This window comes from Calypte anna, chromosome 1 (genome assembly GCF_003957555.1).
Source record: "Calypte anna isolate BGI_N300 chromosome 1, bCalAnn1_v1.p, whole genome shotgun sequence".
Taxonomy (NCBI): domain Eukaryota; kingdom Metazoa; phylum Chordata; class Aves; order Apodiformes; family Trochilidae; genus Calypte; species Calypte anna.
In genome coordinates, this window is record NC_044244.1 from 136753423 (window position 1) to 136825511 (window position 72089).

General features: G+C 38.6%; 1 protein-coding gene across 1 annotated transcript; it reads left to right on the forward strand.

The window, feature by feature from the left end:
- Window positions 1-17312: 17312 nt before the first annotated feature.
- Window positions 17313-49817, forward strand: MRPS9 (mitochondrial ribosomal protein S9). Its single transcript, XM_030467401.1, has 11 exons — window positions 17313-17420; window positions 23934-24113; window positions 31817-31879; window positions 31973-32003; window positions 34059-34138; window positions 40423-40505; window positions 43001-43076; window positions 45401-45569; window positions 47226-47334; window positions 48100-48269; window positions 49614-49817. The coding sequence occupies exons 1-11, from the start codon at window positions 17361-17363 to the stop codon at window positions 49703-49705; spliced, it is 1113 nt and encodes a 370-aa protein (XP_030323261.1). The 5' UTR covers window positions 17313-17360; the 3' UTR covers window positions 49706-49817.
- The last annotated feature ends 22272 nt before the right edge of the window (window positions 49818-72089 follow it).

Consider the following 72089-nt stretch of genomic DNA (forward strand, 5'->3'; position numbering starts at 1 on the left):
GGGTTACAGTAGTATATTTTTTCATTGTCTGCTACTTGCACCCTTATTTTCACAGCAGTAAAGGGAGATCAACAGTCCTGAAGCAAATTGGATGTAAGTTTTCCTGGACTCAAGATAAAATAATAAACTTGTTTTGAGTATTAAAAGACACATATGCATACATGGGGGTTGGGAATGAGGAAAAGAAAACTACTCAGCATGGGTGCTAAGAAGAGAAAAACAGCGTCTGCTTTGACTGTTAGTACTTGGTGCTCTCTTCTGCACCCATCCATATTTTTAAAGTGCTTTAGAATCAGTAGAAGAGCATCTGTCTGTTGTCCATTTTTGCATAGCAGTGCTTTGCTGCTTGGGGCAAGGGGTCATCCTAGCAGATGTCAGCCATCCTAGTGATGGGAAAAGTAGAATCTTTTTTTTTTAGGTGAGAGGAATGGTTTTGTTAATAGTGAATAAAAGGCTGTGAATAGAAATTAAAAATATTTAACTGACATTTCATGTTTGACATCTAAATTATTATATTAATAAGAGTTGATTGTATTTTGATTCTGTCTAAATATGAAACATACCATGTATATAAGGTATATAATCAGTTTAATCACATGCTGATCCCAGGACAATCTCATCCCAGCATTTTATGAAATTACAAATAACATATAGTGCACACAATTCTTCATAGTAATTTAAATGTCACTTTGCTAAATGAACTTGAAGACAGATTTGCACTTCTTGAATGCAAAATCATTCCAATATTAATTCCTGGTTTTTCCACTACGGAAAGAGTAGTCTTATTCTAGAATTTCTAGTCTTATGCTAGAATTTCAAATAGTTAAATCCAAAAGGTTTCCTAATTCACCACTCAGCTTTTGGATATCAGCAGTAGCAAATTCAATTGGAAAGCTTGCAAACTTCCTTTCTTTTTCTACCTTTAGCTTCACCTTATCTGCAGAAGCACAAGGCATTGCGAATGGTTTATAGCAGTGTCTACCAGTCTGCCACAGTTTGGGCAGCTCTTGTTTCCTTCAGGATTATTAATTTATTTTAAAGAGGGGTAAGATAGAGGTTAGCATTGTGTCAGCTCACAGCTCCTCCACTGAAAAGCAGAGAGCTGCATCTAAATCGTAGATGTTGTTATGAACATCAAAAGCTTCAGGGTGCTGTATGACAGTCCATCTGAGCCCCTAATCCAGGTCAGGGTTGCTCAGAAACATCATCTGAGCTAGAAGCAGAGGACTGAGTTCTGGGTTTACCCTTCCAGGTAGTCTCTGTTCCTATTTATTGCTGGTTGACTTCATAAAAGAAATCCATCTGACATTTTAAGATTTACTTTCTTGGATACATAGTTTTGAGCAGCTGCTGCTAACCTCCCCTACAGTTTTGAAGCCAGTTTGTTTTCAGTCAAGATAAACCTTAGAGCCAAAACTGTCAAACTTGGGTGACTACATCCCACATTGAGACATGAAAGCAATTGGCCAGATTTCTAAGGATGAAAAATATTCAGAGTTTGCATCAACCCTGTTAGTCCAAAACTCAGGCCACTCATTTAAGCTAACAAATATGCATTTAGATTCCCAGACATAAGTTTGTACTTGGAAAGGCTGGTTAGTATTTTTTTATTTTCTTCAGCAATGAACTGCCATGCCTAGTAACTTGTCCTACAAACTGTTACCTTATTTTCTTTTTCTTTTTTAACTTTGGAGGAGGGAAGGTATGTCCTTAATGTAATTACTGAATGTAATATATGTGTCAGAGAATAGGTAGAATGTGGTATATCATAGAATAAAGCTCAGACAAAGGCAGACCATCACTTTGAGCAGTGTGCTCAGGCTTCAGAAGCATATGCAGATACATTGCATCCAAGTGAGCTCATCCTGGATCTGACTATTATTGTCCCTATGCAGATCTGAGGAATACCAGGAGCATTGCTATACTCAAAGATTTGCATCTTATCATGCAGGAATGCAAATCCCAAATGCAGGAGCACTGCTGTAAAGCTAAATGTGGCTTACATGTTGCCTAATTTTGACTCAACCATAGGATTCTACCTTCAATGTGGCAAAGCCTGTAGTGCTGTGGCTGGCCCACTCATGGATGCAGTCTAATGATGATCTCCCTGTAGCTGAGACATATGTTTGCTCCATGGGAAAACTTCAAGGATATACAGTCCTTCAGTGCCTTCTGCTCAGCTAAGGAGGTCAGACTTTTCTTATAAACTATTAACTAGGGATATTTTGTTTTGTTTTGCAGATTACTCAAGTAAAGAAATCCATAGGAAGCCCATCCACAAGCCTTAGTATTACACAAAAGCATGGTGTGGACAAAAAAACCACCCTCGAGGGTTATCTCACAGTGTGGTTGCTTTCATGCAAACAGAGTTAACACAAACAGGGTAATTCAAGCATGGACAATTCATGTTAACTCTTCACTGAAGTCACATCTCTCAGTGGTGCATAGGAAGTCATTTTATTCTTGCTTTGTTTTCACTTAGGTTGCTAATTAAGAGAAGTAAATCTAAACAATGTTGAAGTAGACTCAAAGTGTCAGCCTTGGGGATTTTTTCTATTTTACACAGAAAACCCCATGACATTATTTTATATAAACTTTTAGAATGTTTCTAGTGAGGACAAGACCAAGTGCAGTAGCAAATACGAGCACAGACTACAAAAAATAGATTACAAAGCTTACAGAGCTCTTTTTTAATGATGTCTTATACTTTTATATCATATGACCATCTGCAGCTAAGTGGAGCTGGTCATCCAACAAAGGCACCAGTCAGGTCACTTAAATAAGGAGTTGCCCTTTGCTTCTATTTGGATAACTGCTGGATAAAACATTGTTCAATATTATTTAGGAATGACATCAAACATTTTGCTTCCGTATACAAAAAATTGCAGTCCAGACTGAGAGGAGGCTTTCAGCATCCTTGTTTTCTTCTTGATTCTGAAAAAAAAATAATCTCTTTGAATGAATTATTAAATGAAATTCAAACTTCAGACTTAACCGAGGATGAACTACCAGTGGAAAGAAGAATGACGTTTTCCTCCTTTTACTACCATACCTACAGTTTTTGAAGGTGAGCAACAGTTGCATGGTCTAACATTAAAAGGATTTTTAAAAGGCATTTTATCAGGAGGATTTCTGATTTAAAGAGGTGCTTCAGGAAGTAATCACCTGTTTTACTATCCTGTTGAGATAACTATCTCTCTGCCATAGGAAGCTAAAGTAATATTAAGATCTGTATAAGCAATGTTATGGCATACAATCTCTGAATAAACTGTGTGGAAAGTGGCTTCTGACATTGCATCATCTACATAGAGAAAATATGTCATTAATTGAACTACTTACAAAGACAACAAACAAGTATCACAGGTTGGCTGATTGAGAGAAAAAGGCATTATCACTCTGCCACCATCACATTCCTCTAACCTAATATAATAAAAATAACTCTGATGAGTCAGTTAAGAACATGATTTCAGAACAAAAACACTTGGGTCTTTTTCCATAGTGTCAACCTATGAACATTGGCTGAACTGCCTCAGCTTTTAAACTGCTTGCTTTGTGTCACACTGCATCATGTGAACAGAGCAGAGGAACTTGTGCTAGAAGTCTCTTCTTTAAAAAGAAGGAGTCTGGCAGAAGCTGACCTTCAGAGCAGTTTCCCAGAATTTGGAAGGCATTCTCTGTGCCAATTGGTTTATACAGGCTTTTTTTTGTTTGTTTGAGCCTGTCCGTACAGATTTCAAAAACTAGTTGTTCTACCAGGCCTGATGACAAGGCTCTGACAAAGCTTCATTTTAACTCTAAACATCACTTAAAATATCCAGAACCTAAAAACTCTATCAGTTTCCTCAGCCTAAAGGTCATGAGGAAACCATTCTTACCTGGTTTCCTTACACAAGGTGGCTCTGCACTGAGCAAAATACCATCAGTTCCTGAGGAGAAACAGCTCAATTAGTTTAATTCTAAATCTATATTATTCTACTTATATGTACCCATGATTGAGCCCAATAGCCAGTGTCCAGTAGCTGCATCCTGAGAATATAACTCTGATCTCATCTGAATAGAAGGAGCTCTGGAAGTGTGTGCTGCAAGCCAGCTTCCCATGGATCAGGGCAAATATCACCTCACCAAGTGTTAAACACCTTTGCACCTCAAGGGAGACAGTCATCCCCTTCTAAGTCCAGACCACTCAGCCAGCACCAAGAGGAGAATATCTCCCAGCAGAGGCAATGCCTGTGGAAAGGGGCCCCAGTGTCCTAAAATCAATAGAGGTTTTCTCCTAAATATGCCTGAAACCAGGGCATAGAAGCTCACACTCATCACACTCCTTGGCCTATGTCTGTTGCAGCAGAGGGCAGGAGAGTAGCAGGCAGAGGGCCAGGAAGGGCTGGAGTGGGATGGAGAAGAAAGTGAAGAAGAGTCCCTGAGGGAAGCACTGCTCTTTGACATGCAGACCACAGGTGGGTTTTGTTCTGCTAGTATTCATCCAGCAGCAAAGCAGCAGGCAACTTAAACCTTGGCTGCATCTTGGGGCTGAAGCAATGTCAGGATATGCCACAACTCCTTGCTACATTGCGTGCTCTCCAGTTCCTGAGCAGAGGAAGCCCAGCAGCTATACTGTAAAACTACACTGTTAGAATAGTTCCTGGCACAGCTTTGGTCTGTGCCAAGCAGGACTTTGCCAAACATAGTTCAAGCCCTGGCACAGGTGGTTTGAATGCGTCTGCCCTTTGCTGAAGAGTAAAACCTTTATTAATATAGTTGCAAGCCACTCTATGAAAACTGTCCTCAGTGCCAGAACAGTGCCAAGATGCTTCCTCTGCCATGGAACAGAGCCTAAGGACCTGACAACTCAAGAAATACTCAGCCTCTGCAGAAATTCAGGATCAGATATTCCCCAAAGGTCTGTAGATATCAAGAGGGTGGATGATGAGCCAGGCCACTTCACTTCTCCTCAGAACTCCAGGGCACTCTCTGCATGTCTCTGGAGAGAAACACCTCACCTGTGTGCGCTGCTGTTAGCCTGAGTTACATTTTTTTAATGAAAATGAGGTAGCTTTTGGTAGCTACCAGAAATAGAAATGGAAGAACTTTAGAGTATGGGATTGCTGCTGTTGTAGGCAATATGAAAATAAAAAGGTTTATACATCTTCCCACTTAGTTGTTAATTAGTTGTAATTTTCAGATAAGAAGGCATGTCCTGCTGCAGCCTTAGCTTCCAGTAAGCACAAATATTGTTGCTGATAAAGATATACTGTGACCCATAGAAAGTGCAAACCGTGTACCTTACCACTGTGCAATAAACCTCCTGTATATCTTTTATCTAATTTATCAATGCACAGAAAGATTTTTATTTTAACATCAAAGTCACTCCTTAACTATTAGAGCTCACTCCCTGGAGAGAAATATTTCCAATTATCATAATCACCATATAGCTCAACTTCTGTAAATTTCATATTATGCATTTAACTTTTGGCATCATAAAATGTGAAATGAAAAGTATACATGATATGGCCTCCTGAACAACTTAACAGTAGTGTTACCCACTTCCTAGCTTTGCATACTTTCTTGTACTTCTGACATGAGACTAAACAAGCTCTAGACATTCTTCTCTGTTAGCAAAGTAAGAGCAAGCATTTGCCTGCTTCAAAAACACTTGCTATAAACCATTCCTCCATTATGGTAACCATTCAAAAACTATATTCTCAATTTTTAGAAAAATTCCTAATGAAATTCCTGAAATCATCATAATGGTTAGTTTGGAAACAATTCTTTCAGGGCTGACATGTATAAGAACTTCTCAAACAAAAGCCTTCTGTCTATGGATACATTCACTTTCTCACTTTCTCCTCATTTATTTTTAAGAGGTTTGAGCTCTGTTACATGGGCACAGACATACCAGGACTGCTCCCTGCAATGGTAATGTATTAGATGCTTTCCAAGAAATAATTGGTTCTCTCTGCCTTCCTAGTGGTAGCCTATAGAAATATTGGATTGAATTTTTAAATTAAATATAATTATTCTGTATTTTGTAGTTTTGGTATTAGAGGCTTTGAAACCCTGGTTAAGCAAGCTAGGTATGTCTGCAAGAAACTATTTCCATGGTTGTATGAATAAGAACTTTTTTTCTCAGTCTTGTTTATTTAGATGTTTTGTATACACAGGGGAGTTTGCTCTCTGCTGTAGGCTTCTGTCCCACTGCCATCTGTTTATTTTCACTCCTAAATGTATATTTGTAATTGTCACTTAAGAGAAAGCCTATTTAATCAATGTCCTTCTCTGCTCTACTTCACTCAGATCTTTTATTCCTATATCTTCAGCTTCGTTCCTTCTAATATTGACTTAGAAATTCTTTAGATCTTAACTAAGAAAGAAGATAGACATCTTTATTGGTTTGTTTTAGAATTATTCATAATTCATAATTGCCACTGCAATAAAACAAATTTTAAAAAAAGCAGATTTTGATCTAAATCAAGAAAATCTACCATATATAGGACCAGAACAGCTTGTTACCAGAGAGCAAGACTATTTATGTGGCTGGGTTTCTAGATTTTTCCAAAGACAAGTGAAACACTGAGGTAGTTGTATTACAAGGAAGAATCTTCAGATATGAAATATGGAGGAAGGTTCAAGAATGTGGATTCACTTGGTTACACAAAATATTACCATATTCAAACAGTAATGTTTTTATAGATTAAAACTGTAAGTATAACTGGCAGTCTAAGTAAAAGGTATTTAGGGAAGATGAGCCATCTTCTTATAAAATTGTTTTTGATTCTCTGAAAACATTTGGCTTCCATCTGGCATAAATTACAAAACAAGCACAAAATAGGTATAAAAGAGAGAATATTAATTACTCTTTTTATTACTATCTTTGATGGATATGATCTGATTTGTGTTAGCTTAAACCAACACTATGTTTGTTGGTGTAAGCAGCATATTTTTAAATAGTCAGAAGATACTTCTCTGCCCACTCCCTTTTACAGCTTTTTTTTTTGGGGGGGGGGTGTGGGGGTGTCATCTTGTTCAGACAACTTTAGGAGGGTTCAAAGAGGTTACGAGTTGCATATACATAACCTTAAAGTGTAAACTGATTATTTATTGTCCAGTAGCCACAAAAGATAGCCCAGACATAGCATTTAAGCATTCCCATGCTTGTCACCCTGACAAGGCACCTGATGCCTCTCTGATGGCCAGGAGTGACCTCCAGGGCTCCTGAGGTTGGTCCCTCAGCATGGCAGAGCTGCCATTTTTCACCACAAGCTGCAGGCCCCTGGCCTGAAAAAATTCCATCTATTTTATCCCAGAAATTCTTCGGACCCAGTTTGGAAATCCCTTCTTGGTGTGAATAGCACTTGCTACTGTGCCATTAATGCTAAGCAAGAGCAAGAAGCCCTTTTAAATGAATAATCTTTCATCAGAATCTTGGATTTGGTTCAGTTCTGAAAGGAATTTTAGGGGAACAGAGGGCCCTCCATGTTTTGCATATATTAGATTATTTTCTGTCTTTGTTGATAACATCTATTTTACCCAGAGAACCTGTTCCTCAGGTTCTGTTCACAGTACAAAATTTTCAGGTTCAAAAAGTGCAGCACTATTTATGTTCCATTTTGTAATAATCTCCTCTGCATTTCTGTTACTTGGCTTCACTTGTCTTAAACTTAGCTTCTGAAGATTCCTAAAGGTTAGATTTTTCTGAGTACTATATTCACTACCTGTAACTACAGTGCAATCACTCAGTGATAGTGACAAGTTATTCTAAGTATTCTAAAACATATACATTACCATAATCTAGAATTAAACCTTTATGGAGAGATTTACTGAATACTGCAAAGACGTTTTGAAAATCTATGAGGGTCCTCTAATACTTGTAAAGAGGAGACTCAGTCATGTAGGTTGGATTTTACCTGGTTTATTCCACTACTGGAATGAAAATGAAAAATACATCTGATTTCCAGTGAGAACATGAGAAGACACAAAAAGTGGTTTCTCTTAAGAATTTCAACCAACTCCAACTTTGTACATAAAATATTTGCATTAATGTGAGTAAAAATTCTAAGACCAATATGTATTTTCAAACATTCTCAAAATAATTAGATGTTAGACTAGCATATGCTGTCAAGACTGTAAAAAACCTATTTCGAGAAACTTAAATAAAAAATCTAAAGTAACAATTAAACTACATATTATTGGTAGAATATTTGAAACAGAAAGAAGCAAACCAAATTTTGTTTTCCCAGGTCTTGTCCTCATTGTAAGGTCAATTGATTATCCAATAAGGTGTTTAAAAAATGATCACAGCACTATTCTGAGTGTAGAAAATACTTTACCAAGTAATTCTTCATTTAATGTCATGGTCTTCGGTGTATTTCCCACTGTATGAAATAGCAGTGGGACAAAGCTCCTCACCAAAGAGCTTTCTTGTTTAGGAGTAAAACTGTATTTCTTAAAATATTCCATCATCTTGAGTAAGAGTTATCAGGTCAAGATGAAGGAATAGCCATGACAAGATAGGAGGGAAAATGTCCATATCAAGACAATAATTTCCTATCAAGAAAAGTTGTCAGAAATGGATAGATCCAGGTACATAAAGAATATTTCTGCCAGCTTTGTCTCCCAATCCTTTACTTACTCAGGTGCCAAGTGAAGGTACTTCTAATAAAACACAATAACCAAATGCCTAACTATGGAAGAACTCTTTGGATATTATTCATAGGAGTAAAGTTACTAATTTGAGCATTTTCAGAGCCAGACCTTTTATGAGAAATGCACCCAAAACAACATTTTTGCCCTGAAGAGGGCAAATTGACAATTTGTCAGAAAAGCACTTTTAAAGAACAGAGTAATATTTTATTTAAATCCATCTACTGCTTAGTCCTGACAGATGCAGTGATATTTGCCAGGGATGGAACTCCTGCTCTTAACAGTTGCTGGGCCCAGAACTGCTAAATGTGTGGTCATCTTTTGTTCTGCTATTTTAGCAGAATGAAAATTCAAGGAATATGAGCATACAAAAGCTATCCAAGCAGAATCTGATCCAGAAGCCACAAGATCAGTGTCATATTTTCCACAGACTCATGAAAATCAGATCACTAAAGGCAAGGCTGTACAGGCAGGATCAGTAAAGGACTGAACTCTCCCTGAAGTATGGGAAAGAGTGAAATGCCAAATAATGCCATCGACTGTGGGCAAGTATTGTAGACTTGCCCTGAAGTTCTCAGTCAGTCTTAGATTTATGGGAATGTAGAGGAAAGAGGGCCAACAGGAGAGTCATGTGAGAAATACAAAATCTAGGGCAAAGAGAAAAATGTTGTGTTGAAAACATTTCCATGTTATTGGTCCACAAAAGAGATCACACAAAACACTCCCCTTCACTTCTACTTCTAGTGTTTGAAACCATAGCTTTAAGTTGTGAATAGTATCATATTTTCCCTGACAACTCCACTCTAGACAATTTTTTCTGAAATGAAATTATTTTATGTATTTTCCCAAAATCTCTATATTGCAACAGAAACTCTTAATGAAACTAATTTGATAAAAAAACTAATAAAAAACCCCACAAACAAACAAAAAAACCCAACATATCCAGAAGAATGGAAAACTAGCAATCTCATCCCTGATTAGTGGAAGACATTGAAGTCCTCTCCCAAGAGATATTTAGCAAGCTTTCTATTTTGCTTTGCTTTTATTTAAGTAAACTGAAATAATTTAATCTGATCTGTTTTAATCATATTGTATATCTAAGTACAGACTGACCTTTCCATATAACTTTATAAATGACTAGGAAGGCATGGCCAAAGAGACAAAATGTCTGGCATCTTTAAAATAAGCTGGAGCCTACTTACCTCCACAAGGTTCAGGACAATTTCCTGACAGCCAACCATGTTCATCTGGATTGTGGCAGCACATTATAAATGACACAACTTGTGTCATCAGTAAGTAAGTAAATCAGTCTGTTTGTGACTTCACTTACAGAAGCTGGAGATTTCTTCTCTCTTTCCCTTCCAAATCCACAAACTTCGTCTCCCCTGTTTTGCCTCCCATTTGGAAACAGAACCACCACAATCTGAGAAATACACTTGCTTGCTGCAGATGTTCAGATTTAGGATGACATGCAGCATTAGATTCTCACGTGTAAGGAGGTAATGATTCAGGCAGTTTCTGCTGATACTTACAATAATCCTAATTATGTGTACTGTTTCACGAGTTAGCTCCAAACTGCATCATTTGCCCTCTTAAGTGTTTTCTTTAATGGTTGAAGATGGCAGAGAAAAACCATGTCAAAACAGAGGCTGCCTTTCTACCTGCAGATCAGACAGCTGAGAAGAGAAAGCATTTAATAGGTCTTCCTACTATTCTCCTCACTATTATTTTCTATTGCTGGAAATTGGCCCAAAGAGGTCAATGGCTGACAGGTTCTCAAGGCTAGCATAAAACACCTGGAAGCAAAACTATTATCCAAGCACTAGCCTAGCTCTCACAGAGCAGAGTTCTCCTTCTGCATTCAGGTTAGCTCCTATACAGGTGTTTGAATGCTAAAGAAATTTCCTGTACTTACCCTTCCCTCCAAGCATACCCACACGGGATTATTGTGGACTAAACTCTACCTTTTGTGCTGCAGATTGATGGGAAGGATCTTTCCCAGGATGGAAATGGCTCTCCAGGTACTGGCACTCACAGGACCACACGTAGTGCTGTGGTTCCTGAAATAAACAAGAAGCCCAAAAGAATGGTCAGGTCTTTCCTCAGAACATCTGGGAAATACATCCGTATTATGTTAGATATTTGGTTTTGCTTTATAGCCTTGACATCCTAACATGAAGTATTTGAAACATTATAGCAGGAACAAAACCATTACTTAAGCATTAAATAGTTGTCTTAGCAAAAAGGAAAGCAAAAGCTCCAAAAATTTCTTAAATATCTTCAACACAGGCACACAAATGGCTTGTTTCTGTAAAGAGTTATGCAGCAGAAAATGGGAGATTATTTTCTTTATTTAAATAAAAAGGTCACAATGTAACAGCAGCATTTGGTGTTTTTCTTAGTCCAGATTAAATTTGTCATTCTCTTTCCTTGTTATTTCTCTGAAAGATGCATCATATGTGTTTCTTTAGAGTTTCTGTGGAAGCCCTGATGACTCAGAAGCTTCTGCTGCTACACTGCTGTTTTAAAACCTGACATGTTAAAGTCATATTGTCTTGTGCTTTGTTACTTCAGAGTCTGGTCCAAAGGACAATTTTTACTATTAACATAAATTTTTGGCTCTGAATTGGCCGGTATTTTGGTCATCATCTTCATTTTGAGGGGAGGAGAAATTTAGTTCTAAGTGAGCACTTTGTCCTCTGTAGAGCATCTCCTCCAAGAAGCAGAGAAAAGTGTTAGGTGCAGGATCTGCCATTTCCTGAGCTCCAAAGACACCAAGAGGACTACTTTTATTCTAAAACTTTTCAGTTCCCATCCATATTTCAACATGTGAATGCAGCCTCCTGCCAGAATACTTTGAGGTCAAGGTGACCATGTATGTCTTCAGCAACCTGGACTCCTTGGAAGTGGAGCCTCAGATGGGGCCCTGCATGAATTTTAATCCAGCAATAAAGACAGGAGGCTACAGGAAGGTCCATCCCAGAGTTAAAACTGAAATGGGGTTTGCCATCTGACAGAAATACAGATGGAGTGCACAACTTGCAAGAGCATCCATAAACTGTACATTGACAAATCCCTTGTGTTGGCCCAGGAGGGCATGCTCCATGCTCTGAGATGTATTTTCTGGTTATTTGGTGACATAGACAGGATTTACAGTGTCTACTCCCTGTCTATAAATGAAACTTGGGAAGCATATACCATTTGAAATATTACTGTTTTCCTCTATTTTTTCTGAATATGTGTCTCTGGTACTTAAAAAATCAATAACGAAAAGTTTATAAATCTGAACAGGCTAAGTAATGGGAATAGCAATAAATTTCCCCCTGATGGAGATAAAACTACTATTGCTCTATGCCCATGGGTGGGGGAGATTATTTGTATTTCTGGTTCTACTTTGGGCTGTTCCAAGCAGCTCCACTGTGCAGGGGAGGTGGCTCTAATCAATACTGATGTGACTCAGATGAAGTAAATTCATCTCTAGGCCAGTTCTTAGGCTTCTATCATTCATTCAGCAGTACAGGCACAGCTTCTGGATCTCATGTCAGCTCTGACTCAAAGCTGCTGTTAGGATCAGCAATGACATTAGTCTAATTATAGAGAGACAAAAAAAAAAACCTGATGCAAACCGTAGTCTAAAGAATGGCTCCAAATTATTCTATTATTGAAATACTGAATCAGCAATAGCAACAGCGGTAAACATATGGAGGCAAAGTGTATGGTAGACAAATGACAAAGACACATTACATAGCCTGAAAACACTTGCCAACTAAAAATAGGCCCAGACACTGCATTTGGATCTCTTTGGGCTGACTCTGGCATCCATGTGGAATAAAACTATCTTCAGATGCCTCCAAATCACATCCATACAAGTTCTCTTTCTTTTTCAGAACTGTTAGCAAATTCAGTGGGGGCTACTCAAGCACATAAATAAATTATGTCAGAGCTGGAACCTAATACTGCAGAAAAGAATGCTCCCCAAAATGCCTTGCGGTGCTCCCACAATCTGTGGGAAAAAAATCCCGACCAAAAACTCTTGGACTTTTAAGAAAAGATGAAACAGATGCAGGGCTGTGGTCCAAAGTGCAGCGAAGATTTGGGTAACACCTTCCTTCAGGGAGAAGGAAAGCTGTAGGAAGGAACAAGAAAGGGGGCACTGCTGTCCAAGCAAAGATCTCCAGCTGTTTTTTGTTCACCGTTACTGATTCTGTGCTCAGTCCAAAACATTTTCACTATAAAATGAAATATGATCTCTGTATATGGTGTTGTCATGTAAACTTATTTTATTTTTATATTTGATTAATATTGTTGGAATAATGATTATTGAAATCTCTCTCAAAACTGACTTGATTGACAGCCCCCTAAGTGCAGTGCCTTTTATAGCATAACATAATTGACAACCCTTAGGTAGCAAGTGAATGAAGGCTATGAAATGGAGTGTGCTCACCTCACATTTGAAGAGAGGAGGTACTATGAAATTGTTGTTCTTATTACTAGCTCTTTAAGATAAAATTTATGTGTTTGTATTGAAGAAAGCATAACTTCTGGATATATGCACCTCACGACTTTCAATAGTGATGAAAAAGATCAATGCAAAACAATTTCTATGTCAAAAAACCACAGGTATATCATAAAATAGCTAGGAATTACTTAATTGGAACCAATTTAAAATATTGCTGAATTCTCTGCTTTTTTTTAACATGCATTTTGCTTCTTTCAAACATATACCCATCAGCAAACAGAAGCCACCCATCTCCAGTGCTCTACCCATCCAAAATGTAAAGTTTTTGTAGAACACTGAATGTGGGTGTTCCCAAAATTCCCTAGGTTTAAAGAGAATCCAGGAAGTGCCCTGGTTAGGCTTTGAGGAATGTTCTTGGCATCTCTGTCCAGCATCCTCAGACTGCCACCCAAAATGCTCAGTCCCTAAATGAGCATTGGTGATTGCTGTCCCTCTTGGCATAGTTGCTGCAGAACTTGAGGCAAAATACCGAGAGCTCAAGGAAGAAACACACAGGGAAAGGGGAACAGAAAATAGGTTATAACTTTAGTTCAGAATTGAAAAACAAACTTATTCTTTTATTTTTGCCTGGAGAAAACCCTATAAACTTCAGGTATCTCTTCAGAAGTGGATTTAGATTATGACATCCTGAGGAATTTTAACATGTCTACAATTATTTGCTTTGTCTTATGATTCATGGACTCTCGCCCTCTCTGCTGCAGGTTAGCTTGTTCTGCTGCATGGCAGCAGATCCTGTTACATGCTCCATGAAGTCCTGCCTTCTTCTCCAGCCTAAGTTTTTTTGTATGTCGAAAGCCTGAGATACTGCTTTCAGGTCACTTCAGGTCAGGTAAATATTCTGTATTTTTGCTCTGCATTTATACTCTTCTGTGAGCCTCTATTAATGACTACTGCTACAGGGAAACCATCAGGCTCAATGGAGCTTTGGTCTTTGCTAGTACTGTCACCCTTGCCATCTTTTTGTCTGCACCTATGAGTCAGTGACCCACACATTCCCATCATGGCCACTGGGGTACCCATTCCTCAAAGGAGCTCATGCTATCTACAAATCCCATTTCCAACTACAAAAGGACACCCCAAATCTCACTGCAGGACTGTCTGTAAACAATCAGCACATTTGGACTGAAGCTCAGCCTTAGGCTTGTGCTTCAGAATTTGTGTATATTTGCGTATATTACAGATTCACCCCTCAGGCTGTCCCCTGACCCATGCACATGGCACCTTCAGCTTGGTTTCTGTATTTTGGTTTCAGTGATTTTTCATCTGAGAGACTTCAAACCCACACAGACATACCATTTTTTTAATGTCAGGCTGCACCTGGAAGACAGCTTTTAGCATCCTAAATGATATGCTTACCCTCATTACTTAAGACTCAAAACAAAAGCAGGCAGTGTGCTGCAGGTGACAGTCCCCAGTTCTGTGACTGCAATAAGCTTGGTTAGAAAATGTTATAAGTATATGGGTAACCAAGTTCATGATCTAAACAGTTCCCCAGAGTTGAATATTACCCAACTGAGCTCAAAAAGGGCATTCAGGCCACACAAGAGATTAAAGCTCTGCAGAGCAAAGGGCTTAGCAACGAATCTGGGTAGTTTGCATGGATTAGGTGAGCATCTACAGTCTGTCAACTAAATGCAGAGATAGAGGGAGAAGCTCTTTGGAGTTAATCTTGAGATAAGTAGATTAAATATGGTTTTCTTGCATTTCCCTCCACCTCTATCTTAATAAACTTTTGACAGAGGGATAGGGATACAGGAGGCTGAGCATGTAAATAACTTCCACTCATTTTTATCTTACCTTGGTTTGTGCTAAAAACTGATTTTCAGCTGGCATGCCCAGACTCCTGCCATTCTAGCAGAAGCTGCAATGCTTCCACTGGAAGGAATCTTTCCAGGACACATTAGCCATGCCCACTACAGAAGCACATTTTCTGCCACTCAAGTAATAACTACATGCACTGGCATTTAGCTGTATGGTGAGTCCAGAAACTGGGGTCACAGGCATCTCTGTCTCAGTGTCTTCCAAGGACAGGCAAGCTTAGGTAAACTACTTGGCAGCAGCAGGATAGTTGGGAAATACACCTAAATCTAAGGATCTCCTAGAAATTTGTGCAAAATTCTTCCACCTTGAAGGGGTAGCTGTTAATTTCTAAGGGCTCATGGCCCTAAGGATCTGAGAGAGACCTTGTCATTAAATGATGGACTCCACACACACCAAGGTCTCTATCCAGCAGTCTGTGAGAACAATTTTGTACCTTAAATTTAAACCATGGACTGCATTTGGATTGCACTGGGACTTGGATTTACACCAACTAGTTTCCAAGTACATATGGCAGACATCGTATAGATGGCTCTGCGCCTCAAATTTAATTGACAATCAATTATACATGGGGAATGAAAACTGATCACTCCAGCAGCACTTTGTCTCTGTAAAGCTGACAGGGGTGTGGGGTAACAATTTCTCAGAGCAATGAGGACCAAGGACCTCCTCCAGTGCTGAACAAAGCCAAGTTATGGGGTGACAGATGGCAGATGAGCTTCTCCACGTACCATCTCTGGCTTTCTCCACCCCTTCAGCTCTGCTGGCTGTTCCAGGAGGTGAGGCAGTGGGATGGTGACCTTAACCCAACCCCTTTTTTTCCTCTTTTGGAGAAACAGCTGCTAACCAAATACCATCCCTACACACCCTGTGAATGACAGCACAGCTGCAGTTCCCAGGTGTGCACAGAAGAAAGACACTCCACCACTTTCCTTCAGTGCTGTGTCCATAGCATTCCCTTGTATGTCTCCACATCAATCACTTCCCTATATCCACATCAATAAAACTATGGATGGCTTTTTCACAGCCGGTAACTCTAAGAATAAATGCACTTTTCCAGGTGGCTTCTCACTGACCTCTCCACATGGGTGACTTTACACACCCATGGACAGTTTTCTTACATCCTCTTTTATATACCAGGAAGGAAATTATACTTACGTTTGCTTTGGGGAAGCAAGAGCCACATGTGAAAAAGGAAACACACCTGGAAAAGCAGAGATTCACTTCCAGATTTTCCTCTTAAATAGAAACTGGTTCTTAACACCTCAATAATTCTGCAGCAGAACTTTTAAAATTTTTTTTTACTTAATTTCCAATTTTAATGTGGTAGAAAACAGTACTGCCAAAATCCAATCACCTCTAAGTGTAAGTACTATGTAACTGGGGGAAACAGTGAAAACTCTTAATCACACAAGGTTCAGCGCCCAGATTAATGTCACGCTGGGAGGTGACAATATTGATACCCCTCAGCAAGACAACCTCTGCATCTCAAAAAAACGGCTATTTTTTCCCATGGAAAAAAAGCCCCAAAGCTAGGGTGAAATATGCTTTTTACTACAACTCTCCAGAGCAGCAGGGTTTTGCCAGACATGTTGCAATTGCCAATGCTACCTGCTTAACTAAGGGTCTTCATTTAAAAGCCACGTAGATGAGGCACTTTGGGACACGGTGGGCATGGTGATGCAGAGAGAATCGTGGAATGTTTTGAGTTGGAAGGATATTATCTACTCCAACATCCCTGCCCTGGGCAGGGACACCTCCCACTACGCCAGGTTGCTCCCAGCCCCATCCAGCTTGGGCTGGAACACTTCCAGGGAGGGGGCAACCAGAACTCCCCTGAGCAACCTGTGCCAGTGTCTCACCACCCTCACAGGAAGCAATTTTTTCCTAACACTGATAAATATATTTTATTTATTGTACTGGGGAGGTACTTCGATGGTTTCACGCTGTGACCTTAAGAGGTCTTTTTCCAACCGTGACCACCCTGTGATTCTCTGCTTCATTTTTTTACCCATTTTCTTCAGAGGCCACCTCAGAGGTCCAGAATTCACCCGGTCCCCAGTTGCACCCATGATGCAACCTACAAACCATCGTCCTAAAGATCACCCTCAATTCTAACTACGCTGATACGTTCGACGTTTCAAATACTGTTTCACAACCCGCCCGGCACAGGGCCACAACCCCCTCCCACCACCGAACCGAACCACGCAGGGCCCAGTAGAGAAGGGATTAGCGCCGGGAGTGCGCAGGCGCTGCTCCTCCCCGGCCCTCTCCGCCCCTCCGGCCCCTGCCGCCAATCGGTGCCGCCGGGGCCTGCGGGGAAGGGGGGGGATTTGCCCCTCCGCGCTCTGCCCTCCCCCGGCGGCCGGGGCGGGGTGCCCCAGGCATGGCGGCGGCCGTGAGGTGCGTGTGGCGGCCGGGCGGCCTATGGACCGCCGCGCCCCAGGTGAGAGCCGCACCGGGGGCTTCCCCCGCTGCTCCAACCCTTTCCCTCCTTCCCTCCGGGTCCTGCTTGCGGGGTGGCGGGGGAGTCCTAGCGGTGGCAAGTAGCGAGCACCGAGGCGGTGGTGGTGGGGGTTGTGTCGGGAGGAGGCGGGGCGGGTTCGTGTCCCCGGGGAGGCTGGGGAGAGGGCGGAGGAGAGTAGGGGCGTCCCTGGCGAGATGACACCGGGCTCCTTTTGGCTGGGACGGGGTGCGGAGCTGCGCCTGGGCGGCCCGGCCGGAGAAGCCGCGGCCTACGGGGGAGGGAGGCCACGATGGGGCGGGGAATGGGGGGGTCGGCGTCGCTTTCCTGTCAGCCCTTCAAGTGAGCTGGGTTTGGTTTTCTTAAAGAAAAAGCGCAGTTAAGCCTTGATTTGTTGTCTATATCACGGTAATTCAGGGCAAACAGGAAAGCCAAATACTTTAAGAAAGGTGGTGATTTTGTAGGTTGAGAGTTTTAAATTGTGTTTGGTCAGCAGGTGAGTATCTCCCCATTCCTGCAGTGGAGAGAGAAACATGCTCCACAAGCATGGTAACTTCTGATTAAACAGAATTACCTGCTTGTTTTGAGGGGTACAAGTGTTCAGCAGATTGCCATTTTGTTACAGAGCTGCTCTCAGCGTTGAGGGCAGGCACTGTGTTTGTGCAGTGGTATTTGAAGCACCTATACATGTATATATGTAGAGAGAGAGCTAAACCAATTAGCAGTGTGAACTGATTATACTGATTACTTCTTGACTGACTTTACCCATTAGGGATAAAGACTTGTTGCCCTTGTGGGTAGTTCTATAGATAGCAGTCAGAAATATATGTGCTTAAGTTGCCCAAGGAATAAGAAAAAAAAATGGAAGGCTGGAAATGTTCTAGGACTTGGTTTCCCTCTTACTTTGAACAGTTTGTGTTGCTTTCGTTATTCTATATCGAAGGTTTAATTATGACAGTAGCTTAGTTTTCCTGGCCGGGCACCTGCTTGAGTTTGAGCTGAAAACTGTGTTGTAAATGAGAGAATAATCTAAAACAAGGAGTCACTGGAGAAAGTGGGACTACAAAGTGTCTTGGCAGATCCGTTGTCTACTCCCCTGGTCCCCAAAGATGGGATCAGTACCTAAGACTGTAGCTCTATACAAATCATCTGTCTGTGAACCAAAGGCTATGAAGGGAACTGATGGGTGTCAGGACCCAAGAAACTTAAGAGACTTCTTTCTATTAGGTGTAGATAATTTGTGGAACTCTTTTGGTAAAGATGTTCCAGGCACTGAGCATTTATGTCAATTGAAAAGCACCTTAAGAAACTCAGAAGAAAATTCCAGCAAGGACTGTTAGAAACAAGATATCAGCATTTCTTTGAACTGCCAATAACAGGAAACTGGGGAAGTGTCCTGGGAAAATCACCACAACTTGTCTGTCCTCTCCTGATTTCAGCTGCTGTTCATGACAGGGTAATAAGTTGATGTACCCTTGTTCTGACTTGCTGTAACAATTTCGGACATCAAGCACTTATCTGACCTTACTGTTAGGGAACTTTATAATGAGGCCTATCCTAAAAATCTCTTGCTAAAGTTTAGTTCATTGTTTCCTGTCTATCTTAGTAGGGAAACATAATTTCTTGTATATTTTTGTCTTTGAAAGTGTTTAGCATTGGGAGGGGAAATTAGAGAGCAACTTTGTAATTCCATGTTTCCTTGGCTCGGAATGAGCAAAAAGTTTGTTTCCTATTACTCTAATAAGCAAAACTGAGATGTTTAGCACAATTTATAAAGAAAAAAAATAACTTAGGTACAGTTGGTCACTTTTGATGTGACTGAATAGCTGTTCCCAACAGAAGAGTTCAGAGCATCATGCTTGCTATTTCATTTGATTTGAGTCGGGGCCCTTTATCTATATCACTGTATATGGTATATACAGTATGTACCATATGGTAGATGGTATATCTAAAACACTGTATATGTACTGATACCAGACAGAGATAGTAGCATTTTGGTGACAGTCTTTCAGAACTGCATGCTTTTTTATGCTGTTCTTAAGTAAGCTTGAGGTGAAGAGCCTGTTAGTATTTGATAACTTGTGTCTCAATCAGGTCTAAATTCTGTTCACTGCTATGCATCTCTGACACTTGCCATGTATCTATACCTTAGAGTTATCCTTTATTTTTGTAGTATACAGTATAAGCAAAACATAATAGGTCAATTTGGTCAAATATGCAGAGAAGGTAGATTTTCTGGATGGGGAAGATGCAGTTACCTGTCAAGAGACTTCATTTTAAGAATAAGGTTATTAGTTTCTTCTGATGCAATAATTTGTGAAATCAGGTATAAAAAGTGATATGAAATCACTTATGCATATTTGCTGACATCTTGTGATACTTTGTGATGTGTTTTACAAAATGCTTCTTAAAACATAACCCTGGATACTGTTTCACCAAATTAATTAGTAGGCTATCTGAAATCTGAGATGATATAAATATTGTTTATGTAAATAAACTAAACCACTTTTTTTGGTCAAACATCAGACTGGAAATCCAGAGATGATCTGTTGAACAAAATAATAGTTCTTTAGAAACCTGCAATGGGTCTGAGCATTTACATTCTGTATAATTGCTACATTATATGGGTTTTTCCTTGTGCAGCAAGGGACCAGAGGACCACTGTTACCAACATCTTGTGTGTCTGATGGGTTCAGTAGCCACCAGCTGGGCCAGTAATTGGAGTAGTGGACACAGGACACTTAGTCCTTCATCATGATGTGTCTGGTTTTATAGCTTCACTTTCACATCTCCTACTGAAGTTCCATCCCAAAGATAATTTTTTGGTACAAATTTGTTTGTATGCCTCATGATTTTGGAAAAGGAGGTGATTGAGAGCCTGGAGCATGAAGCAGCTACTGAGTGTGTGCCACATCATTTGATCTTCTATCTCTGTAACTATGTCATGTTGTAAAATGGAGAATGTTTTCTCTTGAACTCAAGTCGCCTGTCTCTGATTCCCCTCTCCTTCCCTTCCAAATGTACTGGATACTTGACTCCTCTGCTAGTGGTACATGTAGATTTTATTTCCATATAACTCCAGTGAAGTGAAATAAACAGGATGAGTAGCACACAGGTCCTAGATATCTCTCTTCTTGGAAAAAATTGTCCAGAGAAGTTAAAGTTGTCTGAAAATGCTTTTTTTTAAACTTTTTTTCTAAGGCAAATTTGACAAAAGCTGATTTTCTATAAATCTATGGCGTCCCTGGAAAATTAGGATCTTCCAAACTGTTCTAGTGCAAGGTTGCTCAGGAGGGGAGGGTTAATATCAAGGAGTTGTGTCCTGAAGTGAAGTCTTTCCCCTCTCCCTTGTCCTGCTGGAAGAATCTTACTTGAGTAGTACTGTTAATAACCATTATTATTTAAAGAATTCTGAGGTTGCAGTTCCAGTAATGCTTTATGAGATGTGTAGGAAGTGAGTGCAAACCTCTGTGGCTTCCTTGAGAAAGGAGAGGAGTTTGTTTTTTCATTTGACTGAAATGTCAGAAGCATTTAGTTGTACTTTCCAGTTCTTGCCTGTACCACCCATGAAACAGTACCCTTATCCCAGAAGAGGTACCCAGTACAATAGATACTCATTTGCATAAGAGACTGTTTTCTAATTATGAACAGTTTGTGTGTCCAGGGACTTTTGATTAGTGACGAATTGAAACTGGAGAAGAATATGAATAGCTTGAGGGAAGGAGGACAAAAATGGGAAAATTACAGTAGAGATTGACAGGAATGAGATGAAGGCAATCTTTTTTAAAGTATTCTGTTTAAACATAGCAGAGAGAAAGCAGTTTTGGGTCAAGTAATAAGGAATCGTATGTTCATTAACAAGAATTACAAATAATTAGTTACTGGTAAGACAAGACAGAAAATGAATTGAATTATTTCCCAAGGAGTGACTAGAAACAGGAGAAAAGAACAGGGAATGTGCAGAGGTACCTCTGCTTTTCTTGGTGCTTCCTAAGGAAATCACCAGAGCCTTGCCTGTGGAAAATGGTGTACATTTAAAAATTTGATTATTTTTCTTTTAAGTCTGTTTGTGTCAATGTAACCTCACAGAAAATATGTATACTTAAAAAAAAATAAAAATCACAAAACAAAGCAAAACCAAACACACACCCAAAAAAAAAAAAGATGTGGGGAGGCAAACCAGGACTAGCATAGCATATGGTTCATATAAGCTGTAGAGAAAACAAAGCATCAACAGGCTCTTCTGCACCAAGTTCTGTCTTGGAGCTGTTTTAAAATATGTTTTAGCATAGGTGTTGGTAGTTTTTTGAGGTACACACATACATTTTGGGGGCCTATCTTTATGTATGTCAGGTTGTAAAAACATGGAGGACCTGTTCTTTCCATCTCATGTGACCTTGTTGTTCAGAGATGACTTTACCTTCTGTGTCAAAACTTACTGAATTAATAAGATCTATCCTGCAGCACAGGAATGTCCTATCCATGGGCAGGGTGTTGTAGTCTTCATTCCAAATTGAAATCTTAAGTGAGGTGGTCAGTTCTTGTATATTGAAGCCTGAGAAAGTCATGGACTGTAAGTTGATCATGAATAACTTAATATACATGCAGCAAAATGGGTGTGTTGAGCCAGCCTGTCTTGGGCTGCCAGGTATCCAGAATACCAGTGGGACTCTGTGAAAGTGCAAGAAAAGCTGTGTTTCATTTCCTGTTCCTGAAGGACTTCACCAAGTAATACAGAATACCCAAAGCTTCTAGTCACAAGAGCAGTTTGTGTAAGCTGTCATGTTACTAACAAAAGGTGGAAGTTTGTTCAGCTTATGGTTTTGTCTTGCAAATATATGCACATGACCTTATTTTGATGAAATGTCTTTGTATTATTGTGATTGTAACTAGGTTTGAAGATTGCTTCTTCATTTGAATTAATTATAGGAAGACAGCAAGTATTTTGTGCTATTCGTGTTAGTTCATCTCAGAATGGTATAATCCCTCCAAATGGTCAGCATGTCTAAATAGTGATCTGGAGAAGACAGTTCCTGTGGCCTGGAGAACATTTAATAATTTCAGGTGCTAGCTTCATGCTGTTCCACATAATAAGACCTCTAACTAGTTCACTTTGTCATATGTGTTTGGGTTTTAATATTTGGCTAAATACTGAGCAACAGAGGCAATTTAATAATTTGCTCAAAGTAATACAGGTAAAGAGGGGACCCCCGCTCTACTTCTCTTCTTCCAGTTATGTGATTCAGCCACCTTTTAATGTCAGCTTTGGCTCTTCTCAGAGCCTTTCTGAATCACGGGTGCTTCCCAGCTCAGCTGTGAACTGCATACTCGTCAGGGGGAAATGGAAGGTACTGTTCTGCCACACTGAGGGAGCTGAGCTGGCTTGAGAAAGAATCTGAATGCCAGAGCTGGCACTGGGCTAGTGAGGGGAGTAAAGGAAAACGTGCCAGCAAGAGTGGACTGTGAGATGGGTTTGGGAAACAGCGCTGTCTGCTCACAAAGTCAGCTGTGACACGTTGGAGGGGCTGGAGGGAAGTGTGTCAGGGTACTGCCTGCTGAACAGAACCAGGCATTCTTCTGATTCAGAAGTGATGCTTTTTCTTTCTGCTTTTCTGTCCTGCATATCCCCTTTTACCCTCCCCACTCTCCAAGAAGACCACACAGTTAATCAGTTCTTATTCAGTTGTGGAATAATTAAGCTGCAGAGAACTTGGTTAATAGAAACAAGTGGAGATACAAAATAGTGCATGATATTGGTGCTAGGCTAGAATTGCAACACCACAGCTCTGTCTGTGAGCTCTCTCCTTTTGGTCTGGCAGAGAGTTTGATTGAAGTTAGTAATTTTAATTACTGATTGTCTCAATGAAAGAAAATCAGACCTATTTATTCTGCAAAGATCAAAAGGTAAGTGTCTCCTGAATTATGACTTCTGAGCTGGAACACTTAGTAGTAGTATTTGCTGATGAGAACTACCCTACTAGTTTTCTGACCATTTGACCTGGAATGATAAATTAGCTTAAAGCCATCCTGGCACTGTCAACAAGGAAGAACCATTCCTTAGGGTTTCCAGAGCCCTAAGCAGTGTTTGTGCAGCCACATGCTTCTGAAAGCCACTAGAGAGCTGCTCTCTTCCTTTTTTTATGGGTTGCCTTTAGGTGAAGGAAAAATGTGCTTCTTTGCTGGTAATGTTTTTTTAAGACTGCAGCTGTGGATGAGTGTTACATTTTGCTTTTGCTGGATGTTCCTAACATATGATACCACATTTCTTTCTGTCAGAAAAAATCTTCTGAATTAATTGTAATGTGTCAAAGTGTTCAACTTTTAAAATGTGCCTATCCATTTATGGGCATTAAAAATTGCAAGGAAATGGTTTAATGAGTAATACTGCATGGGTTGTTAAACTATTCATTTTATTCAGAGGTCAATGAGTCAAAAATATGAATGCTTCTTTTGTTTTTTTATTTGTTTGTCTGTTTTTGTTCTTGTTTTTTTTAGATGTTAAGGCTAATCTATACCACTACAGCAGTGCAGGGGAAAAATGTAGGAGCCTCAGGACCTGAAAAGTACACAGAGGCATTTATTAAAAAACAGATTGAAGAATTCAACCTGGGAAAGAGACATTTAGCCAACATGATGGGAGAAGATCCAGAAACTTTTACCCAAGAGGATATTGATGTAAGTACAGTTGCTCTGTTGGAGAAGTAATTTACTGTAGAGTTTCAGATATTGAAAGCACTTTACTTCAGCATGAGCCCCTCAGTTCTCTGTGAATTTTAATCAAACTGTCAGAATAAGAAAGAAGGCTACTATACATTGCAAACAGTACAACTGTGACTGTGAATAGAGTTTCTACTCCTGCTACTGTGTGAGGTCAGACATCACAGTATAGAGCTGTATACCGTATCTTGCTAAAGCACAGTAGGTTCTTTTAAAAAGTTCTAATGGATAATCCCCTTGATCTGAGGCTGTAAGAGGCACTGTAAAGGTTTATGTAGCACTTCAAAACATTTACTCACAGTTTGACCTGTTGTGTATATTTAGGTCAGGTTTTCTTGTATGGTACTGTGATTTCTGGTGATGCAAATTAAATTTTATAGGCTGTTTTACAACTAACACTCTGGTTTAGCTTAGAGATTTTAATGTTGATGTGAATTTAAGCTCATATCAGTAGCTCCAAACATACTGTTTTATTGTCATTCCCTCTGACAACTGACAGGTGAGTGGCCTCCTCTTCCTCTGTGTCATTTGGGCTTGCGTATAGATATGCTCCCTTTCACTCAGGAAAATGCTTTCTTGCTTGGATTTTTTTTTAATGTCCCACCTGGTCTCCACTTCTGTCATTTCTGTCTTATTTTATCACACATCAGAGGCAGGGAGGAGAAATGGCATTTAGTGACATTCACTCTTAGGTGAAGCTGCATGAAGTCTCATGGCTGAAGCTTTCTCTGCAGCATCAACACTTACTATAGCCATGGCAGCAGAGTGTATCAGCAGAGCCCTCGGGGAAGACATAGTAATGTGATATATGCAGGGAGAGAGATGTGTGAGATTTAGTTTTTCCAGGGCCAGGAGATCATTTCTTTGCTCTCTTAGTGGCAAAATTCTGTCAGCATAGCTGTGTCCTTATAAGAGGTCTTGACAGTGTGGTTATGGCAAGAAAGAACCTACATCTGTAGGTAGTGATATGCAGACTGATTTCAAACACATTTGACAGGATTCAAAACTAAGTTCTGAAAACTCCTCTGAAAATAGCAAAGTAGAGAAGAGACACACAGTTAATGGCCTGCTGAGAAAAAGGTTGAAATGAGACTTGAGTTTTAGCAGGTATCAAAAAATTGGTAAGGGAAGCTTGGTTTCAAGTCACAAATCTTAGGAAATGAAGCTTCAGGAGTACAGAGCTGTGCCCTGATGCTGTGACTGCTTTCATTCAAGTCACAGATACCACTTAGCTCTTCTACAGACAGGTGCCAGTGGAGAGACTCTTCTAGCCTTAGTGAGGTGGATAAGGTCCTATCAACAAAGTTTCCATTGAGGCATCTGGGTCAGCATTAGTAGCAGCCTGTTTCTTTACATTGGCTTTCTTGCTTCTGTACAGACTATAGAATTTCCTTTTCTTCTGTTTTTCAGATTTTCCTTACTTTTCATGACCTTTTATCTTGTTAAGTTACTTTCTTGTAAAGTACATGTGCACAGACCTGCCATTGGAATACCTCCCATGTTAGTACAGTATGATGATAATAGTTTCCATTTGTTTGCCTGAAGGGTTAATGGTAGGAGAATACATTAATTTGCAGTCTGTCTTCCTTCCTTGATAGGGTCTAGGGGGAAGGCTCACAGACAGCAAAACTGCAAGAAGTGCAAAATGACCATATCCATGTACTGGTTTCTTCCTTATGAAACCTGTTATTGTTTGCACAAAATTAACTGAGCTTCAGTGTTTGTAAAAGCAGATTTTTTCTGGAAATTAGCTTTTACAAATGCAGTGCAGGTTGACCAGTGTGGGACTGCTCGACAGACTCAGTTTCTGAAAAGATGGCAAAGGGGAGCCAGAAGAGTGGTGTTTTGTTTGGTGATACCAGGTATCTGTGTCACATGCTCTTTGTATTCCATCAGGTGTTGGAAAATACTTAAGAGTATGTAAGAGTGTCTGCTATGCATAATTAAATTTCTGCTACAAAAATACAAAAGCTGCTTAAGCACTGGTAGAATTACCAAGCTTTACATTTCAAATTGTAATAATTCTTTCTGCTGTGTGCTTATATACCTCCATGTATTCTACTGTTAATCAGTCTGTGCAGTGTATTTCTAAAGCAGACCTCATAGGATTCTGTCCTTTCCTGGAGTTTTAGGTATAGTTTAATAATAGCTAAACCTGGTGAAGTTTTTAACAGGAAAATAAGTTGACTTACTTGCTAATCCTTCTGGATGTTTTGGAAACAGAATTGCCTCTTACTGATGCTTTTATTTAGGAATAAAATGTTAATCTGCATTAAAACTGTATTTCTGGAGGAGAAAAAAAATCCAGCAAATTGATATATAACTCTGCAGAAGTCTACCAATTGCTTTTTAATTGGTATTATAGACCTTTCTCTGAAGCTAGGATGTTCTATTCTCCTATGTGTGAATATGTGCTATGAAGTTTCTCTAATTGATTTGCTTTGCCCATTCCATTTGATGTATCATTTTTCACAATATTTCATAATTTGTGCTCATTTCTAATGAACAGAGTCGTTAGGACAGGCATGTCTAAGTACAACTGACAGCTAACATTAGGTGCCAGATGCAGTTTATAAAGCTATGTAGAACTGCAGAGAACAGTTTAAATAAATTAGCACCTGTACATTAGTCTCACTTGCTGGTAATTTATAAGCGAATCAGTAGAGATGACATTTAGGTAAGTCATTGATCAAGTTAACAGCTGCATACCCACTGCCCAGCTGGGATACCTAATTAATAGAGATTGCAGTCCTGACCTAGTGCTTTTCCCTTGTTGAGTCTCTAATCCTTTTATTTTCTGATTTAGCTTTAACTTGTTGTAGTAAACAGCCCACTTCATTTTCCATTATCAGTTCTGTGATATTTTACTTTAAAGCCTAGAAATCTAAGTAAGATTAATACAAGAAAAGCATCTTAATTTTCATGACCTATTTATATGCCAGTATTTTTATTTTTCATTTTTATGCAGACACTAAATGCTCTCCCAGATATGAGCTCTTCATAAAGCAATACTCTTTTCCCATAAGAGTTAGTAAAACTCAAAATCTGTAGTTCTGTTTCTTTTCTCTTATTGCCTGCCTTATAGCCTAATAGATTGTTGTCAAGCATATGGAATAATTTGAATCTAAAATATACGTGTGTCTTCACTAGCATATATATTGTTGCAAAAGTACCAGTAAAGTTATTAATAATAAAAGGTTAAATGTGGAAAAACTTCATTCCTCATAGGGTATAGTTTCTTTCAATGAATTAAGACTTCTTTAATGAAAAATAAGTTGCATTCAGTTGCTTATAAAAGTGGCTCAGCACATCTGATTTCTAAATAACATTTAAATGTTAACAACCTGAAGTGTTAGAAATGGGTGAATATTGCCTTATGTGAAGTGACAAATATTATTCAGAACAAAATACATTTTTTAATCTGCTGTTGTCTACAAGAGTGTGTTGTCCAGCATTGTCCTTACAAGAAATACTGGATTTTGTATTGTTTTTTAAATAAAGCTAGAATGCTTTTTTGATTTTTTTTTTTCCAGTGGAGCCACTCTCTGCATGAGTATTTTCTTATTTCTGCACCAAAACCCATCTGAACTGGTGATTGCTGTATATATTTTTCTCTCTCTCTTTTAAATACTGTTCATTGTTTTTTGGAAAGTTGAAATGAAGATAGAAATAATGACTACTTCTTTCAATAGGCTTTTTAGGTTGGGTTGGTTTTTATTTTGTCTGGATAAGACCTTTTTTTTTTTTTTTTTTTAAAGTTAGTGTAAAATAATGGAATAATAAGGTGGGTTTTTTCATGTAATGCTAATATGTTTTTTGCTTGTTTTTTAAATGTTGGGGTAAAAATGATATCACTATGGACTTCAAATTTCTTTCTGTCCAAGCTAGTTTTCAGCTTTAGATAATGAGTGACAAATGACTGGGGTTGTTTCAATAAATTGCTTATTAGAAGAGGATTTTGTTAACAAGGTAAACTTTGGTGTGTCACAGGGTTTTTGTTTGTTTGTTGTTTGGTTTTGTTGTTTTGGTTTGTTTGTGATTTTGGTGGTTTTGGGTTTTTTTTTTTGTTAACCTTTTCTGTCTTGTTAAATAAGAAAAACTTGCAGAGTTAACATTTCAGATCCCATTTTTGTTTCATTGATTCCTGGTTCTACCCAAATATATTCTGGCTTTTGGATGCTGAAAACTTCTAAAGTATACTTCTAGTGTGGTTAGAAGGAAAACCAGCTGTTCCTGAAAACATCTCAGTGTGAGAAATGCTGAAGTACAGTGGTTAAATAGTGTGATTCAAGAGGCAAGGTATAAGTGGCTCTCGTGTGATCAGCTTGAAGAGCAGAAGAAGCTGAAACAGCTGTAGCTCATGTGTTGCATTAAAACGTCAGGGCTTAAGTGTCACTCTTTACCTCAGTGTTTTGATGATTAAAATTTTATGTTTATTTAAAAAAGATTGAACCGGGTTGTTGAGCTTTCTGTCAAAAAAGGTGCTGCTGCAAAGGAACCACAGGGTAGAGGGTTTTTTTAATTTTTTTTTTTCTCCTCACTTTCCTTAAAATACCTTTCCTCACTGAATTTTACTTAGTTAATTATATTTTTGTATGGTTTGAGCAGTGAAATTAGGGGAGTATTTTGTATTTGAGCTGTAAGTTCAACAGAAGTTGAACTTAAGATCAGCTTGCCCTGCCAGACCTCTACTACCCATGGCAGGTTACTTAAGGACTCAACTTTCTCACTCTCCTTCCCCTAATCTCAGTCTGTTTGAAGTAACTGAATTCTTAATTTCTCAAGATTATTAAAAAAAAAAAAAAAAAGGATCTCCTACTGACCTAATTGAACTTGTTTTATTCAGAGTTAGTCTCTAATGTTTGTGAATGTGAGTGAACAAAACTTAATGGCCTTGTAGATAGATAGGAAGGGATGGAGGAACAGAAGTCAACACATGAAACATGGAGAACAAAGAGGGGGAGGGAGGGTGTGGCAGGTACACTGAATTTGTACAACACCTCACATGCAGTACTGGACAGGTTATTTTATGATTTGGTTTGAAAGACTGCCAGGTATGATTTTTAATTTTTTTTAATATAGGGGTGGAAGCTTGTGGTTTTTTCATTATAACTGGCTTGAATTCAAATCTACACCAACAAGTGAAAGACGCTGTGGTCTTATGGGCAGTATGCTGAATAATCCCCCATCCCTCAACAAGTAGTAACCGTATTCCTTTTAGTTTGTGAGAGGAATATTAAGTTTACCAATACAGGTTAAGAAATGTCTGATGTAAACCATATTATTATTATTATTATTATTAACATGTATTTATTATGATCTGCTATTTTTGAAGGTTATGTTAATTCTACACATGGGTGTTGAAAATCACAGTTTTTGCCAAAATTCCCCTGCTCTACAAAACTGAAGCATTTGCATGGACAAAATCTGTTTCTATAAATGAAGTTTCCAAGAGGCAGGCTGGCTTGCCATGCAAGTGCTAGAAGTACAGTAAGAGGGCACAGCTATTCAAAATTAAGAAGAAACGTCTAAATATAGTTGAACTATTGCATCCCAGAATAGTTCCTAATGAGATCTAAAGGCAAACACCCCATCCCTGATTGCATTTCCATAAAAAGGAAGACTCCATTTGGAAACAACAAAAAAGTGAACTTACAAAGTGAACTATTCTTTGGCTAGTTGTTGAGTGGAAAGCTGAAAAGTAAAATATAGGATTTCTTTATGCAGGGTTTGTTTATGCTTTACCATGACAGACATGGCTATACGCAGTATAAAATAAACTTTCCGGAAGTAGAAGGTCTCAGATGGCAGCCACTCTCTTAATTATAAATGTTAAATTGTTATATTTTACATCTATTAAGGTGTCATAGTTACAGTAAATGTTTTCACTGAGATTCTGGAAATGCTTGTATAAAGACCCGTATCTTAAGTACACACAGTCAGTCTCAGTATCCTGTAATAAGTTCTTTCAATATATTATATAAGGTGTTTGTTTAACATCATTTGGCTCACAGCAGATTTCTCTATAGTCATCATAATTAATCCTCATTTGTTCATAAATAGGTGTTCACCTACTGTGTGTATGCATAAAATGCCCATTGACTAACAAATGGGAATACAGTAGTCACTAAGAGAAACAGAATTACCATTTCATAAAATCAAGTTAAGCCTTTTGTTTGCTTCAGAATTCTCAAAATTTCTGTTCAGAATGCCAGTAGGGGATTAATGAAAGTAATAGGTTAGATCTTTTTACACTCCATGCATATTAAATCAGTTGAAACACTGACAAACCATTCCATGTCCATGGAAAAAAATTGTCAGCACATAATAGGCCCAAGGTAGCCTAACCAGCAAAGAGCCATTATTTTTAGAGAAGATTTTAAGCTCTAATTGTTTTGTATTTCTACTTTTCCATATTGTCTACTGGAAATATAAGTGAGACCGCTGCCAGAAAGGTGTATTTGTTTACTCTGTGTTACTCTACAAGCACAATATTTCTATCTTAAGGTCTGCTACCCACTGTCTGAAGTCGGCTTCACTTGCCAGACCCCTGCACCCCTGCATCTGGGTTTTTTTTTTTTTTTTTTTTTTTTTTTTTTTTTTTTTTTTTTTTTTTTGGTTGGTTGGTTTTTGTGGGTTTTTTTGTTTGTTTTGGTTTTGTTGGGGTTTTTTGTTTGTTTTTAAACAAATGGAAACAAATAGCTGTCATAAATGCATATTTTTACTACATTTTAATTACATTTAAGAGGAAGGATAAGACTATGTTGAACAGAAATGCATGTCATTGGTTTTAATCTTATAAGGTGCTTTACCTCTTTAACTTCTGCTGGAGTGATTTGGAATATTGGTATACATATATATATAGATATTTTGTTGATGACAATTGCCACTGACTTTATACATCAGATGAATGGTAGCAAATACTGGTCAAGTGGAAGCAAATGATGTAGCTTGTACTTAGTCAAAAAAAGGGTAAACAAAGAGTGTGTAGTGAATGGTATGTTTTTCTAAATTGTTTTAGCAAACTCTTGGTATCTATGCTTTAGAGGTTTTCATATCTGAGCAATTCATTACATTTCTGCAAAGATTGTAGTGATTCACAGTTAATTCCAAATGCAGTGAGCAATGAAATGCTTATTTAGCCTATGTAAAATATCTTCTAATGTTACAAGAAACACTGCTTTTAGACTTGAGGGAACTACATCTGTAGAAACTGGGATTCTAAATGTGTAAAACTTCACTTTGTCTGGCTGCTTTAAAGAAAATTTCCATGCTTGGTCTGTCAGTAAACACTGCTAACAAACACTGAAACTTTCAGAAGGTTAGATTTAAGGCACAGCACTGGTGGTCCTTACACTTCATTAGTTCTGGTAAGTTATGATAAATGCATACCATAAAAATTAAACTTTGCAAAATAAAATTCACTTATTTTGACATACTAGAGCACAGCCTTCAGAATGAGGCTTTACTTTTACTGCGGGTTTGTGAGGAAATAATCTGCTTTTCTTTTCAGCACATCACATATGTGGTAGTCTTTATGGTTCGGTTACTTTCTGTACAAAAGTTACACTATTTTTGTCAACAAAAAATACCTAAGAAATGTTTTGATTATGCTTTTGTGGAAAAAAAAAAAATATGATCTCTTTTTTTTTTTTTTCCAGAGATCTATTGCCTATCTCTTTCCTTCTGGCTTATTTGACAAAAAAGCCAGGCCAATAATGAAGGTAGGGTTTTTTTAATTGCATTTCTGAGTTAACTGAAATATGATACTGTAAATAACTTTTTCCTTTTGCTGATATTTGTTTATTTATTTACAGCATCCTTCCGAAATTTTTCCAGAGCAGAGGAGTAAGTGTTCATAGATTTTTTTATTATGAGTTTTTGCATGTGTAGAATTCCTTATTTATTCCTTATTTATACAGAATTTTTTTCCCCGTGCTCCTAATAACTGCTAGGACATGAGTAGTAAAAGCTGGAGCTGATATTCTGGGTTTTAGGTTAAAAAATACTGTTGGATTCTGGAATAGCAACAGTCTTTTCAGACACCTTAACAGCCATAAAATATTAATTAAAACTATTTTAAAACAAAAGTTTTCCTGGTAACATCATTGCTCTGAAAGCTAAGAAATTACTGCTTTGAAATTGCCAGTTGAGAGAGTAGGGAGCATGGAAACTCTTGTGATTGTGGATCCATTTTGACCTCTGCACTCCCTGTCTGTGCTGGCTTTGTCTTGCTCCTGAGAAGTCCCAGTTTTCATTCATAGGTCAGTATATTGGTCAGTGAGAACTTTAGTGAAACTGCCATGTTCATTTTACATAGAATATGTAAAAGAGAAGTCAAAACCCATTGTCCACTTTTGGCTCAAATTTAGTATGAACAAGCAGCATGGGCATGAATTTGTACACTGACTGAGCTGAGATGAACACTTCTGGTTATCATCAAAATGTAGTAATTTTCTTTCCCTTACTTCTTCTGTTCTTGGAATTGATATGTGTGTCTTTTAGAAAGTTGCCTAAATTGTCTGAATTTTTATAATTTCAGCTTGGAAGTGGAATCGTGTATTTTCTAGCTTCACAGTATTTTGAAGTAAAAAGTAGAAAGTGAAAGTGTGAGTTAATCATTATGCAGCTTTAAGACAGCATTAACCCAATAGTCTGTATGCTTTCAGAACTAAATTTTTTGAAATGCTACCTGTGTTCTGGGGTGTATAAAAACCAATTAGTATAAATGTGTATCTTTGTCTTAACATCAAAAATAACATTTTCAGTGAGTATCTCTTTTAAGACAGCTTAGTCTTGTCTATACACTATACCTGTGATAACTTTGAATTACTAAAATGTAAATTTTTACTTCAGAATGTTCCCTGAACAGCAATTTCAACAACAAAATGCTTTCTCAGTTGCACATGTAGAAATCCACACACTCCACTAGTAGTATGTGTAGGTAAAAGCACTGTTCCTTCAGTTGTAGTAAGTTTTGCATCTGTCGGTTCAGCTTCTGCCATATTATGTCTTAATGGTCCATTTCAATACTTCTAGTGCTTATGAGATTCTTGAAGTCCCATCTTTGTCAGTAGCTCATATATATATATATATATATTGTCATTTGAACTTCACTAGGTAAAGTGCCTGGGAATTTCTGATTAAGGTGAATTTGTAAAAAGTTCTCAGTTTTTTGATACTTTGTTTGGAAAAGATCTTTTTTGTGTTATATTTAAGTTGATTTAAAAAAAAATTAAATTATTTGTCCATAAATAACAATATTTTAATGAGAAAATATACTGGATGTGCTGAATGATATGCAATATGTATTTTCTTGCTGATTAATGTAAGTTAGAGCATAGGTCATTTTATGTAAATATCCCAAATGTACTTACATGAACAAATAAAATCACACAGATTCTGAAAACAATTGTATTACCAGCAGAAGACAATTGTGCAAATACTTGGTTTAGTTTTAGATATATTATACTAACAAAAAACTTGGTTTGGGTTTGAGGCACTGTTTTCTGGAGCTGTTAATCCTTCATCTTGCACAATCATGATGTAGATTTCTGTTGTCTATTTGTACTACTTCCTATTCTAAAAAGGATACTTCTATCTGTAATTACAACTATACAGTCTTTGAAGGTTTATTTAAGATACATTAGGGACTAGCTCATGTTCAGTGATATTTAGAACTGTATGGAACACTTGGTTATATTTGCAGATGGAATTTGTTTTTTAACAAGGTAGTCTAAATCACTAGATTTCCAGACAGGTTGAATACCTGTAAAATATCTTTGTTCTCTTATATTTAAAAAGTAATCACTATTATTAAAGTGGTTTATAACTGCAATTAAATACAAGGATTTTTTTTAGTGACTGTATATTGCTTTCTTGTCTAATCTTGCTTTTCATTAGAAATCCAGTGGGGAGAAGATGGCCGACCATTTCACTTTCTTTTTTATACTGGCAAGCAGTCATATTATTCATTAATGCATGTAAGTATGTTATAATCTATAATAAATACTATTAGGTCTCAGTCAAATACATGTTATTGTAGAGATGCATATCAGAAACTCCTGAGTCTTCTCATGCTTTCACAGTAGGCCATAATACCACCAGTGAAGTTAAATGCAGTGTATATTTTTATGTCACAATATCTGTTATTAGGGACATTTCTATGTCACATTTAAAGGATCAGAATACATAATAGTTTCTGTTTTAATCTTTTATTTTACAGTTTTGTCTAAGGACTGGGTTTGAATAGTCTGAACACTTTCTTGTAGGCTTTTTCTGGTTAGTAACATAATGTTAGTGGTGGAGAATGTATGCATAGCAAAAATGGCTAGTTCTAGGAAAATTCATTGTAGAATAAAAACCAGGCTTTTTTTTTTTTTTTTTTAACCTTGAAGGGCAAAGCTATAGGAAATGTTATTTGTGCTGACATTTAGTGTGAAGAAAATTTGCATTTAAACTGCTTAATTGATTTTTCTAAGACTGTTCCATTCGTGCAAACTTAAGGCTCTTTCTGATTAGTATGGTTCCAGGAGTAAAATACCTGCATCTGTTTACCTTGATGAAAAAAGCTGTGTCTACTAGAACGTCACTAGACCCTGCGTCTTAACATGGATTATGAACAGGCATTTTGTATATATAACCCTCAAGAGGGAAAGCATTATCTGCCTCTTTAGAAGAGTTTATAGAAGGTTGGATGTGTTTCTTACTTATACTTGCAGAAGACAGAAGCATAAATGATGTATGCAGAAATACCTTATCGGACAATAATGTCAGACTTGGTTTCCTCTTTAGATAGTCTTCAAAAGTTAGTTTTATTAGTTGTTAATCTGTGGTAAAAAAATATTTAAGTAATTTAAATAATATTTATTTATTTAAATATTTAAATAAATATTTAATACTTAAGTTAGCAAATTCAGTTCACAGGTTTACTGAGTGGTATAGTTTATTTATTAGAATTATCTGATACTTATTTGCGTTCTGCATACCCAAAGGACAAAATCCCCACTTGTCAGGTACATTTATTTCTTTGGGAGAATAAAAAACTCCCCTTCCCCTTCTCCCCTTTTTTCTTTTTCCCCCCCTTTTTTTTTTTTTTGTTGCTGTTGACCTTGGGCAAATGAGCTTCTTGCCCTGGCAGAAATGAAATGAATGATAAATGTAGAGTGTGTCTTTGCTGAGTAATGGAGCCGCAGCAGAGGCTTTTCCACTGAGGTTTTCTCCTGCGCAGCCTGAGGCAGCCCGAGGACCCCTGCTGTTCATTTAAATAGGTATGTCAAATCTGCCTCGAAACGCCGCTGGTTTGATCTGTGGTAATATTTGTGAAGGTTCCATATGGACTTGAGCCCCCTGCAGTGCTAAGAAATAATGTACAACGCTTCATGGTGCAGACGCAAATTTTCTCTGAAAAGGGATGCGGTGCCGCGTTTTAGCTGTCGGAGAGGATGATGGAGCTGACGCGCTAGGCCTGTCAACTTGTTACACGGATGGGTTGCACGCAGCGAGGCTGTGGAAAATCTGTGCCTTTTAACTTTTCTACTTAATCACGGTTGTAGCATTGCCTTTAGACTGTATGCTACATTAATTCTCTTCCTGCCTTCTGCCTTTCATCCCAAGTTTCACGGAAAAAAAGTAAAGCATGCAGGTCTTGCAGAGGAGCCTTATCAAACAGCTGTCATCTGACAAGCCATTTGCATTTGTTTTGGCTGAAACGGAGCAACCCAAGGGCAAGATGTTTTGTTGCATTCCATCATAATGAAGAAATTACAAATTTTACAAGGAGCACAAGTTTATTTTTAGCTCTCCCCAGCAGTTAGAAAGAGTACGCAAGCTTGCCTTGAAAATGTAAAAGAATAGTCTGTGTCTTCTTTCTAACAGTGTGGCGACCACCTTCAAACAAATCCCTTTGGCAAATGCATTTTTCATTAGTATAGGATACTAATATTTTCATGAAATAGGCTTCTGTAAACCTAAAATCCCTGAGTGAGAGGTTTGATGGGGTTTTTTTTAGTCAGACAAATGAATGCTGCAAAATGCATGAAATTCTTAACAGTGTTCTAACCTCCTTTAAGCCTAATGTGTATTTAAGAAAACGTATTTTAAGTCTCAAAGCTAATTGCTTTGTCTAGGGAAAAAAAGGGCTGTATGGTAATACAGTCTAGTGTAAGGAATCAATCCCATTTGAGGATGTCCTTTAAATTGCTGCATTAAGTCAAATAAATCAAATAAACACAATATTTTGCTTAAACTTGTACACCACTAATTATTGCATAAACTCATGTGGAACTTTAATTTCATTAATTGCCAGTAATATAACTGGTCACAGCACTATTTGTTAATGCTAATAAGTAATATCCACTTAGTAAATAATAATCCACTTAGGGAAAATAGATTGTGTATATTTACATGAATTACAACTGCAAGTATATATGATGTTATTGCTTAAGTGATATTCCATAAAGGATTTTTGATTTATATTCCATTGTTGTCTTTGTTCTGCCTGTTGAATAAAGTTTAGCTGTAGGGGAAAGGACATTTTTTTTTCCTCTGATACACAAGATATTTATTACATGAAACACCATTTCACAAGTGTGGGATGGTGTATATAATCATCATTTAACTTTAAAGTTTTTTAGAGTAATGTCATAGTTTTGCAATCTTCCAAACAGGTTAAAGTTGTATTTTCATTCTGTCTAGCAAAATAGTAGTTTTGTGTAACTGTGCTTCTTGTACTTCTTTAGAGTTAGAGATTGTATATCAGAGGTAAATGCTCTAAAAACTCAGAATTTTAACTCGGTAACAAACCATAAAAGACACCACAGTATTTGGTGAAAAACAAATTGGCAGCAAAGAAAAATGCAAATTGTGATGTAAAATGATGTAGGCTCTGCAACATCTTTTAACCAAGATTAAAATTGAGATTTTTTTTTCCTTAAAAATTGCTTTTTCTAGAGTACCATTTGCTAATTTCTTCCCTAAAATTACTATGCAGGGTAAAATACAAGTTTTGCTTTTTATTTTAAAAGAGAGCATCCTTGTAGAGATGTGAAATATGATCTTTCTATTAGAAACTGAAGTGTTTCAGTACATAGCCAATCTTGTAAAATCAGCTATTTTGATTGTGTAATAGCTGAGTTTACAATACACACAGATGTGTACATTCATGAATTGGACTATTGAATCCTGAAGTGATTAGTAAAATCTTCACCTGCCAGCTCTGAAAAAGCAAGTGTGTCTTCAGAAGCTTTCCTTAGCCTTTGGGGAGTGAAGATTTGTCAGAGAAATTACTGGGCATTACATGTGATTCCTGATTTTACAAAGGCTCATCCACATGCTATACTTTACACGAGTGGTTCTTTTTGTGTGTTGACTTCATCTCCACATAGAGATTAAATATATGCTTTTTAAAAAAATATATTTAAGACCAAAATTTTTCTTCATAAGAAATACAAGTCCACTTTTCATTGCAGGTAATTATATTTAGCATTTCTCTTAACATTTCAAAGTATTTTAAAATCCTACATTTAATGTCATCTCCTGTGTGAGGATTCTTGGTCTGAATGGATATGATTACTGCAATTTAACCAGAACTGTTTAAAGGCATCATATTAATTCCTACAAGTGCACATTCTTAGAATTTACACAGGGTGCAGTGTTGGTGTTCTTTGGTGTTACCTAGGGAGGGAAACCTTACTGTTCCAGCTCTTTCAAGGCTTACTTTGGAGTTGTAGTAATGAATTTTTGAAGCTAAAAACTGGTGGGTTGCAACCCATACTTCATTTTATTTTCCTGTGAATGTCAGTAGTTTCTGCATATAATAACAAAATCCTTAAGTCTACCTTTAACTTGTGTCATGATACCTGAAAAGACTTCAGTTGCTGTTCGGGAGTCCTCCTGACTATAGCCAACCTTTCCTAAGGCCACAGCTGTGTTTCCACACTGCCTCCCCCCCCTCAGTTGTTTAAGGAACTATGATGTGGGGTTTATTTCTTTCCTGGTTCATGTATTTTTTTGATGACCATTCCAGTTGGGAATTCCAGAATGTAGTGAAGATGATGGGTGTTTGTGAGGAGGCTTTTGCCCATGGACACTCTCTGCCTTACAAAGGCAAAAGGTACAACGAGAGACTAACAGTAAAGTACAAAACCTCCTTAGATAACTATTAGACCTAGTAACCCAGTGCCTCTTCTGATTATTTAACACCAAAATATTTGCTTTGTGCCTCGTTTGACTTCTTCCAAATGCAGAAACTCATGGAGCTCACATGAATCTCTAAGCCTGTTCCAACTGAGCTCTCCCCAGATAGCTGAGGAATAACCACAGCCCTCCTTCCCCTTCTTAGCCCTCCCTGGACAGTCCAAGCAGAAGCTTCCATACAGCTTTTTTCATGTCTAAACACAGATACTGCTTGGTGTCAGGCACACCTCATGCCCTTAACCCAACCATATCTATACTTCTAATGTACAGCCAATAAATTTTGCAACCTTTGAATAGAGTCCTTCAGATGGTTAGAGTGATGTGACAGGACTCTTCCTCGTAGTAGTGCAACCATGTATTTATTTTAGAGATCTACAGATACATCTGTGAGTTCTGGAACTATCTGGGGATATGATTTGTTCTCTTTTGTATGATTTTTCCTGTGTTTGAAGATAAGTGTACTTTTTCGTTTTTTAAGTTGAAAAATTTTCCTAGTTCCTATCTGATATACTTATCTCTTAGCAAAAATAAAAGATTTCTGAAAGCCATAGCACTATGTGAGTTCACATAGAACTATGTGAGTTCTTGTTCTGTCTCCAAGATAAGTGGCCAGTTTATACTTCAGGATTTTGTACTGTCAAAGAAAAATAGTTTTGTTCCAGTGTTGTGCTTTTTAAAAATAAATAAATAAAAAAAAATCACCAACGACCTCCATTGAAGACTTTGGTTAATTGTACCTGTTTAAATCCTTTGAGTGTGGCTCAGATAACAATCTGTTCTTCAATCATACACTTTACCTACAAATATTTGTAGAAAATGTGGAGATCTATGAATACATCAGCTTAAACAGTAGGTGTTTGTAACTAAGTGAAGTTTTTTGTTTGTGGTTTGGTTTTTTTTCTTTTAAAAGCAAAAAATGCTGTTGAAGAAATGTCATTGTCTTTTGTTGTAAATCTCCTGGTATTCTTTATTTTTGCCAGTGCAAACCTATATCACATTTCTTCTTTTGCTGTGTTTTGTAAGTAATACAAAGGAAAAAACCCAAACGTGTCCCCATTAGTTCTTAAATGTAGCTTCTCCCTAGTATTTGCTAAAACTTGTTATATTAATAAGAAAATCAGAAGTGATTATTGTATTTCTATTTTCATTTCTTAAAGTAAATTATTTTGGGTATAAATAATTTGTTATAGTACAATAATTCTGTTGCGTTTCAGTGTTATTTACATTTATGTCTCCAAATACTCCTATTTAACTTGGGATTTGCATCACACTTGGAATTCAGGGCATTAGATGTTACATTTTAGAACAAAATAGTATGAAATTCCATGAAGTTAAAAAAAAAAAAAAAAAGAAAAGAAAAAAAAACTTTATTAAAAGCATGTTTCTTCTTTAATATTTTCAGTGTGACATTTTGGAATGTTTTCCATTTTGTGTTTCTGAAGTAGTAAATCACTTTTGCAACACTTTGAGAATAACATAGCTAAGAATCCTGAGAAAACTGTTTTTAAAATACTGAAAATCCAGAGTCAGTTTATCTATAAAATTTGAAAGAAGAGAAATTCAGATTATGGTAAAAGTACAACTTTATGTGTGTCTCTATGGACATCCCTGGGTAAGAGGCAGTTCTGACTGACACAGATGACTAGTAAAGCTAATGCTCTTAAGGTATAAAAATCTAACTAAATGAATTTATTTACAACCTTAAACCTTGTTTATGTTTTGGGGAAGTCACACTAAAATGTGGATGCACATTATTTTGCAGTGTGCATCCATTATACAAACATGTGCATCTTTTTACAAGCATATGTAAGAAGGCAACAAACACTATTAAAGAAAGAGTAGAATACACAATTAATTACTTTGACCTGTGTCTGAAAATGTGATACATACTATCTAAATGTTGGTTTAGATTTAACTTGATATATTTTTCTTAATTGTTTGAGCTCTTCATGTTTTCTGACTTCGGAATTTTACGTGTTTGGGGAGAAAAGTCACATAAACATGTTTTTGAATTAAAAAAAACTATTAACTGAAAAAATGCATTTAAATACTTCTTCCGTATACATTTTAGGAAACATATGAAAAATTGCTAAATATTCAGAAATATCAAGACCAGCTGACAGCTCAAGACCTTCCTCCTCCGAAGGAAAAAAAGTAAGCTTGTGACTACTTTTGTTAAAATTTTTCAGTATGTTGTTTTGGCAAGTCTTTTAGTTGCCTGCCTCACCTGTCTTTTATTCCACAAAAAATATTTTCAGATTTTTTTCCCCTGTTCTTGTCTAATATTTGTGTGGCTACTTCAGGTTGAAAAGCTTTACTTGTAGTATGTATGTGTGTATGGAGTGCTTACTTCTCACTGCTAAAGTAGGGAAACTCCAGCTATTTCTCTTGTTCTTTGTCTCTCCCTGCTCTTTTTGATATTCTCTCCTTCCATAAAAATTCTAAAGTGTGATTTGAAAATTAAGTAGAGCGTATCCAGAATTCTGTGTTTCTAGATATAAATTTTGTAATTATTTTTTTGTTAAAGGTATTTGAAATGGGAGGTAAACTCTTTGTAAGAAAACAAGGCATTTAAAAATAGCAAATAAGTTGCTTATCTGTCTGAAAAATCCCGAGGCCTAAAGCTGAGCTCTTCAATAGTATTTCATTAATTATGGGTCTTGACCATTTTTACCTACCAATACTTAACTTGAAAAGTATCAAAATAATTTCACTCTTTTCATTCTGATGGCTATAAACAGCGAAATCCTCAAAAACTACAATAATTTTAGGAGAAATCATTATGTTGGATTTGTTTAAACATCACCATTGTTAGTAATGTAATTTATTTTCTCTTCTTTTTAGCTTCTCTGATATGCACAGCAAGCTCTTCAGCTAGGTTAGCCATTGGGCAGGAAAGGTGCTTGTCAGCCAGCATAAGCCACAGGGGATGCTAGAGTTGTTACAGTGCATCAGTCAGGAGTGTCTTCAAAATGAGTATATACTTAGGCTATATTCTTGATATTCTATTTTGACATCTTTTGCAAGGATTTTAAGACAGAGACTATTAAATGAAGCACGTCTTTAAAAGAAATAGATACAGCCAGGAAGTTTTGATTTGGACATTTGCTACTTTTCTGTATAGTTACTTTTTCAGCCTCCAAGTTGTTTTTATCTTTCCTCTTGCTGTGTGTTTTCTAGCCAGATTTATGTGTTGTTCCACTTGCACATCATGTTGGTTTGTCATTTCTTAATTACAGCCATTTGTTATTTATGTTAGGAAGATAAAGGATTAATTTGCTGAGATTATTTCAATTTCTAAAATAGCAGTTCCTGTTTCTTCATGTTATAAATAGTGTCTTATGACCCATAGAATGTTTTATCATAGATTCATGTTAGCCTCTAACAAGGGGACAAATGAATTTTTTTTTTTTTTTTGTGTAGGCTGCTGAAAAATAACCTGACTCCTTACAGAGCTCAGCAGTGGATTTACTGGTGTGAAAAATGACCTAAAGCTAGTCAGAGTTGAAAGGTTTTTTCCCTGTTAGGTTTATAAAAGCTCAGAGAATATAAAGGATTTTTGAGACTTATTTTCCACAATGGGTATGATACTTCCTCTGAGATTAGCTTGGATAATTTATCTCTGAAGTGTAGGCAGAGGATGAGTTGGAAAAGCTGCTTGTTTTTTTTTTCCCCCAGAAAATAACCTTTTGTGGATGTATTCTGTAATATTAACTGGAGGTTTGGGACCTGACCTTGAATTATTGTAAATTCATAGCTTTTAATGTATAAAAAATTTAATTGACTTCACTGGAAGTAGCAGTATGTAAATGTAAGTATATAGTCAAGACTCAAACTTGGAAACTTTAAAATTAATGTTAAAACCAGTATTGTTACTGAATAAATTGTCTTGACCTGACTCAGAAAAGTATTAAAATACATACCTAGGAAGTAAGACTACTTAAAATTACCTTCAGAAGGAATCACAACTACCTTAATTCTGCTGAAAACATTCATTAAGATTGTTTCTTAAAAACCTAGAGGTAAGAAACTAGTTACAGCTTTGCCATAGATCTACCTGATAGTGTTGGTGTGTGCATTTATGGTGGCATTCTGTTTTGCTGGTCACTTATACCTATTTCTGTTTTTGCAATTTTTAGATAAAATGTATGGCATTGCTGCATGAGCACTTTTGCCACACTTACTGCTACTGGGGTTTTTTTGGTACTGATTAGAAAAGTAAAGACCAGAGACAAAAATCCTGCTTCTTCAGAACTGGATTTGAATGTTCTGCCTCTTTTTTTTTTTTTTTTTTTTTTTTTCTGCTTGTGAAACAAACCTTAAATCCTAAATTGTGGGGAAGATCCCTTACTGCTACAGTATTACTCTAGCTTAATCTCAGACTTGAATAATATGAATAATAAGTAACTGATACTCATAATTTTCTTGTAGTTAATTCAGTACATGAAATAACCATCCCTTTCAAAAGACAGATGTATTAAAATCAATGTAGGCCTTCTCATATTTACTACATGAAGGCGATCTGTATCCATTTATAATGGAAAATGTATTTTTGAACAAAGACTGACTGAATGTATGTGTGGTCTTTTGTGGTGTAACTGTAATTGCATGGTTAATTAAAGGAAGAATATATGTGATATTTTAAACAGAAACCTGGTTGGTACCAGATGGTTGACTAAGACTGAATTGGAAGAAATGTTGTTAGAAAAACTGTCAGATGGTGATGTAAGTAATTAATCTTTCTAATTTTAAGGTGATTGTGTTTTAAAAATATGGACTTCTGGTGCACTTTTGGAACTGAGAAGGTATTATGAGAAGCAGGTGCTCTTCAAAAGAATTTTCTTTCTTCTTTTACAGTCTATATATGGTCCCAGGACTATCACATTAATGTTGTTTAGAAAAGTGCCCCGCCTCACATGTTTTATTAAGGGTTTTCCATTTTTTCTAACATAGGATAGTTTTTGCTTTTTTTTTTTTTCCTGGTAACATTGTGAGGCTTAGAGCACCTGTTCCTTGTCATCTAGTTATGTAGTCAGGAGTGGAATGCAGTAACACTTTATGATGGAAAAATTCCAGTTACAGGTGAATAAGGGACGGGTTAGAGCCTCTGCTTATTGTAGAGAAGGAGTAAACAGTGAGGATGGGAAACACAATGGAGTTTTGTGATGGTAAACCTGCACAGAGTTTCTGCTTTATCTTAAGAAGGACATAAAAATGATAGAAAAATCATAAAGAAGGCTGATCAGAAATAAGGAGGCCTTTTTCTTAGTGACTGGCTACAGAATCAAGTATCAGAAACAGGATACAAGCTACCTGGATCTGTGGTCTGAGACAGATATCTCTTATATTCCCCATGGGGTGTGAGAGAGGAGAGATTTCCAGTTTCCCCAGTATCTGCAAACTGTATCCCTGTCTAGACATAGGGTCCTTCTTCACACATGTCTCTCCCATAGTTATTATACACTTTTTTTTTTTCTCAGTCAGAGATTTTTCCTATGGTCCCCTAAATAGCATTAGCATTTGTAATAGCAGGTTGTGCCTTTGTGGCCAGCTTCAGCTTTCTTTTGGAAATTTAAGCTTGCATGTGGTAGTACCAAAGAATATATCACTATTTGTCTAGCATCCCAAGTTTTTTCAAACCTAGAAACAATGTTCTTCAATCTCTTCTGTCCTATGGATAGCATCACTGCACAAATAGCAGCAGCAAACATGCTCATTGCTGTGACATGTGGTGGCTTCCTTGTCTGTGGGCAGTGGGGAAAGATCTCAATTCTGGTCTGTAAGCATCAGTTAGAAATTGCTGTTGTAAATTCTCCATACTGTTACACCCAGGAGACTTTCTCTGTCTTTGCTCACAGTGGAAGTGGTTGTGGCTTCAGTGTTTTCAGCAGCTCCTGCATTTGTAATGGCTGTTTTTCCTCTCAGAGTGCCAGGAACTGGTCCAGTTGTAGAAACCAAAGAGTTTGGTGTTCTTCAGTGGCTGTTTTTTGCACACTCTACATCTGTAAAAGTAGATTGTAGTAACCTCTGTGATTTTTAAAATTTGTATTTTTATATCTCTGCTCTTCAAAGGCTATGTCATATTTTGAGACAGATGAAGCTTTCTAAGTGATATCAGAATTCCAGGGGCTATTGCTAGGTTACAGGAAAAGTACTCATTTTGTGCAAAAGACTCGGGAAACAGGGAGGAAAAAATATTTTAATAGCAGCTTGTAAGTAAAGAAAACTTTAAAAAATAAGGTTATAATATCTATATGAAAAATCCATTTTAGATGATAGCCTACCTCTGTACCCAGCGACCCACTGTATAGTGCTGCTGCCATTAACACTTCATAACAGGACATCCCAGCTTTTAGCACAAATGGGTTAACACAGTGGTGTTTACTCTATAATCACATGTTGAAGATCTTTGGAGGGAGGTGTAAGGGGGAAGGAGAACCACACAGTAGCAAAGGATAATTTATTTCAAGAGTTTGCCCTTTAAGTCAAGTATCTCTTGAATTTTTAAATAGCTTGATTGTTCAGTTTTAAAGGAAATCATAAACATTAAAGTAACTCAGCTTGAACAGCCAAAGATAGATAGATAGATAGGTATTTCCTGTGTATATTATGAAGTATAATCATTTAAAAGGTTCGGTCTAGTGCAATAAAATTATTTCCAAGTCAATGAACATGCTGACTTACTGAAAATGAGGTGAAAATCTTTTCCTTCTACTTTTTTAATAAACCAATAATAAAGAATGAAGATGATCTCCTATGCTTTCTTTTAAAAAGTGAGATGAACTTCATTCTACTACAATAATGCTGTATTAAAAAGGGGTTGGTTATTCTTTGAACTAGAATTTAATTGTTGCCTGGAAAAAGAACTAGGTTTCTTTAGTCACTCAGAAACTGCATGCTGTTCTTAAATCAGCATGTAGGTGCAAAAGTGTCATCCTGTCAGAAATCATCAATAAAAGTGAAGTAAGAAAGATCAATTACACAAAAATAGAAAGTTTTGGCAAATGCAATTGCACTTGCATCCTTTAATGACGCCTTGTTTTCTACAGTATTCAAGATTTATTCAACTTATACAAAAATTGGTGATGATGCCATGTAGTGAAATTGAGGAGGAACATATTAAAAAGTTCTCCAAAGAACTTCCTGTCCAGTTGCAGAAAGTTGTTATTGAGCCCCTGAAGTACGATGAGCGAGGAGTGGCCTTCAGCACTGGTGAAGGTAAGAATTTAATAATTCAAGTTGGTTGGTAATGATGTGTGATTTTTATTTTTTTTTTTCCTCTTCACACCACTTTTTTTATAGCATCTACAACACTACAGAATGTGTCACTACTTCATTTTATATGCTTATGTGAATATTGCATGTATAATTGTTAATTATGTTAAGGAAAACTATGTTACGACATGGCTGGTAACAAAGTGGAAGTTTTTGGCACAGAGGCTATCAACTGTTAGTTTTTATCTGTATTTCTGTACAGGAGTACCTCTACATGTTATATGATAAAATAGGATTTAATTGCTGGCAAGAGCTGACTAACATTAAGGGAACACAAACATGTATGGAGAATTCCATGGATGTAACAGTGTTGTTGCTTAAAAAAAAAATTGGTGTGCTTAGAGCACTAAGTAACCTTTATCATGACTTTTGTAGGCAGTCCACAAAAGAGAATTTTGGAGATACAAAGAGTAAATATAAAGGCATTTGGATATTTAAAAACAGCCTAGCTAAATGCAGAGAATTCCTAAAATTTTCATCCAAGTAGATACCTGTGCGACAGAGACAGGAATTGGTCTTTGCTACCAAGACAAAGGATATGTTAGAGCAAAAGATGTGAAGGTGTTTGTATCTTCTGAACATGGGCTGCTTACATATTCAGTGAAGGGACAGAGAAGAATATGATAGGAGTAAGTGCCTGGAAAACATAAGGTAGTAACAACATAGAAAAGTCTGACTTTCTGGACAAGTTATTTATACATGAACATACTTTGTGTCTTTGCTGTGCGTTTGAGAGGACTCTTGGTCAGAGATGACAGGTATTTTTAAGCTGCAGGCAGCAGATAATAATAAGAGCAAAGGTCACAGAGAATTTGTGTGGCAAAATGACTAGAGAGAGCTCTGTTCTAGCTGGCTTGGCTTCAAGATGACATGATAACAAGGAGATGTCAAATCACCAAACTGGGATTTAATCCACACTTTGTTTTCAGTAGTGTCTTCAGAACAGTAGTTACTAAAGTTTGATGAACATGAAACTCATGTTTTTTAAGAAAAGCCATCAGATGTTATGTGCTCAAGAACAGTCTTGCTTCTGTCCCATCACTCCCCTAAATAAGTAAAAAAAAAAGTGTTAGTCATGTTTTAACTTGAAGCTAAAGCACTTAGAACTAACTGTAATTTCTGAGGAAACGATGCCAAATGATGCATTGGCATTTCTTATACCAATATAAATAATGTGTTAACCTTTTCCATGTTAATATGCTTAAACTTCGGCACCTTAGTATGATTTTATAGAGTATTTTAATGTTACTAGAAATTTAAATTGAGGTAAACTCATAGGTGTTACCCAAACTATTTTCATATGCTGTGGTATCACCAGGTCAAGAAAATGTCCTGGTATACTGAGATTATGGGAGCTAGAGTGTTAATTCTGTCTTCTCTCCACTCACAGTTTCCCTCTTGCCCCTTAATAGATGTGGATTATAATATATTGAAACCTAGTTGTCTATTGTTAGTATTTATTTTCTTAATTTTGTTACCTCAGCTTCCCAAAAGAAACAGCTGGTACTGTATGAAAGTGATGATTTGTTTAATTTTTGGTAACTTGGAGTTCTGTAGAATATTGAAGCCTCATAACAGATTTGGTTTATTTCCTTTAAGGTGCAAGGAAAACTGCAAGAGCTTCTGTCATAGTTTATGACAATGGGACTGGAAAAATGACAGTGAATGGAATAGACATTTTACATTATTTCCCAGTGCTGCAGGACAGGTGAGAGCACTATGAAATGCTATATTCTCACTGTACTTAAATTATTCCACCAAAAGTCATGCCATACAGTTATATTTTGGTGCTGTGTTCCACAAAGTTTATGCTATATTCTTGTTTCTGTATAGCTGTTTTAGGAAAACTGGCCTTGCTTTCCCTCCTGGTTCTCAGGAGTCAGTAGTGTAAGAAGTGATAGGTCAGCCTTGCTCTGTGTTTCTTGTCTCTCCCTTTTTTGAAGGAGTGCAAAACCCAAGCAAACAGACTGATTTTGGTCCTCTTAAAAAGGGCTTGCAGTTTATATTATAAATAGATAATGAACAGTAGGTTTAAGTGTGTTCTGAGAGAGTTACAAATTGTATGCATGTGTAATTACTCTGGAATATAGTAACAGTGGGAGCAAAGTGAGACACTTTATGTAAAACCTCAGATTTTGGAGGGTGATTTCCACTGTGATTTCTGAGCTCAAGAACAGAGATTGCTCAGTCAGAATATCCAGAGCTTCTGGATTTCTGTTGGCATGTATGTAAGTGAAATGAAAGTATTTGTAAAACTGAACTTAAAATACCACTGGCAGTTTGGTATGCTCCTAACTGCTAATTTCCCATTTATTTAATAGTTATCAGTAGGAAATTAGAGATGTGAATGCCTTTCTGGATCTCTGCCTGGAAGTCAAATATGTTTTTGTATATACAAATGATAAAAAATGTACATAGCATGTAACTTTATATACAACTATGTATTTAATTTTTATTATTGTTTTATTTTTAGAGAACAGTTGCTATTCCCTTTCCAGTTTCTTGGCAGAGTTGGAAAACATGATACAGTTTGTACAGTCTCTGGTGGAGGAAGATCTTCACAGGCTGGAGCAATACGTTTAGCCTCTGCAAAAGCCTTGAGGAGTTTTGTGACAGAGAAGGAGGTGGAATTCATGAGGCAAGGTGGGAATTGAAATTATTTCAGTGTTTTGTAATGTGTTTCTGGTAATCAGTGGAATTAATACAAGGGTCACTAAGGATCAGTGCATATTTGAGTAAATAATCCCAGTGAAGCCTTGTATATTGTATTAAATGGATCCACATTTAATAATAATAAATTGTTTACACTTGTTTCCTAGCATCCTTTGTGTACATTTTGAATGACTTCTTGAGCATTTTCCCATCTGTTCATAACTTCTCTTAGGTCTATCAGCCAGCTTATATTGCCTCAACATAGAACCACAAAACATGAATGTATATTAACTAACAAATAAATCTGGATAAGGTGTAAGTGAGATGCAAGGTACTAAGATTATAACATTTTTTTACTTGACTAATCACATCTTGTTCATGTGTAAAAAAAGTTTTATTCTTGAACTTAAACACGAGAGAGTTAGATTTGAAGGGATGGTAATGAGCATGTAACTAGCCAGACTGAAGGAGCCCCTTTCCTCTCTTGCCTTATTTAGAGTTTGCAAGTTATCCTAGGATAAAATAGAACTTACTTGGATAACTGCATTATTTCATGCTTCTCAGTGGTTAGTTAGATGCCATAAGGTTTCAGCAAATACAGAATTGTGAACAGTGAGTTTATAACTATTCTTTGTGGACTAGTGGAGAGAATACCATTACTGGTACAACAGCTATGACTACTTCACTCTATTTTCATTTGTATAAGTAAAGCTGTCTTCATGCTCGTATCTATACAAGAGGTTTCTTTGATTACAGTTTTTCAGTACTGACGGGTATGGCTTGCTAGGAATACTCCTGTAAACTGACACTGCAATGAGCTGAGCATCTGTAATGATACCAGCATAATTCTGAACATACTGAAACACTAAGTAAGTGCACTTTAAAACAGTGGTCTCCAAAGTGGGATGTGTGCACTCCGGTGCTGAACACAATGATCCCTTGGGGTGCCAGGGAGAAAATCTGAACATTTCAGTGGTGTGTCTAATTTTATAAGTTGGTAAATTAATGTATCTTGGGGGTGCGTGCTCAGAGCAGTGCACAATCAAAAAAAGTTTGGAGATCACTGCTCTAAAGGCTTAAGCAGTATAGATATAAACCTATAAACCTTTCTTAGTGTTTTGTAAAATAAAATGTGAAGAGATGTTCAGTTAACTAAAGAAAATTTAAATTGCTAGAGGATCCGATGGAATTCCTTTCAGTGTGCTTTATACTGTACCTTTTAGATTTTACAGTTGGTGTGTAGAGCTTTTGTTTGCCTTGGATCCCCCACATGTAATGTGTCTGTAGTCTCAAATAACAACAGGAAACAAAAGGGTTCTTTTCTGTGTTTTCTAGCTGGACTACTAACATATGACCCACGTGTGAAAGAACGGAAAAAGCCTGGTCAAGAGGGAGCCAGACGGAAATTCACCTGGAAAAAACGCTAAGTCTGTGTAAAGAATGGCAGAATGCTACCAGAATTTCAGAACATACAGAATTATGATTTTAAACTATTGTATAAATATATTTAGCAATAAAGACTTTTTCCATTATAACTACTCAGATTTATCTGTGTAAATAGCAACAAACTTTGTTTTTTTAATTTATTGAAAATAGTGATTTTGCAAAAGGCTGAGTCTAATAGCTTAAGTGCCAGCTTTGCATCTTGGCTCAGTATCAATTTAGGAAGTTGTTGATGGATTATAACTTCTAAAAATCAGTATATTTGTTGAGTGACATGATTGTCTAAATCCTGGAATTAGGCAGCTCCTAAACAGGTATTTGGACAACTTTGACATGCCTCTCTTTTTGCCTCAGAGGTATGGGAGGATAAGTGACATCTTCTCACCTAAACTATGGAGTTGAGAAACTATTGAGAGTGGTACTGACAATTGAGGGGATGTCAAGAGAGGAGCAGTCACAGAGGATAACCTTTGCCTATGAAATCTGTTGTCTCCAGGATGCCTCCATAGGTTAAGTAGGGAGTGATTCAGAGCAAGTATCTAAATTTAGGTGCTCTGAATCACCTTCTGGAGGAGTTAGTTTTTCTCTTCTTCCTCTAAATGCAGAAAGAGCTGGAGGGATTAGGCTGCAGTTAAACTTTTAGAATACTCTTCTCCCCCCCTTAAATCCCAAGGAGCTTGATCAAGGAGGCATGTTCTGAATATGGCTAATGCACAAAGATAGAATTGGACTCTTTGCCAAATACAGTCATAACTTTTCTTTTTTAAAATCAGAAGCAGGAGGTGATGACAGTGCTACCCACCTCCTGTCTATAATTGTAGCCTTCCGAAATAGATTAGTTGTTGCAGCACTCATCCAGAAGCACAGGGCTTTGGTTTATTGCCAGCTTCCTTCCTGGGACAGAGGTCAGTCACACAGAGCTTCCAAGGAAGAGCATATCCTTCATCTTTCCCATAGGAACTGGTCTACGCCAAAGAAGAGTGCAAGGTTTCTTTCACCAGGAGAATGCAGAAAAAGCAATGTCTGAGTTGACTACTGAGTTGTTGTTTTTTTAACAACAGGACACCTTTCAACTTACTTTTATTTTAGAAGGTATCAGTTCTTGCAATTCTTCCCCCCCCAGTCAGATTTTTTAAGTGTTGGAGTGTCTGCCCTGCTTCTTATTTTCTGTTGATTATACCAAAAATATTACACTTCAGAGGTAATAAAAGGTGCTAGCAAGTCACCACAGGTGGTAAACAACTATGAGTGATCTATATAGGTCATTATTTTCCCAGGCACTACTCAAAAGGAGGCTGCAAGTAAATAGAACTCTTGAACTGAGTAAAGCAGAGGTCAGGAACTGGGTATTCATCCTTGACTCATGTGTTTCTGATTTCTTACTCCGTTTTTTGACTCTTTTTACATGAGAATACTCAGAAAACTTCAGTGAGATTTCTCATTGCTAAGGTAGTTCATTTCATTCAAACTATGTGACTCTGCAACTCCCTGAAAGGAGGTTGTAGTGAGGTGGGTGTTGGACATTAGGGAAAAAGTTCCTCACTGAAAGGGTTGTCAGGCACTGGAACAGGATGCCTGGGCAAGTGGTTGAGTCACCATCCCTGGAGGTGTTTAATGGATGTGTAGAGTTGGTGCTTAGGGACATGGTTTAGTGGTGGACTTGTCAGTGCTAGGTTAATGGTTGGAGTCCATGATTGTAAGAGTCTTTTCCAACCTAAATGATTCAGTGAATTGTTAAATTAAATTCAACAGCTGAGGTAATTCACCTAGAACTCTGAAAAACAAATGAGGGTTACATGAGACATGTTTTACACTGAGGCAAATGCAAAATGTCTTCATTAGCATTTCCACTCATCTAGCTCTGAATTGTTTGTGTCTAGCAAAATAAGTCTCTATGTCTTTCAGTAAAAGCTGTGACTTGGGTAGTAAAAGCATTCAGTAAGTATCCATGCTGGCCCAAGTACCTAAGGATTCTATTGACATGCTCAAGTAAGCATCTGGACATATTGTCTGTAATATAATATTGGTATCTACAATGTACAAAGTCTGTTTCAGAGGATTTGTTAGCATTTACCTTCCAAAAAAGTATTGGCGTGGCCTTTGGTGTTTAGACCCAGCAGAAACACTCAGATAAGGCAAAGCTTTAGAATCTGTCACAACTTTTAGGGTCCCTAAAAATACTTGTCAATGCTGTGCAACTTGCATCTGCAACGTGCAACTGCTATTTTCTCAGGCTTCCAGCTAAGACTGAAACTGAGCCAAAGGACAGACAATAATTTTGAAAAGACAGAAGCCAGTACTGTACATAATTTTTGCATTTTGCATTTGTATGAAGTTCTCAATTATTTGTAATACCAGTCAACATTTAGGAGTTAGATGAAATAATTCTATTAAGAAGGACTGTTAAGGAGTGTTAAAGCTGATCAAAAGGTGAGACTTTTCACTCACTTTTACAGATTCATCAGAACTGTGGTCTCTTACAGCAGAACCAAATAATGAAATTTCATTGGGGTTGTTATTTTTGGCTTGTGACAGCAGCACAGTAGTAGAATCAGATTATCAGTTTGAATAATCTGTTTTAACTTCCCATTCCTCTCATTTCCTGCTTTCTCAAGGTCATCTAAAGAAATGACCCTGAACACCTGCCTACTGAATGTGTCCAAGCCAGGCTACTTAGGGCTCAATTCTGAACCATTTGTAGTGTGATCCAACTTATCTTGCTTTCAAGGTTTCAAAAAAGTATCCTGAATGTGACAGGTGCTTATTTTTTAAACATCAGAGTATTTTCTGAAAATGGGCAAAAAGAAGCTTCCTGTGTTTTCTGATGTGATTCATCCAGGCTTTTTTTTTTTTTTTTTTTTCCCCTCCCCTCCATATCATTGATGTCTTGCTTTTGGTTGAAATACCAGAATTGTGTCTAGGAAAAATGGACTATGTCTGTGCCATCGATTTCTGGTAATGGTCACATTTCTTTACTGTGGAAATCAGTCAGAAGGTAAATCTGTAAGGACTTTTCTCTTGGGTATTAATGCTGCTATGTTACCACAAGATGGAGCAGTTTGCAATAGAATGAAATGAGCTATGTTCAGAAGAGGTATGTAGACAATTGGAAAAGAACTGATGAATTTTCCTTATAAAAAGTGATTTTATAACAAGATTAATATGAGAATAAATGTATTTGGCTTCAAAAGAGTAAACTCAGATTGTCTTTCCAGGACTTTTTTTCTACTGAAAAGAAAAACAAATGTTAGTGAGACTTAATAAATGTCACTTTGTTAGATTGCAGCAGTCTTAATTTCAATGTATAAGTATTATCTTCAAATTAATATTACAATGGTATGCTAAAAAGTCCCAGCTGATAGGTGAAGCTTTGAAATGGTACAGTAACATAGTAAAGTTAAAATCCTAGACTCAACATAATTATTTGGGATGGAAATAACCTATGAAGATCACCTGCCATGGTAGGGGCACCATCCACTAGACCCAGGTTGCTCAAAGCCCCATCCAACCTGGCCTTGAACAGTTCCTGGAGCACTTGGCAACTGGGCAGCTGTGCCAGTGTCTCACCATCCTCACGATAAAGAATTTCTGCCTTATGTCCAACCTAAATTAGCCCTTAGCAATCTCTCATGCCAGTCATATGCATAACTAATAAACATAATTATTTAGATATGATGGCAGAAATTTATTTTGTCTGAAGGGGCTATTAGAGCTGTGTTTGATCTAGGCAGTTTCATAAAATTTCACAAAATCCTTGTGCCTACAGAAACTCGTTTTCACAGTCTTCTGTGATACTTTATATAGATAAGAATTAATGGGCTGAAATTGGAAGCAAATGTATTATTTATGCTCTGCTATCACCCAGTGGGCATCTGCTGTAGTAGCTTACTAAATGTTCTGCAAACACACCTGAACACAGATCACTGCTTGAGTATCTGCTGACATGAACAGCAGTGTGGGAGAGGAACAAAACACATGAGCAAATGGACAATAATGGTTCTAGACCTCACATTGCACTCTCAATCACTGTGTTAGCAACCAGTCTCACTGCTGGTTTTCAGTATTGAGTAACTGAATATTGAAGTCTTTCTGGGTAGGCAGTTCCAATCCCACCTCCCCTTTTTTTCCTAGGTACCAGCCACTTCAGCAGTAATTGGTGTTCCTCTGCTTAGCTGGGAACTTGTTCCTTTTGAAGGAAAACATCCTTGGTCGCTTCACAGAGGAGGTCTGTATTTCAGCATCCTAAATCTTTTGGGCATTCAAGATGCATTCTGACTATTTCTTCTTCATTTTAGTAAATGTCATGACAATACTGACATAATAAATAACATAAGCTGAGTGGTGTGTGCTTGCCACAGGTCCTGACCAGACTAGCAATACATCACAGGATGTGATGTAACCAATCAAACTAACCAATGATTAGCAGGAGATACAAGATGATCCACAAACATTTCCTTATGGAAGTGCCATTTTGCCTCTCAAATGAACAAAAACAAGTTATCTGTTCCAGGACTGGTCCCCAACATCTTCCTGCTTGCCTGGTTATATTTCCTCTTAGTAACTGCTGTTTCTCATGAGACATGATGATTCCGAGGTAGAGATGATGGCATCAGGGCAGAAATAATCCAAAAAACTCCAGCAGGTCTTGGTACAGTTTTTACTTCAGATCCCAGAGCAGCCCTGCAGGAGTTGGGTTGGTGGTGCCTCTAAAACTTTGACCTTCTGTGCCTTGATTGCAAATAGGCAGCAGCAGCTGTAGTGCTTTTTAGCTTGTGGAGGTATTGACAGTAATATTTTTTTTGTTTCCTTAAACTTGTGTACATATTATTTAATGGAGGTTTTAGAGGAAAATATTGTGCAAAGCAGGTATCTGTTTGTCAACAAAAAAAATATTGGTAAGAATATTGTTTCATGCTGCATAATAGAGGAAGAAGACATCATTGTTTGTAAAGGACCTTGTGACTTTATCCCACTTTTCACATGTGGACTAAGCACCAAATACTTATCTCTGCAAGGGTGGGGTGAGCCAGCAAAATGCCCACAAAGGGCTCTAAGGCAGTTGACATCAATGCCTGAGAAGGCTGTGATGTGCATACTGGACATACTGTGTGAGACAAAATACCTGCTTCGTTCAACTTGGTTGCAAAAAGGAGAATGCAAGCACAGTCACACAGTGCCCTCCCTGCTCAGCTTGCACACAAAATCATAGGACAGGAAGGTTGTGGAGATCTTCCCACTTTCTGCTCCATGCCACCTTTCACACTCAAACCACCTTGAATGTCCCCATATTGGGAAATACCTTTAAGGGCAGCTGAGGAAATCCCCACCAGCAACCCCTGTGGTGGGTGCATAGCAGTGCCAGGCTTGGTGCTGGCACGTTGGCTGTCTGTGTTTAATGCAAGAGGGAAATGACACAGGGAAAGCTCTCATTGAGGCTATAAAGCTCTCATAGGGGTGGACACCAGCACTTCTAAAGCAAGGGCTGCCCCTTGTTACTTGCTCCTAATACTTAGTGTAAATTCCTCCATGGATTACACCACCTGCAAGGTAGAGGAAAATGTGCTTTTCTTCTCACACAGCTGCAATTAAATTCCTAAGAAGTTATTCTTTAGTGAGACCCTGACATGACTGCTGACATCTTTTGGATGTTTTTGAGCCAAAGCCACAGGCCTCTGTCTTTCACCTAAGACAGTTCTCTTATGTCTATTGCTTCTGTGAGAAGAGATGAGCGATGCAGGTTTAACACTCAGCTTCCCTCCCAGAGTTTCTTTCTGTGTGAAAAAGTCACATTGAGACCCATCCTAAATCCCCCCCAACATGACCTCTGAACTCTCTTTAGTTTCAAAGTTCAAGCAAACATGCAGATTATTTTCTCCTTGAAGTGCATGCTTCCAAGTCTGAAGGACTTATTTGTACTCAAGTCACAAGCAATGCTTAATGATTTTATTTGACTATGGCAAAATGAGAAAGGAAAATGATACTTAGAAAATGTCATTAGAAAAACATTTGCTTCTTTGTTTCTGTAACAAAAAGATTTCTGGGTAATCTCTGCCTTTACTCACAGGGGGTAGCTGATTGCATCGGGTATGCTGATGGAGCTGATATCGATGGACTGAGCCCCAAGGGCATACACATTCCCCTCTGCAAGACTTGTAAGATGCCTCAGACCAGGAACATGCAAAACAGCTGCCCAAGGATATCCCAAGGCACAAAACAAAAAGTAGGTGGAAGGCAGAGCAGCTCAGAGCAGTAGCAGGAAGTGAAGGGCAACTGATGGTGCTAGAGCACCAAACCAACTTTGCTGGCTGGGGAGGTCCTAGGAGAGGAGCCAGCTCAGGCAGTTAATTGCTGCTCAGTGGGGAAGCTGCTGCACTGACTGATGTAGTCCTAATATTTCAACCATTTGGCGTGTTGCCCTTCACACATGATGGATGGGGTCCTGGGGGTTCCCCCACTGACACCCCTCCTAGCAGCTTGGATTCCCAAGAGGCGGGACTGAGGTGGGAAAGGGCTTCACCAAGGGAAGGAGGAACCATTGGCTGGGCTGTTGCACTTTGCGAGAGCAAAGGATGTCCCTCTTCCCTAGAGCAATGCTGCTGACTGTAATTTTGCCATCTACCAGTAAAAAGGACAAAAAAAGGGCTGTGTTTCATAATCCACTGTGAATTGATCTTCATTTTAAAGATTTATAATTTATAAATAAAATGCTTTACTTTATGCTGAAGTTTATCAAACGTTTATCATCAAAAGTCAAGACTTCATCCACTGCCTGAATTTGGCATAAGTCTGATTGGTTTCTTTTGTAGAAAGCCTATTTAGGAATCAATTATGTATTTTAATGGGCATGAAAACAGCTCCTCTTCGGTCATTGTCGTAGATTACAGCTTGTATTCTGACATCACTCAACTGCGTAGCAGATTGTCTGAAAATGAAAACCCCTATTAGGACCCTTTAAAAATTTCTGTTTCAAAATGAATACTTAACAACCATTAAAGCATCTTTATAGAAACGTCGCTACCCTCGTTACATCTGTACCTTTGGTTAGTTTCCTTCCCCTTTTCCAATTTTCTCCCAGCATCTTGCAGCTTGCCTATTATCTGGATGTATAATTAGAAATCCATTATTATGTTTTATGGCAATGTAAAGAGTAGGAAGAAAGCTGCATAACTACTTCTTACATGCGGCATGCAAATTATCCACCTTGTGTGTTTTGGCTCTGAATGTTCTGCAGATGTAGTTTCATTTCCCTTGGATCTCTGTTTACCCATTTTTATTGCTAGTCATCAAGTATAGCAGCAGAAAAATCAAAATAGGAAGGGGGAGGGACCTTCCCATGGAAGCAGCTTAGCATGCCCCCATCGCAGAGCTGTAGAGACATTAATGTGCTTCACCTACACAGTGCTGTGCATGGCCATTATTTATAATAGATGGTCATGGAAATGGGAGGGGTAATTAACAGCACATGAGAAAATGGTCACTGCCAAAGCTGGATGGTTGGGAAAGTGCTTTTGAAGGATATGATTTAAAATGTTCTATCGCAATACTACATGTGCTGAGAAAGGATGCAGGATGAGCTTCAACTGTACCCCACAACTCAGAATGAGCAAATGCCTCTTTTCTTCCAGCTGACATTTGTTTTGGTCTTGCCTAAGGATAAAATCCAGGTGCATAATACTCAAATATTCATGATATTCAGACCTGATCTGAAATCAGTAGAAATCCTAGGGTCTTCATGGGCCTTATTTAATCGCATTGAACTATGTTTTTAGGAACTTGAGAGCTGACCTTTATTCTCTGTGAAATTCCATCACTTGTATATGGCACAGTGCCATTAATGGGCTGCACTCCTGCCATGGCTTCTTCAGATTTACCAGTCCAGAGAAGAGCAAAAGGACTGGAGGTTTGTCCTTTCTCTCCTGCCAGATAAAAATGTCCCAAATCAAGAGACAGGCTTCCCCACTGTCTGAGGTTTGTGGCCAGAAAGGTCTGGTGGGGCTCCTAGAACTGGCACATCCTCTGGAGATGTGGCAGTCCCTATTCATAGAATCATAGAATCAGCTGGGTTGGAAGGGACTTCTGAGATCATCAAGTCCAACCCTTGATCCACTACCGCTGCGGTTACCAGACCATGGCACTGAGTGCCACATCCAGTCTCTTTTTAAGTATCTCCAGGGATGGAGAATCCACTACTTCCCTGGGCAGCCCATTCCGATGTCTGATCACCCTCTCCATAAAGAAATTCTTTCTAATGTCCAACCTAAACCTCCCCCAGCACAACTTGAGACCATTCATGAAACACTGAATGCCTTCAGAGAGCTGCACGCTTTGCCATGTGTTTTGGGGATGTTTTGGAGGTCCCTTGCTGGTTCCCTACTGCTGTGTCCTCTGGTGACAGGACACCTCTGAGCAGGTAGACAGCTCGGTGCAATGGCCTTAAAGCAAAGATTAAAGTGGTATTAGGCATTTGGTCTGATAAAAGTGAATGGAAGTGGCTCTTTGAGGTATTGTAAAAGCACAGAATCTTTCTTTATTTGGGGGCTAGGAGGTGGGTGCCAGTGTCTGAGTGTCACTGGCTTCAGAGCAAAGGAGCCTCCTTAAAGGGAGTCTGGCAGAGCCATGACAGAGGAATTATGACTGTGTGTAGTACATGGTGTTGTTCTGTGGTTTAGTGGCTCAGTGTAACTTTGAATATTAGATTTTAAAAAGAAAAAGGGCAAAGTGCACTTGGTAGTAGGTGTACATTTAAATTTCTTTTTTCCCTGAGTGTTATTTTATCTAATTCCTGTAGCCACTGACTGGACAACACCAGATACAACATCACTACTGGATACAGAGTTTTCCACATTCTGAATTACTGCTGGTTTTACTTAGTTTTTAATTTCATGTAGCTGGTAAAATAATACATTGCCTAAGAGTATCAGTCTCTTTTAGTCATGGTAAAAGTAGGAAACAGATTCTGGTCAACCAGACATTGCCATTTAATAACGAAGTAGTTATTTGATCACTGTATTATATGCACATATGTTCACACACGTGTGTCCAGGTATTATACACATATACTGTATGTATAAGAACTAGGGAATATAGTTTATTTTTTCTGATAAAATGAAAATGAATTTATTTATTCAAGCCATTGGTAACTCTGCCATATTTATGAGTTAGGAAAGTCATTGAGTTATAAAGTCTGAAACACTTCACAATAATACTGCAAATAAAAAAGTTCTTGTGGTGCTGGGCTAGCACATAGGCAATAGGTCTGCTTCTGCTCCTTTCCAGAGGTTGTGTGTGACTAGAGAGAAATGGCTTACAGCCTGACCACGAGCTGCAGGAATTCGGTAACACTCAAACAGTGTGAATGGCACTGGATGTCTATTTAGCTCTTGGTCTTTCTGACCTTGTCCACGTTTTCAGTAGAGAATCCTTCTGTGTCTGTCCTCACAGCTGCTTGCAGGCAGCCTGCAGCTCATGCTGCTGCCCTGTGCCATGTCTTGAGCCAAGTCATCTAGGCTGATAGCACCAGAGATGCTGCTCTCAGAGGAGAACAATGCTGCATCCTTATCTGCTCCAAGCTGGCCACCAGCCCTCCAAGCACTCAGTTCAGCAGGCTTTATGAACTTAGTATGGCTGCATAAATTTTAGCTGGTAGTCAAAAATGGCTTTTTGGAATTGTAGGTGAAGCATAATTCTGTTTCTAGGGATAAGAGGGCAAGCTGGGGCATTGGAAGGAGAAAACCTGAGGCAGGACAGCAGGTCAGACCTTTTGTCTCTGCTGCCAGTAGCAGTGTTTGGTGAGGTATGATGAATGACTGCTGCTTTGGGGTGCCACCCAAACTTCCTAAAAAACAAGCAATATTCTTCCCCTATGTCTTCATTGCCTCCTTGGGGGCAGAGGCAGCGGCGGCAGCAGCCACAGTGGCCATGCACTCTCCAGAGACCTTGTGAGCATGAAAGAAGCTGTAACGCTAAAGCCTGTTTGTTGCACCAGGAGTTTTGGGGACAGACTTTTCAGCAGGGCCTCTTGTGGTAGGACAGGTCTCATAGGAGAGGAGCTCCAGCCCTCTGATCGTCTTCATGGCTCTTCTACAGATTCACTCCAGGAGCTCCAGAACTGGACAGTGGGCTCTGGGTGGAGTCTATGAGAGCAGAGCAGAGAGGAAAATCACCTCCCTTGACCTCCTGGCCACGCTTCTCTTGATGCAGCCCAGGATACAGGTGGTTTTCTGGGCTGCAAGTGCATGTTGCCTGCTCATCTTGAGCTTCTCACCGACCAGCACCCCCAAGTCCTTTTCCTCAGTTCCTTTTCCTCTCAATCTACTCTAGACCCAGCCTGTGACTGTGCTTGGAATTGCCCTTACCCTTACCTTACACTTGGCCTTATTGAACTTCGCAATTGTGGCCAGCAGGTCCAAGGAAGTGATTCGTCCCCTGTACTCAGCCCTCGTGAGGCCACAGCTTGAGTTCTGTGTCCAGTTCTGGGCCCCTCAGTTCAGGAAGGATATCAAGGTCCTGGAGCAGGTCCAAAGGAGGGCAACCAAGCTGGTGAAGTGACTCAACCACAAGTCCTATGAGGAGAGGCTGAGGGAGCTGGGGGTGTTCAGGCTGGAGAAGAGGAGGCTCAGGGGAGACCTCATCACTCTCTACAACTCCCTGAAAGGAGGGGGCAGCCAGGTGGGGGTTGGTCTCTTTTCCCAGGCAACTCTCAGCAAGACAAGAGGGCATGGTCTCAAGTTGTGCCAGGGGAGGTTTAGGTTGGATATTAGAAAGAATTTCTTTACAGAGAGGGTGATCAGGCATTGGAATGGGCTGCCCAGGGAAGTAGTGGATTCTCTGCCCCTGGAGATATTTAAAAAGAGTCTGGATGTGGCACTCAGTGCCATGGTCTGGGAACTGCAGCAGTAGTGGATCAAGGGTTGGACTTGACGATCTCAGAGGTCCCTTCCAACCCAACCGATTCTATGATTCTATGATGTTGACACTGCAGAGTGGTTGGACTAATGACCTTTAAAGGTCCTGTCCAACCCAAACTATTCTGTTTGCTCCCACAGGCAAAGCACTTGCTGTGGCCAAGCTAAGGTTACACTGCTCACCAAGCATAAGAGGGAGGCTTTGTCCCAGCTGTAGTCCCAGGCCATGACCAAAGAATGACCAGGCTGCACTTGTGGAAACCTGCCTATGTGTTTCATTTTAGACAGGGAAGGTGCTGTAACATTTTAGCCTTACTTGAAGAAGAGAGTTGGATTTGAAGATATTGGGGTTGTTACCTGCATGTCACCATGGCTATTCAGTTTTATCCACACCTGTGGCTGGGGGCTTTGGTCAGTGCAGTGAAGCAGTTTGGCCAGGAGTGGACTAGAAAGTCTCCAGCTCAATCCTGTCTTTTTTATAGGTTCTGTCTTACAGATCCAGCAGCTGTAGTAACTTTTTAAAATCATTAGTTAAAGAAGACATATCTCTGGATACATCCAAGGAGTAGGTCTGTTGAGGAAGCAGGTGCCAGTTTTCCATAGTTACTTTTAAGACTCAAATTTTGCTTTAGTGCTGATTTTTAGTTTTAAGGCAATATTGAGAATTTAAAAACACTTATTTTTTTTTTTAATTTTATTTTCTATTTGATCCAGCTGGAGCTTGTACTTCCTCTTTAACTTTTTCTTTATTATTTAAAATCCTTAATTATCCGAGACAAAATTGGTAAGGAAATCTGCAGAATCTAGGGATTCCACAGAGCTCTCTCTATAAACACTCAGGCTATTCACTGTTGCCAAATAGACATGTGCCAGCTCTGAAACACCCACCCACTCCCTCCTTCTGCCGCAGCAAACTAATAAGCACATTGATTACATTCATTTAAAGAAAAACACTGCTCTTTTAATCTTTACATTCCCCATGCTTTAGACTTCTGATTACGAGAGATATCCTGTTTATCACACGTCATGTAGTGAAAAAGCTACTTGACACACCTCAACACACTAGATATTTAAAAGAATATTTTATAGGGTACCAGCAAGTGGTAGTAGGAGATAATGATAATTTCCTGCAAGCTGTTGTTGTACCATTCGCAAGATGAACAAGAGGTCTCTTAAATATGATTTATGTAAAGGTCCCTTAAATGCCTTCAAACCCCTCAAACAAAAATGTTCATATGCAGTTTCTCTCTTCTTCCCCTCTAGTTTACCCTGTCTCCCCTCAAAAGTCTGGAAAAACTTAGTTATAATAATATGAGACAGTCATGTGATGCCTATTTCACTATAAGATACATTAGTGATAATATAATGATAATATAATATAATGGTAATTATATAGTTCTACATTTATGTATACATGTATAAAAAGGCAAATCCAAAACCATATGCATGTATTTGTACATAACTGATTAAATACGTATTCAGAGATATGTCTTCTTAAACCAGTGACTAAAATAAGTTTCTACAGCTGTTGGACCTGCAAGACAGTGCCCATAAATGAGACAGGACTGAGGTGGAGGCTTTCTAGTCTATACCTGGCCAAACTGCATCACTGCACTGATCATATTTAAGCCAAACTTGAAACCCACTGGCTGAAGTGTCCCGAGTGAGGTGGGAAAGCCTTTCCAAATGTCCCATGCAGGTTTATATAGGTATGTCCATACATAAGCTTGCTTTCCTCCAGCAGACAGGTGTGAAATACACCTACCAAACCCCATGGCCACAGAGCAGGCCACCAGTGCTCCCTGGACTCTGACTCCAACCAGGTCTCCCAGCAGCTCCAGTGCATGCTCTGCAGGGCATGTCTTCCACAGACCAGATAGCATCAGACACCACCTCTAAGCAGCTCAGAAATGAGCAACAAACTCACATCAAAGCTGTGGAAAACCCTGCTTAAAATCCTTATGGGCCCCCTTGAGTTTACTGCAGTGGATTTTGGATCCTGGGAATCAGCAGACCTGAGCCACAGTAAAGTACTGGGCACAGCATTGTCCCTACCCCAAAAGGCAATTGGCAAAGTTATTCCTGGTTTCTAAAGGTTCTGAGGCTCCCAACCATGCAGAGAAGTTTCTGCAGCATCTTGAAAAACATCTCAAGCCTGGTATCCTGGACTAGTTTTTGACTTATTTACTACTTAGCAAGTACAGGTATCCAAGCATGACCCCTGTTCAGGATATAAGGTTTCCCTTGGCCTTTCTTAGGTCCACTCACCTTCTCAGGCTTAGCAGGAGCAGTGCCCCACTCCATGAGTATTCCCATTAGTCCCCAGTTGAGACCACGCTGAGGACAGAAGAACCACAGGAGCTGTTTTTTGCCCTCTGCTCCAATTTGCTGATCATGAATACACAGCCTGTGTTCTCCTTCACTTCTTCACCTGCTCTCCTACCCCACCTCTCCTGGTTCCTATGGGGTTGTACCATTCCCCCTTGTCATTACCACCACAACATTCCTGAACTTGATGCTGCTGACAGGGGGTGTGGAGACTCATGCAGCTGTAAAACCTGTCACAATAACCCAAATAACTTGTGGGTATGAGGCCGTGTGAGTTCTTAAAACCTGCTCTGTTCATGTCTCACCATTTTGGTCACAAGTCTGACCTCCACACCATGCAACTGGGCTGCTAGGGCTGAAGCAGGATTGTTGTTTCCATAGCTTCTCATTCTTCAGGCTGGTTCCTGCTCATATTTCTCACAAAAAACATGTATCCTCAGTTACCCATTCATTTTGCTTTCACACAACTATTTATTATAGGCCAAAGCCATGAAGACTTCCAAAAAGTTTATCTTTTTCCCTCTTCGCTCTGTTGGCCTATAAAGGTATTACTAAGGTAGACTGATTTTTTAAGTTAAACCCAGTTAAGTATAGATATGAGAGTAAAACAGTTTGTATTTTTTTTAAATTCCATATATGTGCAATCTCCACAGCTATTCTGGTAGGCTTTTAAAGGCAGCATTTACTAAGAATTCTTCCTAATATTTTGACTGCTAACCAGGTTGTTTCCCCTGTGAGTAGCTTTTCTAATGGAACAATTCAGGAGAAGCACTATCATCATATCATTATGTACTGTGACAAGGACTGTTCAGCTTTACATTTCAGCATTTAATATATTCTCAGCTCCTCACTGTGGCTGGCAAGGGTGACTTTAAGCAGCATGTACTGGATACAAGTAGTTGAAAAAAAATGTTTGTAGTGAGAGATTCAGGACAAGTTGTAGCAAATCTTGTTTCTTGGGTGGTTTTTTTTTTCCAATTGTTTTTAAGATGCCTGTGTTTCTGTCTGGTATCTTCCAGCAGAAGTAGAAGACACCAGCTGAAGACTCCATCCTATGATTCACCTCTGCAAGTTTTCCATAGACTTTCAAAGGTTTAGTAGAGATTGTCCCTGTCCTTGGAAAAAAGGGATCACCCAGCTTACTTAGAAACCCCAAATATACAGAAATCATGGCTTTCAGTAGAGGAATTTTGTTGGTAAATTCCAGTTTGCTTCCAGAAATTTAGTTGCATTGTCATCCAAATATGAACCACTTCATTATGGGCTTGAATATATGTCACAACTTATAAAGCTAAAGTTCACCCTGAATTTTCAAGTGCTGATGGAAAGCCCTCTACAGGTCTTGTTGTAAAAAAAATAAATTATAAAAGCATTTCTCTGAGCCTAAAGAACTCTGAAACAGCTCAATATATAAATTTACACTGTAGAACCTTGTTCCTCCACCACATGCTTTTGTTGCTTTTTCTGTTGAGACTCTTCTGCTGTGGTGATCCTTACAGGGAGGATTCCCAGAGGCCTGAAACCTATCAGATCTTACTGTTTATATGTCTTCTTTTCCTGACAGAACAATATGAAATAGTTGACCTTGCCCAGAGCATTATCATTAAAGCTAAAGAAGATGACACTTGTAGTGTCTCTTGGTCTAAAGCACTCTCTGAATTCTAGCAAAACAAGAGCAAAGATTTCAGGCAATTGAAATACATGCAATGCCAGACAAATAATGGTCCTTGTTTTAACATGAACTTATGAGTGTATTAACATCCATGTTTAAAATTAAGAAATTGAATGGGTTGCAGCTTAGAGGCTCATCTTGAAGCATTTATTTATCTGTCACACAGTCAATGAAATTCCAACTTAGATTAGATATTTTGAAGAATTGTTGTTTGAGATCTGCTGATGTGCTCTGGGCTAACATCTGTGCTTATCAGAAGACCAGCAGAGGTTTCTCAGGATGTTTCATCCCTCATATCAAATGTTGGAGAACAGATGAAGCCCCAGTGATATCAGCTACTATCAGCTTTACTTCAGTCAAGATGAACAGGGAGCCAGAGACGGCTCAAGCAGGCCACTGAGGAAGGGAAATCACAGAACCATAGAATCATAGAATGGTCTAGGTTGGAAAGGAGTTTCATCCCGTTCCAACCCCCCCTTCCATGGGCAGAGACACCTCTCACTGGGCCAGGTTGCTCAAAGCCCCATCCAACCTGGCCTTGAACACTTGAGTACACATCAATTTTTCTGGATTGAACAAAAGACAAAAATGAACTTTTGACAGACAGTAAATCTAGTATTCCTTTTTTTCCCTTCTTGTGGAGAGGAAGCTGGCACACTTTACATTTTGCTCCCACTCATTCAGCTTTTCTGTCCACATCCCTAATTGGGCAAATATTTTGAAGTCACCATTCTCTTTATCTTCTTCTCCCCAGTGCCCCTTAGTCAATGCTTCAGGGCCTTACACTGGCACCACTTCTCTTGGGACATTTGTGCCACCCAGGGACTTTGTGAATTGTATCCATTGGTTTAAAGGAGTAAGATGCTGAAACTCATTCATGACAGCATGGGCACTTCTCTACTTTAGGCAGAGCTTTCCTTGTCTGCCCACTAGCTGGGAGGAGCTCTTTTGCTTCAGTTCTCTGTGTTTGCAGAGGATGGGTAGCACTGGGAGGGGGAAATGATAGAATGGTTTTGGTTGGGAAAGACCTTTAAGATCACCAGGACCCACTGTTAACCCAGCAACGCCCATTCCACCACTAAACCACATCCCTAGAACCACATCTACAGATCTTTTAAATACCTCCAGGGATGGTGACTTAACCACTCTCCTCAGCAGCCTATTCCAGTGCTTGAAAACTCTTCCCATGATGAAAAAAAGTCCTCATAAACGGGGTTATTCTCCTTTCTGGATCACCTTTCCCCATGATGTGCTGGCTGTTCAGTATCTTTCCCCATGCAGCAGAGCTTTACTAGGCTGGAGTGCCATTCACAGCACACTTCCCATCCTGGAGATTGTAGTCAACACAGGTGCCTCTTCATTGCTAAGTGTACGTGAGTGCTGAATTGGATCTGCACTCTTGCCTAATATTTAACAAAGCACACTGAGTTAATGACTAATGTTTCATTATTGCAGGAAGCTTTTAGTACCAAAAGGTTAAGTGGTTCATTTGAATATTGCCCAAGTATCTTTGGCCTGTCAGGCTTCTTTTTTTTTCTTTTGCCCCCCTCCCCCCCCCGGTAAAGTTAATTTGCTATTGTTGTGATCGTGTCTGACAAGTGGTGGGTAAAAAGCAAAGGCAGGTTATTATTATATATATATTTTATATATATATATATATATATATATATATATATAAAATATTATATTATATAAGTTAATATATATATATATATTATATTATATATGTTTCCATGGCATAATTTTGCTGCTGTTTAGCAAGTTGGATTTTAGTCAGCTGAGCAACTAATTTGCATGGACCCTTATTCAGGGTTGAAAAGCCAGTTTTGAGCATAGTCCATCTTCCATTGGGAATTATTTGCATCAGATGCTTTGGGGGAAAATGGTGGAAAAGCAGGCAAAGAAAACAGGGCTAGGAGAGGTTACCAGAAGAGACTTGCCATGCATTCACACAGGATGGGGAGAAGGCTTAGATATTATTGTTATATATAAAATTATAGTGGCTGTGTATAGTAAAGGACCATGGAAAAAACATTAATGATATAAACTGCTTTTGATGTGATAAAAATGGAGAGAAAAAAAAATTAAGAAAAAAGCCACCATGTTACTTAAGTTAGGATGAACTCTCAGCTCTTTGAATGACTTTTTTCAGTGAAAAGCGTATTTCTGATAAACTAGTTCACCACCTTTTTCTGTTAAGTTTGTTGTTAAGTGGAAGACACAGGGACATCTATCCCACACAGTCCCATTTTCCTGCTGCCCTGCATGGGGGCAGTTTTTGAAGCTGCTTCCTGAGCCTCATAAGAAAAATATGCCTGTTGCAATTCCTCAGCTTTTTTTTTTCCCCTTCATAGTGTCTGTAGTGACTTTGCCACCCTACATCAGAGTGCAATGTTAAATTTTCACCTGTGGCTTTGTAGCACTGGCATTTTTAGCATAACTGCTTCTCAGGTCTGTGTATTACAGTTGTCTTTTGAACTGATTTAGATACCTTTTATTTCAAATATTCAATTAATAGGGTTTTTTTGTTGTTGTTGTTTCTGATCAATTATTATCCCCTACAATTTTACCTGCCTGGAGAAAAGATTTTTTTTTGTTTCTAGTTGCAAAAAAAAATCAAGATTTTGTTTCTGTTTACATATTATTGTTTAATACATAAAATAGAAATGAAGTTTCTTTGCAGCTTTAAATTTGAGCAGTCTCCTCTCCCTTAGGCACTGGTAAGGAGATTATCCAGGAGTCAGGCTGAGAACAATTACATCTGAGACTGGTATGGGGAAAACTACATTAACCATCATCAATTAGTTTGATACATGTGTAGACTTCTTAGTCCTAGCACAAAAAAAAAATAAAATATTAAAGTTCTCTTAATGATACTTTTCTGGGCCTTTGAGCAACCTCCTGGGTGTTCCTGTGGTAGAGTGATGCTTCTCTCCAGGAATGTGTCTGCAATGTGAGAGCCAAGGGAGAAAATCTAATAAACTTTTCCCCTAAAATCTGATTTCCTTTTTGTTTACTTTCCAGTCCAAAGCTGGAAATGTTCCCCCAAAAGGTTCTCTGGGGCTCCCTGTGTGACTTTCAGGCACAGTGACTAACTTAATAATCAATCTCACAATTTTTATGTTTCAGGAATGCAGTGAGCTAGCAAACCTCCTCAGAACCAGGCATTTCTCAGTGTTAGGCTGCCAGGCAGAGCCCATGAGCACAAATGGAACTGAGCATCATGATGAGCGCACACCTTGAGCCAAGACCCTAAATCCTTCCCAGATGCACAGGGAACACCCATTCATTCAACACCCTCAGGACCACTTTGGGAGAGACACCAAGGAGAGGTGACAAACAGGTACACCCACAGGGGAGCACACACCTGCTCTGCCACAGAGCAATGTAAAAGAAATTGTCTCATTTTGACATATACCTCACATTCCCGTTAGGATTCCTGTGCCTGCCTCCCCTGATGGTTATCACTCAGGGATATGGTGACACAGACTGTGTTCAGTTTGGGACCTCTCACTATGAGGACAATGAGGTACTGAAGCATGTCCAAAGATGCTGCTGAAGGGTTGGGAGCACAAATCTTATGAGGAGCAACTGAGGGAATAGGGGTTGTTTAGGACAAGAGGAGGCTGAGGGAAAAACTCACACCTAGACCTACCTGAAAGGAGGCTGTAGTGAAGGGAAGGTCAGTTTCTTTTCACAAATAACAAGTGATAGAACAAAAAGAAATGGCCTCAAGTTGTGCCAAGGGAGCTTTAGATTGGACATTAGGAAAAAATTCTACACCACAAGGGTTGTCAGGCACTGCAAGAATGTGCCCAGGGAAGTGGTAGTGTTACCATCACTGGAGATATTTAAAGCACATGTAGATATGGTCCTGAGGAACATGGTTTAGTGGCAGGATTGGCCGTGCTGGGTTAATGGTTGTACTTGATGATCTGAAGGGTCATTTCCAACCTATACAATTCCATGATTCTATGACATTGGTGCCAGGACAGGAGCTGTTCCTGATGCAGGCAGTGAGGTTGCCCCCTGTGCCATACAAGGCCAGATGATGAGCTGAAGCCTGAAGCAGAGCTGGACTCTGTTTGCTCTATTGACAGATCTGAAAATGTTTGCTCATTGGCATTTTTCCATGCAAGTTGGTAGAGGACGAGTTGCTAAATTTGTGACAAAAGCCAACACTTCAATGCCTTTGCAGGTCCTTGCAATGCTCAAATCCATGTACCCTCTGAAACAGGTTTCCTCAGAAGATAAATTTTTTAACCTTTTAATGTCTTCTAAACAAGCAGAAAAGCAAAAAAAAAAAAAAAAAAAAAATTGAAAGAGACCTCAGAAGCCACTAACACTTCCTATATTTGAAAGCAGGCTCTGTGAGCCTTGAAATGTGATCTAGTCCTTGACCTTAAACTCACAGAAAACAGGGAACTTTGCAGTGCTTACTATAACATATTTCCATAAGTTTACCTCTTGAGGATGTGAATCAATGTAATGCTTTCCCCAGAATCAGTCTGGTTTGAAAGTTCTCTACTTATGTCTTGTTGATGTTGTTTTCTGCCATTCCTGGCTCTACCTGAAGTTTGCTAAATCTCTTCTTAATTTTGGCTGCTTCCACAGGATGTGGTTACACTGAACTCAAAATTTTTAAAAGAAAATTAAAAGGACTAATGTGCCGGTGCAATTAGCTTTTAAAAAAATAACTAAATAGACTACTTTGGCTGAATAATTGTGACAACAGAGGCTTATAATGAAGAGTGTGAAAGGCATAAATGTCTGGGAGAGACACAACTTGCTTAATCCAGGCTAGAGACAGCTGTGTGACCTCTTCCAAGACAGACAAAATTTCTCATCAGGAGACCCTTCTGTAACCATGTAACAGTGGGCAAATTCTCCTAATGTGAGTTGTTATTAGGGGAAAAGTGGTCTAAAGGCAATACTAGGAGACATATCTCCTATGCCTGGGATGGATTTTGGCTTCTCCAGTGCTGAAACTGTGTGGCCCTGACTCTTATGCAGCATTATATAGAATTATATCAAGGTGCTATAATTCCAGGTCTACTCATGTTTTCTCTCTTAGCTTCAATTACTGTAGAGATGCGATAGCCATTGTATGGGTACTGTGAATTTTCCAGGTATTAAAACTGTCCTGTAAGACCTGCTGCCCCACTTTTGTTTTGCTCTGATGTGTGTTGGATTCATCAGGTTTTAATGCTGTGAATATAGAAGCTTTGTCTTTACCCATGCAGATACTCACAGGACCTGCCAATGTCCCTATTACTTTCCCTGAAACAAAGAGTACAACAGCCTGGCAGCATCTCACAAAGCCAAGGGCCTTGCATGTGGTGAACCCTCATCTCTCAGAGAGGCAACCATGTTTGCTGGCTAAAACTGCACACCCAGGACAGGTCAAGCCACATGGTGAGGAACTAAAAGCATTTTGGTCATTAGTGGTCTGTGCAGACCTAAACCCCAAACTTATCCAAAGAAAATGCAGGGAACTGCCTTAAACTGGAAACCTAAACATAAAGACAAAATCCTGCTTTTTCATGCAAGTCATGGCCCTGCCAATTTTTCTTCTTCTTCTTTTTTTTTTTTTTTTTTTTTTTTTTTTTTTTTGTTTTTTTTTTTGTTTTTTTTTTGTTGTTGTTGTTTTTTGTTTTTTTGTTTTGTTTGTTTGTTTGTTTTTTTCCTGCAGGAAGGAAATGAAAAAGGGCCAGTGATGCCATGAAGCTGCCACTTTGGTGGTTACAAGGCTGGCTAACACTCCTTTGCCAACAGTTCTGCCTATTGCAGCTCTTCATGAGTTTTCATAAGCACGTGCCTGGCCGTAGCCTGCTGAGTTTTGCCTCATATGCTTCTTCAGTCTTTAGCACAGCACTTCCTATAGGGGCTGTGCCTTGTTCTCATGTCTAATTACTGTTTCAGTGGCCTTTCCTGGTGGCAGGCATGGAGCAGGCTGCCGTTGGCAGAGGTGCTGCCTGGTACCACCATCACTGCTCTGCATCCAGACAAACATCCCCTTCCCTCCATCACCTCAGCAGATGTGTGTGATTAATGGATTATTCACCTTTTGCTGCCTGATTATTTTTTTTCTGCCTCTAACCTTTTCACTTTTACAAATTTATTTTGACTTTGAAATTCTGGGGATTCCACTTATAACCTTTATGTTTATTGGTGAAGCAGCTATTATTAGACTGTTTTTCCCCCTCTCTCTAATTCTGGAGTTTAATTATATTTTTCCTTCTGCCTTTTGGTACAGGTGCAGTAATTAAATGGCATTAAGTGTTTCATGATCATTAAGAAGGCTCATTATTGTCCTTTTTGTATATATTTGAAGTTGTAAATAAGTCACCTTTCTAATGAATCCACCTTTGACATATCACTGAGATAGTTCTGCTGTGGTTGTATGAAGAGATGTCTTAAGCACCATCCATGGACCTTTCCAGCAACCATCTGTCCTGCTTTGGACCGGGATGAAGGTGATTTTCTGTCTTGTACTTTTGCTTTCAGCTGTGTCTCTTGTAAGTAGCTGCACTTGCTGAAATTAACAGCAAGTTTCTCAGACAGTGTGTGCTTCTAGGACTGATAACACTCAATGTTTATAGTTACTGCTAAAGACTGGTGTGCAGAGCCAAGGACACTGCTCAGCTCTGAGGAACATTTTACCCTCCAGAAGGAGTAAAGAGGTCCCACCTGCAGCCCTGCTTTGGGGAGGAACCAACAAGATAGATGCCAGAATTGACCAAACAGAGTATTCCATACCATACACGTCATACTCAGTATAAATTTGAGGAATCATAAGGGTCAAACACCTTCCTGCCCTTCCTGCCTTTCCTGCTTCCCCTTTTTCACCTGTCCCTGTTTCCTTCAGCATCCTGGGAGGATTCCATCTGTTCGTCTGCCTGTGGTCCTGATCCCTGCCCTCCTGAATCTGTGTGTTCCTGCCTCCAGCTCCTGACTGCTGCTGACTCCAGGAGTCCAGCCTGGACTTTCCCAGGGCTGCCCTGCAGCCTCGGAGGTGACGTGAGAGTTACTGGGGGGAAAAAGGGAGGAACATGGTATCAATTTTCCTGTATAATTGTATATATTTTCTAATTTTTCCTATTTATCATTACTGTTTCATTATATCTGTGTAGTTTAGTTTCCGGCCCATAAGTCTCTCTCCCTTATTCTCTCTCCTTCTTTTATCAGGGAGGGGAATAAATAGAGGGCATTTGTCATTCGGTTTAATTGCTGGGCCAGTGTTAAACCGTGACACCACCTCAGAGAGGCTGGAGTGAAAAGAGAACCACTGTGTTTGAGAGCAGTGTGAGCCTTGCAGGAAGAATCAGCCAAGGGGAAGCAAGGAGGAGAGCAGCAGGACAGAAATCTCAACTGATTCCCAGGGGCAACACTCTCAAACCCCCAAGGTGGGGTCTTCAGTCCAAAAGGTAGCCCTAAGATCTGAGTGGTAATTGGGGAACATTT

Bases quoted from the DNA above. Each gene is read 5' to 3' on its own strand.
- MRPS9 (XM_030467401.1), top strand. From the start codon at position 17,361: ATGGCGGCGGCCGTGAGGTGCGTGTGGCGGCCGGGCGGCCTATGGACC. The intron at 24,114-31,816 runs GTAAGTACAGTT...TTTTTTTTCCAG, and splicing joins TTACCCAAGAGGATATTGAT to AGATCTATTGCCTATCTCTT. The intron at 31,880-31,972 runs GTAGGGTTTTTT...ATTTATTTACAG, and splicing joins AAGCCAGGCCAATAATGAAG to CATCCTTCCGAAATTTTTCC.